The sequence below is a fragment of the Lynx canadensis genome, chromosome F1 (assembly GCF_007474595.2).
Source record: "Lynx canadensis isolate LIC74 chromosome F1, mLynCan4.pri.v2, whole genome shotgun sequence".
Classification (NCBI taxonomy): Eukaryota; Metazoa; Chordata; class Mammalia; order Carnivora; family Felidae; genus Lynx; species Lynx canadensis.
In genome coordinates, this window is record NC_044319.2 from 46,210,983 (window position 1) to 46,283,071 (window position 72,089).

Sequence of the window (72,089 nt, forward strand, 5' to 3'; positions counted from 1 at the left end):
CAAAGACAGCCTTGTGACACTCGGTCTCAGGGATGGGGCTTTCTCAGGTTTCACACCCTCCCCAGTGTTAGGTAGCCTTTCTACAGTAGGGCTCCACTTGTGCCTGGGGGCAAAATGGTTTGTTGTCTTTTCCTCAGTGGGTTAAAGCTGCTGTTTTTCTTTTTTAATGTTCATTTATTTTTGAGAGAGCCAGAGCATGAGTGGGGGAGGGGCAGAAAGAGAGAGGAGGACAGAGGATCCAAAGTAGGCTGACAACAGAGAGCCCAGTGTGGGGCCTGGACTCATGAACCTCGAGATCATGACCTGAGCCGAAGTTGGACACTCAACTGACTAGGCCACCCAGATGCCCCAAAGCTTTTGTTCTGAAAAGAAGAGATTTGCGCAGGGCTTTCTATCTTTTCCACAGACATTATCTGCTTTTTAAGTGTGTACTGTGGATGTTTTTCTCATTTCTCCCTCCATGTCCCCAACCTTTCTCATTCAGGCCAGGTGGAGATCTATGGAGAACTTCAAGTACATGTGAGCTCTCCTTGCGTCTGAAGTTACACAGGTATTTTCTTTTTTATTTTTTTAAAAATTTTTTTTTCAACGTTTTTATTTATTTTTGGGACAGAGAGAGACAGAGCATGAACGGGGGAGGGGCAGAGAGAGAGGGAGACACAGAATCGGAAACAGGCTCCAGGCTCCGAGCCATCAGCCCAGAGCCTGACGCGGGGCTCGAACTCACAGACCGCGAGATCGTGACCTGGCTGAAGTCGGACGCTTAACCGACTGCGCCACCCAGGCACCCCTGAAGTTATGCAGGTATTTTCCTGTATTCCTAGCCCACATTTAGCCTTTAGCACTTTGTTAGGCATTTTAGTGAATTTCTCTTATCCTTTTGTTTGTGTAAAGAGGATTGCTCAAATCTTCTTGGAAATTCCTATGTTCCTGACATTTTAGACCACATTATTCCTACAATGTTAGCTTTCTGATGAGTTTAGCATTGTTCAAAGTTTGTAGATTATCTCACTTCTTCTTATTACTGGGGTGAGAGTCACATTTTGTCCAGCTTTCTACATTGTGTTTAGAAGTTAGAAGTATATTCTATTTTCTTAATTTGGAAGAGAAAAAGTAATTACTAAGTTAAAGTTGCAGAAAAATAATATAAGTTCCCCAACTTTAAAATAAATATATTAGAAATACAAATCTGTTTGAAGAGGAATTGTTTTTAATTAATGGGGAAATGGTGCAAAGTAGTTGAACTTAAAAGTATTTATTCATGATCTCATACACTCACTGCCTGATGCTATAAAAGAACTGAGAGTCACAGAATAAATGTTACCTACAAAGCAAAGCAAAGTCTTTTTTATTCTTAAAGATTATTTATTTTTCAGAGAGAGAGAGAGAGTGAGCAAGCATCCATGCAAGCGGGGTGAGGGCAGAGAGAGAGGGAGAGAGAGAAAGAATCCCAAGCAGGTTCCATGCTGTGAACACAAAGCCCAATGCAGGGCTTGAACCCAAAAACCATGAGATCATGACCTGAGCTAAAACCAAGAGTTGGACACTTTACTGACTGAGTCACCCAGTTGCCCCCAAAGTCCTTCTTATTGATGAAAGACTGAAGCAATTCTCACAAAAGTTTAAATTGCAATTTTTATAAACTTTAATATTTTCTCTATATTCTATTGAATTGCATTGCCATTAAATATACAGAAATAATTAAATGTAAAGCTATGCTCTTGTGTAAATATTTTACCCTAAATATGTTCCCTACTTTTCCAGTATTTAATTTAAGATGTATTATAAAAAGCCTTATCAGGGTTTTTGTAGTCCATCCTTCAGAAAGCTATTCTTTGCCAAGAAAGCATTCCTCCTTGGTGTAAATTTAAGAATTTCTAGAGAGCATGTAAGATCTGAAAAACAAATCTGAAAGAAAGAAAGAGGAGGGAGGGAGGGAGGGAGGGACGGAGGGAGGGATGGAGGAAGGAAGGAAGGAAGGAAGGAAGGAAGGAAGGAAGGGGAGGGAAGGAAAGGAAAGGAAAGGAAAGGAAAGGAAAGGAAAGGAAAGGAAAGAAAAGGAAAGAAAAGAAAAGAAAGGAAAGGAAAGAGGAAGGAAAGGAAAGTTAGGAGAGGAAATGGAAAGAAAAAGGAAAAGAAAAAGAAAAAAGAAGAGAAAAAGGAAAAAAAAATATGTACCATAAAAGTAGAGAATAAGAAACCTGGATTAATATTTCTATGGTTGGACTTCATGGAAAGTCAGTGATAACACAGAAACAGGCTTCAGAGACTAGAATACAATTGAAATTGTCCACAGAAGCTTTGAAAAGCAGCCATCCCATACATCCTCAGTCTTCGTCTGCCATTATGTCTAGACTTTTACAATGAACACGAAACTTCATCCTCTTCTACTTGCATCCTTGTCCATGTCCTGGCTTCACTTTACTCAAAATTCCTGTGCAGGTCTTACTTTGATTTACCCATAAATAAGTGATTCACATTGCCCTCTAGAACTCTGAGGTCTTGGCATATTTCATATGTTTAAATTGGTTAAATTATGATTAAATTACCTTACTGTGCATATTCAGATCCAGTCCTGAAAATTTAGAAGTAATAGGGCATATCAATGATTATCTTGCTTCCCATATAGTTTTCCCAGGCCCAAAAAAGAAATCATGGGCTTATGATAAACAATATACAGTAGAATAAAGAACAAAATAAAGAAAAAGAAAAACAACATTGAGAAAAATCAACAGTCTGAGAATTAGAGAAATTTAGTGAATTGATCTGCATCTTTAGAACGCTATAAGAGGTGGCCGCCACCAAGGGGGAGCACAAAGCCAAAAGCATAAATGAGTTTGAGGTATAAATTCACACTAGATGGGTTTAAAAGTATATGGATAATATTAGAAAAACATTGCCAAGAACCTAAGGAGTCAGAAAGATTAAAATCCCCATTAGAGGCTGTAATAACTTCAGCCTACCCCCATCTTTCCTCACAGAGCATTATTTAAATCCCAGATGCTACAGATGTTCCCCAAGATGAGAGTTTGACTCGCGTTATCTTTCTCAGTAGGCCTCTCCATAAATTCAGGCCAGTTTGTGGATTAAGGCTCTACTCTCAGCCATTCACCCTCACTTTATTCACCATGGCCATAGAGAGTGGATTTATGAGTTTAAAGACCACATCTACTGCTGTCTCTTCAGCAGGAGCTTCCTGTGACTTTATTCTGTTAAAAATGGGCTGAGAGAAGACATTACATTAGCATTTGCAATAACACCACAAAGTATTATTCACTTAATAGTTTGTTGATCTTGGAAATGTCTATGAGTACGAGCCTCTTCAGATTTGAGAGAAAAAAAATTGAGAACCAAAGAATAAATAAAAACATTTGCTTTCAATCATATCCTCCTTAGCAGAAATATTAAAAGTAAGCATCTTCTTGCTGTGAAATGACAGTTTAGTCTCATTTTCTCCTCCTTTTCTTTATAAGCTTAATGAAAATTTATTTTACGCCTCACTGGATAAAATATTTTGGCCAATTATTGATTAAGGTGAAATATAGCAGAATTAAATCTGCTTGTTATATTTCAGTGTGATAACAGTATCTTTAAAACCTATACTCCTCGGATTATACAGTCCTTATGATTTATGTTCAATACCCTGACAGACAAAAAGTAACAAAGAAAAAAATTCCTTAGGAGTGCCCAAGAACATATATATGTTTATCTGTTGACACCTTTTACCTTCTTTTCTGTCTTATATTTTTTTGTTGTTGTTTTGTTTTTCTTTCCCTTTTGAAGTGTTCAAGATCCTTTCAATGGTCTATAGCTAGGGTTCATCAGTTTTTATTGCTTTCTATATTCTATTGTGTTTATACCACACTGTATTCATTTATTCTAATGTTGACAAACATGTAGGTTGTGTCCAATTTCTGGCAATTCAAAATGATGATTCTATGCATATTCCCATGCATGTTTTCTGGACTAGATATGCACTTGTTTTTTTTAGGGTCTACAGCTGCAAGTAGAATTGCTAAATTGTGGGATATGCATATGGTGAACTTTAGCAGAAGTTGCCAACATGTTCCCCAAAAGTTTTGTCTGATTTTCATGATATCCAGTAGTGTATGAGACTTCTCACGGATCCACACCCTCACTAATACTGATATTGGCAAGACTTTGTGTTAGCCAGACAATCTGTGATGCAGGAACATCATAGTGTGGCTTTTATTTGCTTTTGCCTGGTTACTAAAGACATTGAGTGCCTTTTCACACATTCATTGTCCACTTGGAGTCCATCTTTAGTAAAGTCCCCATTTATTTATTTGCCTTTTTAAATTTATATCATTGATTTGTGAAGTTCTTTATATATTCTATATAGTCACCATTCTTCAGATTATCTTTTCACAACTTAAAAAAATCTTTTTTAGTGTTTATTTTTGAGAGAGAGAACGAGAGAGGCAGAGTGTGAGTGAGGAGGGACAGAGAGAGAGGGAAGACACAGAATTCAAAGCAGGCTTCAGGCTCTGAGCTGTCAGCACACAGCCTGATGCCAGGCTCAAACTCATGAACCACAAGATCATGACCAGAGCCAAAGTTGGATGCTTAACCAACTGAGCCACCCAGGCGCCCATCACAACTTTTTTGAATTCTTAATTTTAACATATATACAACATGTCAATGTTGTCCTTGAATTAGCTCCTTTGTGTTTTATCCTAAAAATCATTCTCTTCTTCAAGGTCATGAAGGTTGTCTCCTATATTATCTTTTAAAGGCTTTGTATATTTGACTTTCACAGTTAGGTCTTCAATTTACCTAGCATTGACTCCCTTTTAGTTGTGTGATGTAGAGGTCCAATTTCATTTCTTTTCTTTATATGGATAGACAGATTTCCTACTACCAATTATTAAAATTTCTGTCCTCCTACTACCTGGAAAGCCACAATGTACATATGAAGCTTCTGTATATGTGTATGTCTATTCTTGGACTTGTTCTTCTTTCCCATTTGTTATGTTGTTAACTCCTGAGATAATACCATTTTTTTCTATAAGTCTTTACATCTGACGGTGTATGTCTTCTCCCATGTTTTCCTTCTTCAGTAGCATTTGACCGTGACTGGGCAGTTGATTTCCATATAAATTTTAGAATCAGGAAATGAAAACTATTTGTTACTTTTATTTTAAAATAAAACATTTTGGGGCACCTGGGTGGCTCAGTTGGTTAAGCATCCAAATCCTGATTTTGACTCAGGTCATGATCTCATGGTTCATAAGTCCGAGCCCCGCATCAGGCTCTGCTCTAACAATGTGGAGCCTGCTTGGGATTCATTCTCTCTCTCTCTCTCTCTCTCTCTCTCTCTCTCTCTCTCTCCCCCCCCCCCCACTCATACCTTCTGTCACTCTCTCTCAAAAGAAATAAATACACTTTAAAAGATAAAATAAGACATATATATGTGTATTAATGTATATCTAGCCATCCTATGAATCACTTGCTAATTCTAATAATTATTAATTATTATTAATTTCATTGTTTTGGATGTTGTATCCATGAACTCATACAACCTATGATTATTAACAGTTTTTGTTTCTTCGTTCCTATGGCTTTGTTTTTCTCATCGAGATTTTGGGATTATCTGTTACAAGACATGGCTTTCTTAGCAAATAGAACACATGATGTTTATTCAATCTATTTAGATTTTAGAGATCACATAGAATACTTGGTTGAGTATTTTAACTCATGAATCAAATAATAAAGGATAAGAGAAAGTTTAGCTGCTGTCCTCGTTGTTGTTCACACTGCTGTGTGAATGCTGCTGCTGATCCAGCAGATCCAAAAGAGGATCGGTTTTTCTCTGTTGGATAAGGATTCTGGTCAGAGCATGAAGAAATCTTCAATCAGAGAAGCACATACAGTGGTCTCACTAGCTTATGAAAGGAAGCTATGCTAAGAACCATTCTTCTTGTCAAAAATAGTCTTGGCTTCCTACACTTGTGCAGCAGGACTCCTTCAAGTTAGAAGTGGTACAAGTGAGGGAGGCCTGACTATATGTCCTAAAGCCACTAATATTTTGTACACATCTATGGATCCACGAAGAGATCATGATGAGCGGTCAACTCAGGAAATCAAATTCATGTCTGATTCACAGTTTGCTTTGTCTCATTGACTGGCTCCTGCTAGAAGTGAAATGATACTTAATTTTGCTTACACACTCAAGGATGGACCTGAAGGCTAGTGGAAAAGATCAATCCCCCATGTGAACAGACTTTGAACAGTATATCTAGAAGTATATTTTTCCTAAAGAAAAAAAGTACCAGAGGTACAAATCTTCAACGATTTATGAGCAATGGCTAACCACATGGCAAGAAGAGGAATTAAAACAAAACAAAACAAAACAAAACAACAACAACAACAACAACAAAAACAGTTGCTGTAGTCCTCATAAAGGAATTTGGAGAAGAATCATAGGTATAGAAATTTCAGAACAAGAATCAGTGAGAGCATATCTGTTTCTTATGTGAATGCTGACAAAACAGTATGTGCTGTAGAGGAGACACTCAATTATCAGAGGGACAAGCTTACCCATCCTGGTCAGCTTCTTTCACTAATTACCATAAAACCTGATCAATAGGCTCACAAAGCAATTAGGACAGAGATCATCCCTGTACCAAATAGCAGGGACTTCACCTTGCAAAGGCTAAATTAACCACTGCCATTGGTGGGGCGCTGTCTCACAACTGCAGAGAATACTGTTATTACTTGATCAAACACCATTTCCTTGGAAGATTGGGAAATCACCTAGTGAAATTCTGATTGTTTGACCCCCGTCTTTGCTAAGTAAGCAACTTTTTTCACCAGATAAAAATTATGCTGGATATGGATGTGCCATCTCTGACCATAACACTTCTCTAAGCACTATAAATTGTAGATTTTCTAATTTCTAATTCACTGTTATGCACATTGCTTTTGAATAAATAATTCATTTTACAATAATAACAACAAATTAATTCACTCAGATAACAAAACATTGTTTCCATACAGCCATCACGTCACTCTGTGCCATTAAATCAACAAGAAGAAATGCTTATTATACTGAGATGCTTAATTCTGGCTATCAAGGAGTAGGTAGGCAGGAATGCGTTTGAAAACAGAAGATGCTCAGGTAAATTGCTCAACTCCTTCGTAACCTGTAATAATAGAAAGAACAGAAACACTCAGTACTCAAAACTTGTACCAAGCAATAAAAGTTGAAGTGCTGAGATGCTGGCTGAAGGAAAAGTGACATGGAATATGTGGTAAAAGAAGAACGTAAATACCAAGTGTAGCCCTGTGTACAGAAATGTCGATGTTAATGACCATGTTCTCTCTTCCTTTCAAATGCCTATGTAGCCATCACAATCCCAGAGTTTAGCCTCTACTACAAAGCTGTCATCTTCAAGACAGCATGGTATTGGCACGAAAACAGACACATAGACCAATGGAATAGAATAGAAACCCCAGAACTAGACCCACAAATGTATGACCAACTAATCTTTGACAAAGCAGGAAAGAACATCCAATGGGAAAAAGACAGTTTCTTTAACAAATGGTGCTGGGAGAACGGGACAACAACATGGAGAAGATTGAAACTAGACCACTTTCTCACACCATTCACAAAAATAAACTTAAAATGGATAAAGGACCTGAATGTGAGACAGGAAACCATCAAAACCCTAGAGGAGAAAGCAGGAAAAGACCTCTCTGACCTCAGCCGTAGCAATTTCTTACTTGACACATCCCCAAAGGCAAGGGAATTAAAAGCAAAAATGAACTACTGGGACCTTATGAAGATAAAAAGCTTCTGCACAGCAAAGGAAACAACCAACAAAACTAAAAGACAACCAACGGAGTGGGAAAAGATATTTGCAAATGACATATCGGACAAAGGGCTTGTATCCAAAATCTATAAAGAGCTCACCAAACTCCACACCCGAAAAACAAATAACCCAGTGAAGAAATGGGCAGAAAACATGAATAGACACTTCTCTAAAGAAGACATCCAGATGGCCAACAGGCACATGAAAAGATGCTCAACGTCGCTCCTCATCAGGGAAATACAAATCAAAACCACACTCAGATATCACTTCACGCCAGCCAGAGTGGCCAAAATGAACAAATCAGGAGACTATAGATGCTGGAGAGGATGTGGGAGAAACGGGAACCCTATTGCACTGTTGGTGGGAATGCACATTGGTGCAGCCACTCTGGAAAACAGTGTGGAGGTTCCTCAAAAAATTAAAAATAGACCTACCCTATGACCCAGCAATAGCACTGCTAGGAATTTACCCAAGGCATACAGGAGTACTGATGCATAGGAGCACTTGTACCCCAATGTTTATAGCAGCACTCTCAACAATAGCCAAATTATGGAAAGAGCCTAAATGTCCATTAACTGATGAATGGATAAAGAAATTGTGGTTTATATACACAATGGAGTACTATGTGGCAATGAGAAAGAATGAAATATGGCCCTTTGTAGCAACGTGGATGGAACTGGAGAGTGTTATGCTAAGTGAAATAAGCCATACAGAGAAAGACAGATACCATATGGTTTCACTCTTATGTGGATCCTGAGAAACTTAACAGAAACCCATGGGAGAGGGGAAGGAAAAAAAAAAGAGGTTAGAGTGGAAGAGAGCCAAAGCATAAGAGACTCTTAGAAACTGAGAACAAACTGAGGGTTGATGGGGGGGTGGGAGGGAGGGGAGGGTGGGTGATGGGTATAGAGGAGGGCACCTTTTGGGATGAGCACTGGGTGTTGTATGGAAACCAATTTGACAATAAACTTCATATATTGAAAAAAAACAAATGCCTATGTAGCTATAAAAGAGTTACATTTCCCTGTGAATTTCCTAAAACTGTGACTATGAATATTTTTCTCCTTTTCCTTATTATGGATGTAGGCTTTGCTCTTCCTTTTCCCTAATACTTTATATTTGGTGTATTTTTTTAGTAGTCAACTTATAAGTTGGTTTTCCATTTACAGAAAATCAAAGTAGAATTTTGACCAAATAAGCAGAGAATGGTTATCACTTTGAGATGGATATCATGACTGATGGTGTATTGGGGCTCCTCTTTGGCCTTGTCTTACAGTGAAGACAGACATTTATTACATATAGTAAGCTACGAGTGGAACTTGAGTAGCCAAACTGATGGAGTAATGATATTCACAACCTTTCTTTTGCCTTGTATTTCTAGGGTTGGAAAGCTAAACACTGCATTTTTTAGGCACCCTTAAAGCTAGTGTTCTGAATGTAAAGTGGGTATTAGATTTGTAAGTTGAAAGTGAGGCAGATCGATATTTTTGGGTGGATAAGTTTGCTCTGAAAACAATGAGTGTTAGCAGAAACTGGACTCCTTGTCCTAATGTCTGATTACCAGTTTCATTTTCCAAGAAAATGATGGCTGTGGCATCATTCTTAAAAGAGTCAGAAACTGTTTCCTAAACTCGGGGGGGGGGGGCAGAAGCAGTGTTCTGGCTTCTTGATCTTAGCTGCAGTGGTATGAAATTAAAGCCAAAACTTACTGGTAGCTGTGTGACTTTAACTGCACCATTTCAGCCAAAACCTGTGTAAACATATTCTTGGTATTTCTGTCAGAATCTTGAATGATATACTGATTTTGTTTATTACTGCTGTTGTCTTGTCATATGAAACGTGCACACTCATACACACAACTTGTTCAGAACTTATTTAGAAATAAATAAATAAATGAATGAATGAATAGAGTTTTTTTATTTGTCCTGCAACAATTTTTTAATATATTGCTTCTAATATAACCTTCCCTACAATAGGGAAAAAGGCTATTTCATGATATAATTAAAAAACAACAATGACATCCATTTCTGGTCAAGATGCACTAAAGGGGCAAAATTTACTGTCTTCTTCTCAAACGACGAAAAGACTGGTCAAAGTATATGAAACAGTGACTCTCAATACATTGGACACCAGGCAGTGAAGGAGAGTGATTGCTGAGAAAGTGGGAAACAAAGTAAATCCTATTATTTCCCCCAGTTTACTGCCTGAAGACACTTCCAGGCTGTGGCTCAAGGCTCAGACAACAGGAACTCAAGCAGAGCCAGAAAGTCTCCCTGCCTTGATAAGATAGAGAAAGAAACCCAGGCAGGCTATGGTGGCCAGAACGGCAAGAAAATACATCAGATATAAAATTGCTGCACAGGAGGAGAACCCCAGACATCTTCAGGGAATCCCTTCAAGAATTCATTTAAGTATTGATCAGTGCATGCCTGGGAGGAAACTATCCAAGGGTGTGGAAAGGGCGACAAGAAAGTATTAGAGCAAAACAACATCTGGGTCTCACAAAGTGCCAGAAAATTGCCTGCTATCACCAGCCATATTGGAAATCTCATCATTAATTAAGGTTTTGACTTGGTAGTGGAGAGAAATTGACCCTAGACTAAATGTTCCTCTCCTCTGCCTACCACAGTATTAGAACAAGATTTAAAAGGAGAATACTATTTTCAAGATTTAATGATATCTTTGAACAAAGCTCAAGAATACTTTAGGGATAAAAAAATTATCCATCACACAGAAGTAGGAAAAACTTACACTGTCTAGTGTCAGACACATTGTCTAGAGTCATGCAAAAGTAAGGGGAAATATGATCTATGAGGATAAAAAACAATCATTAGGGAACAGTGAATTAAAAACACAATTAGTTACTATTAGAGATATTAACATGTGAAAAATTAAAATGACTAACCATACCAAATGCTGTCAAGGATGTGTATAACTAGAAATCTTATATACCATTAGTCAGTATAAAATATAGCAAATACTTTGAAAATTCGTTTGCTGGTTTCTTTAAGATTTCTTTTTTTAAGTTTAGTTATTTATTACAGAGAACAAACTGAGGGTTGGTGGGGGGGGAGAGGGGAAAACGGGTGATGGGCATTGAGGAGGGCACTGGTGGGATGAGCAGTGGGTGTTACACGTAAGCGATGAATCATGGGAATCTACTCCCGAAGCCAAGAGCACACTGTATACACTGTATGTTAGCTAACTTGACAATAAATTATATTTAAAAATAAAACTTTGTTTATTTATTTTGAGACAGAGAGAAAGCACAAGTGGGGGAGGGTCAGAGAGAGGAGAGAGAGAGAAACCCAAGCAGGTTCCACACTGACAGGGCAGAGCCCAACATGGGACTCAAATCCACGAATTGTGAGATCATGACCTGAGCAGAAGTTGGACTCTCAACTGGCTGAGCCACCCAGGTGCCCCAGTTTGTCAGTTTCTTAAAAATTTAAACAGACGCCTATCATATGAACCAGCCATGAATCTCAAAATAGTAATGTTGAATTAAATAATTATATTGAATGAAAAAAGCCAGATAAAAGGAAGCACATATTTTATGATTTCATTTTTGTAATTATTCTAGAAAATGCAAACTTTCTATAGTAACAGAAAATAGATCAGTGGCTTTCTGAGGATGGGAAGGGGTCATGTAGGGATGAGGAGAAATTTCAAAGAAATACATGGAAACTGTTGGGAGTGGGATATGTTCTTTATCTTGATTGAAGTAAGGGTTTCAAGGGTATGTATAAATATATCAAAACATCAAATTGTACACTTTCCATATATAATTTGGTCTGTTAGTTATACTTCAGTAAAGCTGCATTAAAAAACAAAACAAAACAAAAACTTACAACTTCACTGCCTTAAAGTAACAAAATGTGTGTGTGTGTGTATGTGTGTGTGTGTGTGTGTGTGTGTAATACAAGCTATATACATATCTATTGCTTGTCCACAGGAAACAAAACAAAACAGAGTAATGCAACTGCACATGCTAGTATTAATGAAAATATTTACAACAGCGCTGCTGAAATCAGAGGTAGCCTGTCCGTATGGGTCATGGAACCCTCAAGGATTCCAGCCAACTGAGCTTTCACCATATATAATGTTTCATATTACCATAGCAGAGAGAAAATAATGTGGCAAATAAGATATTTTTGTCATATTTCATTGGCTGAAACAAGTCATGGTCCAGAGCTAGCTTTAAATTAAGTGCTTGTGAAGACCATTGATAGCTAGCTACTAGAATCTATCAAATGCCAAATTCACTTTCTATTTGCCTATAAAATGCACTCAGGCTCTTTGCAGGGGATATAACTCAATAATTCACACAGTCACCTCATCAAGATCAAGGTCTAACAGTTTTTGGTAATGTATTGCAATTTCTTCACCATGATGTAACATAAGGTAATTTTATATTCTGGATATAATGTGTCTTTATCTGCAGATTGCACAACTAAAAAGAAAACGTTATCTATCCTCTGACACATCCTCTATACCGGGGGAGGTTGTGCAACATAATTCCAGACATATCAGGTTTTGGTCCATAGAAATACTGTAATCCTTTTGGATATAGAATGTTCTTTGATGGGTGAAAGACCTGAAATTAAGGTTCAAAATTATGTGTTGCCAATTCTGATCAGAAGCTTGAAGGACCACACATGGCCTAACCACGTGTCCCCTCCCTAACTTTACTCCTATGAATAAGGTCCTATAGTCAAACAAAGTGCCTGCATTCTTCCATATAGCAAGCTTTAGTTCCCTGCCAGCACCAAACATTATTCAAAAGGGATAATCACATTCTCCTGAGAAATAGAAATTACTCCATTCTCTTGTTCCTACAAAACCTGCTTCCCATAATCCCTCCATTCTTGTCTTAAGTACAAACCTTAAGTTACACTCCATGGCATGGTGTCTTCCTGCCCTGTAGTTTTATATGTGACTAATAAAATGACAATATATATACATATAATTACATATTATCTATTATGTATTTATCTATTATAATTATATATTATGTAATATATATGTGACTAATAAACTTCCACAATTCCATCTGTCCAGTATCACGTGTTGTGTATATGGTCATTCCCAAACCCTAGAGTGGAAATGCCTCCTTCACCAACAGGTTTAAAAGATGGTCCAAACAATTAGTCTCTGATTGTGTTATTTTAGAAGAACTCCCTTGTCCATTTTTCTCTATGATCTCCTCTGATCTGGTGGTTGCCAGAGGCTGGGAAGTGGGAGAAATGGACAGATATTGGTCAAGGAGTACAAATTTCCAGTTATAAGATGAATATGTTCTTGGGATTTAATGCACAGCATGGTGACTATAGTTAACAATGCTGTACTGTACAACTGAAAGTTGCTAAGAGAGTTGATATTAAGTGTTCTCACCAGAAAGAAAGAAAGAAAGAAAGAAAGAAAGAGGAAAAAAAAAAGAAAAAGAAAAGAAAAAAGAAAAAGAAAAGAAAGGAACTATTTTAGGTAATAAACATGTTAACTAAACTTATTGTTGTAATTGTTTTGCAATATATGTGTGTATCAAATCATCACATTGTACAGTGTAAACTTACACAACGTTACATGTCAATTATACGTCAAAAAATCTGGAAAAAACTAAGTAATGGTTATAAGTGGATTTTGAATTATGGAGTCAGCAAGTGGGCAAATACTATAGGGACTGAACCTCCTCAGTGGTGGAATAAGGACTTTATTTTCTGGGTGAACACACTCTGAGCCAAAAGTTAGAGATATTATTTTATTTATTTCAATATACTTTATTTATTTCAACAGACAGATATTGGCTTGTTTTTGTTTTCGTTTTATTTTGCTTAAGCATGGGCAGGTCCCTAGTAATTTCCTTTGTCCCATCACTCTTATTCCTGCATTTTTTCACCAACTCTAATAATAACATTCCTGTCGGACATAAATTTAATGTTTCTTATTTTTCTCTTTTTTGGCACCCCATGTGTCATTAGTAGAATTCTAGGAAATACAACAGCAAGGACTGAGTCAGAAACCATTCTGAATGAGAAGTTCCCACATAGAACAATCATAACTGTTAAAATCATCAAGCTTCAATACTTTGATGTGTTCCACTACTATACTTTGAAATATTTACCTATTTCATTTGTACAGAGTGAATAATACCTAATATACCAAATATACTGCCTAATAGGCCAAATATACTGCCTAATATACCAAAAGCAATTTTTCAAAAGGACCTAACAAGGATACAAACTTAGAATAAAGTACCGTTTTCATGGGTCATTTTTAATTACATCATAACATTTACTGAAGTACCAGGAAACAAACATTTCCACAATTGCATATTGTTTACACCTTGACTTAATTTCAGTATAAATTATAAATTAGAATCTCCAATTCATACCCATTGTATCTTCGAAGCAGAATTTCACAGAAAATGTTACCAAGATCAAAGTGGTATAACATTAAAGAATATTGTTAGTCTCTCTTCATAAGATCAAAGATAGGATGATTTCAAATGCTGAAAAAGAAATTTATCTAACCCCATAGGAGACCAAATGTCAGATTTTAGATTAGAATAAGTAAATTAATACCCATTAAGATTGATGTGGAATTGGCAGGAAATTGTCAAGTTATAAGGCACTAATATCTAGTACTATAAGTAAAAATAAATTCCCAAGTTAATGTTACAAGTCTAAGCATATTAAAAAAATCTGCACTAAAATTGAAAGATTACAACTTGTAATGATGAGAAAATGTCATTGCTTAGTTATATTAATGACTGCATTTATGTGTTCAGTTAACTCATTTAAGACCATATTCCTTGGTCAAAATATTGAGTGAATATAGATGATCTGGATAAAAATTTGAGTTACACATGGTTTTGAAGTTAAAATTCATATCTTTTGTTGACAAAAATAATTGCTGTATAAATAATAAATCACTGTGAAACATAAGGAAATTACAACAATTAATGAATGTGGCATAATATGCCTATAACAGAAGACAAATCCCAATGACTCATGAACTATTATATATAAGATGGTTCATATATGGCCATCCCCCAATTATAAGCTTATCTTCTTATCTACACTTAAAATAAGTATAATATGATCATCGTCCAGCTGGGGTTTGGGTATACTTATTTAATATGGCAGTCACAGGGAGTGACAAATTTTTGATGGTTATCTCAAATTCTCCAACTCTTACTGACAGAATGAATGTTTTTGATTGTTAATATTTTGCTATATAGCGTTTCATCCCTTTGGAGTTTTATAAGTATATATATCCTATTGAGTATTTGGGGGAGTTATATCCTTGGAGTTATCTAACTAATAGCCTCACAAAGCAATTAGACTTGGTCTTAGATTGACACCAAGAGCTCAATTCATACCTAAAGTGAAGAATCCACGAGTCTCACAAAATGTATAATCGATTTACTGTAGGAATGTTTTCTCTGGGTGTTTTTTTTTTGTGTGTGTTTTGTTTTGTTTTGTTTTTGTGGATATATTCTTGCACCTTTCTTATTCTTCTAGTACAAGACTATTTTTCTTAATTTATCCATTGCTTACAAAAAACATATCATTATTGGCAAGACTAATGTATATTATAGCTTTATATCACTTTTTAAATTGGTTGTGCTAATGATAGCTGGAAAGAACTGGGTTATATAGTTAGTGTGGTGATTTTCTCTATCATATACTAGATTTAGACAAGTTATTGTTGTTGAGCTGAACAAGAAAGACTAGTTGAGAAATATGCAAACTTAAAGCTATAAAGAGGAAAATTATGACCAAATTGATAATTTAAAAATGTATGTGACATACAGATGATTGTAGTTCTGATGGTCTTGACCAAAAGTTTGCATGCTTCATATGGTAATTTTCTTGTGATGAAGATTTTCTGATTTTACCAATTAATGATACAGGAAGTGTGCTCATAAAGATGTTGCAGGGCCCAAGGCAAAATTTGGCTAACTGTGGTTTTCCAAATTAGTCATAAGTCTAACAGACATGCAACAATTAGCTCTTAGGGACTACTTGGATTAGACCCTTACTGGTCTTTTCCCTGTGGAAGAGTCTCTCATAATTCAGGTGGAATAAGGAAGTTAAGAGCAAAACAAAAACACATGGAATATGTCCTTATACATGTAGTAGTCATCAAACTATGGCCAATGAACCTAACTGGTGACATGAGTTTTCGCTTATGGCCCTTGAGCCAAGGAAGATTTTTGCATGTATAAATGTTTGTAAAATCACAAGAGAGAATTTGCCATAGGGATTGTGTGTAGCCAAAAATGCTTAAAATATTTTTATGCGGTCCCTGACAATAAAATTTGAAAACCAATGACATAGATAAACAATAGCAATAGGTATTATTATTATTATTATTATTATTATTAGCTAATTTTGTTGACAGCAAGAGAAAAGTAGATTAATGTCAAAATAATTACTAAATTTTATACTTCCAAAACAAAATGTCTAATGGCCTTATACAAAGACCTAAGCCTAGTTATTTACCAAATATTACACCTTCAAATCAAAACTCAAGTTACTTAATACAAAAACCTAGTTCTGCCTACCTTATGCTAAGAACTAAGTCAAATTATTTATCACGTTGTACACCTTAAAATGAAAAGATCTAATTACTTTATACTACAAACATCTGTGTTCCAATTATATTATACAAGGACATAGGTCTAAAGACCCCTACAAAGATCTATCCTGTTAGAAATAGTGTGCTAAGCACACTAAATTTGGCAAGAACTAAATCAAACTACTAAAGTTCAGATCATTATTGCATTCAAATCACCTGGTGGCAAATTGGAAAAAAAAAATAGAATTTAGGCTTACGCAACTGAATGAGTACATGTCTTGATGCAAGGAAGCTCTGGAAGACTGCCCACTAAGGGTCTTTCATGCCATGTATAGAGGTAGAATTGATTTATAGCTATACTGGAAAAGATTTGGGAGTTCCTAGATGTCTGGGTGTTTTCTTATTATTTTTTCTGACTCTTGACCAAAGTTAGGTTGGAGGGATTTATGATATGCTGCTTAAAGCCAAATTTCCACAAATAACCTCCAGGGTGAATTTCTTTATTGGTATTTCAACTGACCTACCTGACTCCAGATAGTCTGGCAGGGTTACATGACAAAAATTATATAAAAACTGTACTAAAAAATTCTGCTTGGGTCTCTTCTAAAAATTAAGATTCTACACATAGATATTGGGGGTTCAATTTAGAAATAGACAAGAATCCATACACTAATGAGGACCCTGGAGAGCTTGCTCTTGGTCTGTTTCTAGAACCTCCTATTGCTTTCCCACACACTCTTTTTATCTTGGGGCACCATATCATTTGCCTTTAAATGAAGTCTTCTATGAGTATGTCCTATGGAGGCAGATGAGTTCTTTCAATTATCCAGAATTGGGAGACTTTGTATAACCTCAAGACCACTTCTAGAATTGTCAAAGGATAGTGAGACCATGGCTTAATATCCAAAATGAAAGGATAAAGCTGACTTTATAACTTACTAAAATGTTTACTATATATGCTTACTATATATGGTTAATTATATGCAGTTCAAGTACAGTATTCCAACTAACGCAGAGTGCTGATTTTAATGTGTGTATGTATGTATGTATGTATGTATGTATGTTTGTATTTTGTTGTTATTGTTATTGTTAAGCTTAGGAATCTGAGTAGTAGACTTTCAGAGGTAAAAGTAGATTGACATTATTTGCAGGAGAATGAGTGATTGATTAGCAATCAGAGGTGTGTTTATTGCACTGTATTCTTTACTGATTAGCTGACTTTCAAAAATGAGATGATGCCATTGATCTGTGTTTAGAGAGGTAATTTGCCTTTGGAGGAATATATAAACGTGTGTGTGTGTGTGTGTGTGTGTGTGTTGTGCTGTGTGTGTGTGTATGTATATCTTGGTAACTTATTAATAAAATATATATTTAACAATATATATTTTTATATTTAGTATATAATTCCTATGTTTTACTAATAAGTAACCAAGACACAAGATTACTTAGGGTAAATAATGAGAAACTAAATATGCTAATCTTGTTTATAAAATTATCATATTTGTACAACCTCAGAATTTTAACTGTCTTGCTTTAAGAATATTTTATAACTTAAGATATTTCCAAGACATTTTTGAAAAATTTACTCTATCATTTTTTACTGTTTCATCAGGCCTCATTTATACTAATTTATATCTATTGACAATAGTAATGCTTTAAATTCAAGAATATAAAGAATGCTATTCTCAATAGGAAAAAACTGTTTAAACAAATGAAATAAAATAATAAAATAAAATGAAGCCACTGCAGAGACCAGAGTCCTACTCTTTAGCCTGGCATTAACCAGCAGATCAGTACCATTTTGAGATTATTTCCAAGATGACATTAGGACTAAGAAGGTTCTGTTTCCCTATAAGCTTTAAAACACATTAAAGCTAAAATTAGTTGAAACTGAAGACACAATCAGACTCTGGACCTAAAATGCAGTTATGATCTTAAAAATAAGAGGTTAATGTAAAAAATGATAATTAAAGAAGTATGGAAGGAAGGAAGGAAAAAGGAAGGAAGCAAGGAAGGAGGGAGGGAGGGAGAAAAAGAAGGAAATAAGGAAATAAAGAAGCAGATTTATTTGCTCAGATGCTACAGGGGAAAAATGAAAATAAAACACATAAAAGTGAGCTATAATGGATTATTCAATCATTATCTGCTTTTCTATTATTAAAAATATCTTCAACCTGTTAACTCTCTAGACTTAGCTGCTTAAACTAAGCCCTGAAATCAGCTTAGGCTGCAGCTCAGGCTGCATTTAATACATTGATCAAATCTGTCACATGGAAAAACAACCACCTCTTCTCACCTGCATTGCTTGAGATACTAAAATATAACAACCATATTGGTTTAAAGAGAATAATTTATGTTACATTTCATAGTAAATTTTATATAGGAAACCAATCCTTGGTATTCCATCTTTACACAGGGCTTTCTCCCTACCCTCCAAACCACGGCCACACACATACATACTTACCCAGCATAAAAATTTCTTGAGGTATCTTGTTGGGCTGTTCATATAAAGAAAATATCTCTTAGTCTCTTAAATAGAGTATTATACAACAGAGAAAAAGGTTTTGAAGATAGTTTGTTTTGTTCATTTTATGTCATCGCTATGAAAATGTGTAAGCAAATAAATTAAGTGAAACTATCCAGTCAGTAAATTGATGTCATTTTAGATAGTGATTATATATGTGGTGTGTGTGTGGGGGGGGGGGTGTTTATAGTCAGTACTGTAGTTATTAGATCAAATAAAAAGGAAGATTTCATGAATTTCAAAAATACAAACTCTAAAATTGTAGTTGCATATAAGGTATTTTTTTTCTTTTAACAGTCAAAAGAATGGAATTAAAGGCAAAAACATGAGATGTCAAAAATTTGAACCTGCATCTTTAGTATTGCTGCAAGATAGAATATTTAAGTATGCATGGTTAGTTTTGCATATGATAAAAGGGTATATTAAAGCATTATTTATGGCAGAAACCCAAGATTTTTTTTCTAAACAAGGAACTTTTAAAACTGTTGGCAATAAAATGATCAGTAGCATTAAAAGGTGATGACATGGTTAACATTTGGAATGAAATTAGCACTTCATAGTCTGTCATACATATGCATCAGGTGACTCAATAACTGAGTCTGTCATAACAAAATCACAAGAACAGTCCACCAAAACAAAACAGAACAACAAAAGTGGCAGAATTGAAGGGCAAACATTGGGCCTGGGGAATTTAAAAAATGGTACTGACATTGAGACAGATATATGGACCGACAGAACAGAATACAGAGCACAGAAATAGACCTCTAAGGTCAACAAATATTTGACATAGATCCCAGAATATCTAATGAAATTAAGGATAATCTCTTTAATAAATGCTGTTGGGAAAACTGGATAACGACACACAGAAAAATTAAATTGTACTTATCCATCTTACACTACTCACAAAAATTACCTAAAAATAGGTTGAAGACTTAAACACAAGACCTGAAATCAGAAAGCTCCTAGAAGAAAACATCAGAAATAAAGCTCTGCAACATTAGTCTTAGCAATGACTTTTTGCATGGCACCAAAGGACCAGCAATAAGAACAAGGACTACATAATCTTAAAAATGTTCTATATAATAAAAGAAATAATCAAAAGATGTGAAGGCCAATTATGGGATGTTAGAAAATATTTGCAAACCATATACCTGATAAGAAATTAATATCCAAAATATAAAGAACTCATAAAACCAATTATGTAAAATACAAACAATCTGAGTATAAAATGGCAGAGGAGTTGAATAGACAGTTTTCCAAAGCAATTTACACCCTATGTAAATGGCCAACAGGTACTAAAAAAGGTGCTCAATATCGCTAATCATACTGAAAATGCAAATCAAAACCATAATGAGGTATCACCTCACACATGTTAGAATGGCTATCATTAGGAAGACAGGATATAACAAGAGTTGAGGATATAAAGAGAACTCTTATTCACTGTTGGTGGAAATATAAATTGGTACAGCCACAATGGAAAATAGTATGGTGTTGCCTTAAAAAAAATTGAAACAGAACTACTATATGATCCAGTAATCCCACTTCTGGGTATGTATTTAAAGAAAATTAAAATAGGATAATGAAGAGATATCTGAACTCCCATGTCTACTGCAGCATTATTCACAATAGCCAAGAAATAGAAACAATTGTCCATCAGTGGATGAATAGACAAAGACAGAAACAGAATACATTTACAATGGAGTATTATTCAGCCATGAGAAAGAAGGAAATCCTATCATTTGTGACAAGATTGATGGACCTTGATGACATGATGTTAAGTGAGATATAAGTTAGAGGAGGACAAATACTATATGTTATCACTTATATATGGAATCTTAAAAGGCCAAATTTGTGGTAACAGAGTAGAATGGTAGTCACCAGAGGCTGAAGAGATGAGAAAATTGAGGGGATATTCCAAGGGCGCAGACTTAAAATTAGAAGATAATAAGATAATAAGTTCTGGAGATCTAAGGTACAGCATAGTGATTATAGTCAACAATAATTTATTATATATTTTAAAGTTACTAAAAGATTAGATCTTAAATATTTTCACCACAAGAAAGAAATGGTAATTATGTCAGATGATAGAATGTTAGCTAATGCTATAATGGGAATCATATTGCAATATATAGATGTATCAAATCAGCATGTTCTATACCTTAAGCTTAGACAATTATTATATGTCAATTATATCTCAGTTATTTTAAGGAGGCAAAAAAACAAACTCCTCTGGAAACATTGTTCAAATAGCCAAACATGCACTATCATTTATTCCATATTCCATGCATGTCTGTATCAACAAGATGATGGTGATATTCCTTCCAAAATGTTCTATTACACGATAGATCTATTTTACATAGGTTCAAATAATTTTATGGAATTTGAAACCATACAGGGAAATTTTAGCAGGAAACGATTTAAAAACAGCCATGTAATTTAAAGCATTTTTAAATGTTTATTTATTTTTGAGAGAGAGAGAGAGACAGAGTGCAAGGGGGGAGAGGCAGAGAGACAGGGAGACACAGAATCCAAAGCAGATTCCAGGCTTTGAGCTGGGGCCCTGACATGGGGCTCGAACCCACAAGCTGTGAGATCATGACCTGAACCAAAGTTGGATGCCCAACCGACTCAGCCACCCAGATGCCCCTTAACAGCTATGTGATTTAAAAATGGTAAGTAATGTGAAATAAAAATTGATCTGTTTCATTTCTACTGTCTAGACATTTATCCACATAATCTTTAGACAGCACTTGTCAGGGACTTTGCCCTATATTCCATATATGTTTCCCAGTATGAAAAAGTAATAATAACTTTGGCTGTAGTATCATGTTTATTGTTACAAAAATAAATGAATAAAAATTTAAAAATAAATATATGTTACACAAAAGTATTAATATTTCTCTCTAAGTAATTTTAATTAAATAAAAGTAATGAAATTCCTATTTGCCTCTATGGAAAATACACAAAAATATTGTTTCAGAATAGAATTTTCATTTTCCCAATTCATTTTTTTTATTTTTAATTTTTTAAAATGTTTATTTATTTATTTTGAGGGAAAGAGAAAGAGCTTGAGTGGGAGAGGGGCAGAGAGAGAGGGAGAGAGGGAGAGAGTTCCAAGCAGGCTCTGCACCATCAGCACACAGCCCAACGTGGGGCTCCATCTCATGAATGGTGAGATCATGACCTGAGCAGAAACCGAGTCAGGCGCTCAACCCACTGAATCACCCAGGCAGCCCTTCATTTCCTCAATTTATAAAGTGGCTGTACTTTATTTTTTATTATTAGAAAAATTTATATAATTTATAAATCAATATTATAGTTTTTAAGTTATCTTACTTAACTTTTAAGTAGGTAAGAATTTAGAAGTCTCTAATAAGAAATATAACTCCAATGAAGCTTTTCTATATATTTAAGGTACATACTTTCCCCCAATATAGCACATGCCTGATGGGTGAGTTTTAGCTAATTTTAAAAAGTGCAAAGATCTTATTAAAGTTATTTGTTTCTTAGGTAGACAGATAATATTCTTTTATAGATAATTAAAATCTATATTTAAAAGATATACTGTTTCTACTTAATTATGGTGACTCAAGTAACAAGCTGTACCATTTTGGTTATTAGTATATTTATAAATAATGTGTATATGTTTTTAAAATCAAAATGATAGATTTGTTAGAGAAAAATGAAACAGCAAACTGAGAAGATGGTATGAATACAAAAATCTTTCCTCCCTTCCTCCATTCCTTCTTTTCCTTTCCCCTCCACTCTCCTCTAGGTATCTTCAAGTAAATGAATCCCCAAGACAAGCCACTAGAGTCTGATTTAGAAAATTATGTCAGAGAGAATAAATGCCTTTTAAATGGCACCCTAATGGCCCCAAAGAGTTAATGAACCTGATATTCTTCATGAACCGGATTCATTTTAAAGACACCCTTTCACAGATGAGGCGTGTGGCTAATTATATTTGCACATTTGGCTAGCTGCTTAGTCATGCAAAATGAGCAATATTATGGGCCATGAGTCACCAGCCATCTTGCCATATGGACATAATTTTCTGAATATCTTATATATTTTCAAGACTTTATGACAATAGTATCTTATTGTGGAATAAGATATAAGATTGTTTTTTTGAAACTGTTTCTCCCCATTAAATACGCTAGGAGTAACTTTTAACAGAATTTTTAATGAAAGTAACTATTTTAAAATATCTCTTTTAAAGAAATCAAATTTTGAAATGGAGTTAAACAGCATACCTATCCTACTTTTTACGTGAAAATATCCAGCGGGAACTTCACACACAGTCCAGTGGAGAAACTGGAAAATCATCGAGAAATCAATACAGGACAAGATGATTCATATTTTCTTTCCCAAAATATAATGCAGGTATGAAGTACCTTTTATAATCCTTCTGTGTCAAGTTCTACTTTATAGGAAAAATGATCTGAGCAGGATTAATGGTGCCAGTCTCCTCTGTGCAGTTATGTTATATTCTGAAATAGAGAATTTTTTATGCCTGTTGTTGAATAGATATGGCAAAATTCAATATTCACTTAGTTAATGTGTTATACTTTCTATAAACCAATACTGCAACTATTAACATTCAACCATCACATAAAAAAATAAAGAGTAATTGATTACTGAACATATTAGGACTATTTATAAAGAACAAAAGTGATAACCTAAGTCTAAATGAGTGATATTCTTGGGCAGGTAGTGGAATGAATAAACACATCACTATTCATTATCATCAGAAAAGAAGTATGCAGCAGTCAGAATTACATTTAAATTTCTAAGCATTTCTTTTTCATATTCCATAGATATTCATAGTTCCATGAGATTTCTAAGACACACATGCTGAAGATGAGAAAAATCTGTTTTTTTTTTTTAAATCAGGGGCTGTTTTTTGTGTTGTTTGACAGCTTACATTAGATTATTAAATAACTTAAAGTGCATTATTTGGAAAAATTATTTCATTTGGAAAATATTTCATAATTTCTTTTGTATGTGCATGTGTTCACATGAATGTGTGTTATAGTTGCACATACATGTGCCATTTAGGACTCTTTCAGCTTGGACAGATATAAACTCTTTGAAGGTAATATGTTGACTTAATTAAATACGAAAAACAAGGGGAGTTCTTGCACTAAGGTATGGCTTGATTCCAAGCTCAAACAATAGTATATGACTTGTCTTTCTTTCCATCTCTGTGATCTGCTTTCTACAGCCTTCAGTCACAAAGTCCCAGCAACCTTACTTTGATAGTACCCAGCAGAAAATAGAGAATGTGTTTATGCACCTCCTTCTAAATAATCACATAAAGATACTCCATTGCCTTAGTAAGATAAAGGCCCTTGACCATTTCTAAACTGTTCTCATAGCCACAGCAATGTGATGTTTGGCTTTGGCCAGTGAGAGTTGAGTGATTAATCCTAAAATCAGGGATGAAGTCAATCATCTGAAGTGTATGAATAAAAAGTGACAGAGGGGACAGTTATTCAGAGAAAAATTGATATATGATCTCCAAAAACATAGTGAATAAATGTTGAGGTGAAAAATAATACTGTCATTCTTAATCATGACACAATATAAACAGTGTACAGTATGCACCCCAGACTAGCCTCCCTCTCACTCCATATTTGATAGAACCACTTGGCAGGCTGCGCACATTGGGATCTGTCCTTTCTATCCTCTTCTTTAATGTCCTGGTTCTCTGCTCTTTACCTATTTTTTCCTATATAGTATACTGGTTGATTTCTGATGTTATTTAATATTTTATCATTTGTCCAATTATTAACTGGTCAGAAGTGACCCACTACAGAACATTGTTACTCTGTCTGTAATTGCTCAACACTCAGAAGACAAATGTATGCAATTCTAAAATCCTATGTGGCTACCATTTTTAAAACATAGTGTCTGCTGATTGGCATTGCATAATCCTTTTTGTAAAATTGATGTTGGATTAGTCCTTTTTTTAATAACCCTGATTTATAGATAGAGGAAATCATAGATGCTGGACGGCTACTCAGAAATTAACCCCATTATGTTATATCTTATTGGATAGGAACAGCTTGTGTTGTTCTACAAATTTTAGTTTGGTTCTTTTATTGTAAAATATAGATTTATTTTAGCACAAAAATACATTAACGTGGTTATATTTCATATAAAATAATCTAGAATGTGAAAGCCAAAACTGATAGAAGTTAGGGGATCATCACTTCCCATCTCTATTCCAGAATTAGAAGTTTTGCCATTAGAAAATATTCATATTACATTTTATCTTTCAAATATAAAATTATATATAAAACAATAATATGTATTTCACAGATGTGAAACTCAGTTCTAGTATAAACAAAGATGTGTCTTTGATGCACTAGAACTTTAGAAAAATATTTGCATGCTGATCAAATGAGAAAAAAATGCCTTCGATTATTTTTGAATGAATGGTCAGAAATAAATTTTAACTAGGTAGGTTCTACCAATGTACCCCTAAATTCTTAAATGTTTCTATGTACAAGATGCTATGGTAAGCCCTTATAGAACTATTTCCATTTAACACTTTCAGCAATTTTTTTAAGTAAAAAAATACATGCTTAAACTGTTTAAGTGAGACACCCATTTTAGAGGTACCAGAGATAAAATCAAAACAGTTTCACACCTACGCCTTTCTCTTAACCACCATAATTTATAAGGTTATGGATAAATTTGTGAATTATCGATATTTATACTCTTTATTTTATATTACGGCAAAATTTCAAATGAAACAGGAGCTATTAGTGAGACTTATTTTTGGTAAGGTGGTTAAGTTCATTCTTGTCTAATCACTAGTTCTTAAATAAGACTTATTCTAAATAATGTTTATTCAAAGATTAATAAATGTGAGTTAATAGTCTATGTAGTGAAATATATTTCAGGATTATAACTATAATGTCATTCACTTTATGTCAAGAAAAGTGAATTTATTGTTTGCACAAAGGCTGTGATAAAATAAATAACCATGTTGAAGGGGGTAAGCCATGAATCTGCTTTTCTCACTTTTGATAATTCCACTGTGTTGTTCAAAGGTTTATTCTGGAAGTTTGGAACTATTCAAGTGGATAATTGAGTTTGGGGGAACTCAAATGATAGATGGAATCGGTGTTAATTAAAGTACTTGCCTGGGGCCTTTACAGTGCTCTCTTAAAAGAAAATAACATCCCCCCAAAGCAGCCATTGCCAATTTTTTTTTCTTACAGCCTCTTCTAAAATGTAGAAAATAAACTATTATTTTTTCCTTTCTAAAAATGACTCACAATCCAGAGATCTAATATATATCAATCCCTCTCCTTCATTCTTAAATATACCTTAAAATGTACCATCTCCAGAAAAGAACTTTAAAAAATTTAGGATGGGCCATCTAAAACTGAGCCATTAAGACTTTAAGTTATGCTCTCAAGAAGCATTATATTTTTATCCAATTTTAGAAACTTTAAAGCTGAGCCATAACAATTGACTATATTTAAACATTTTATTTTAAATCATGAAATAGATTTCCTATCCAAAATCATACATTGTACTATATTAAGAAAATCAAAAAGGCTGATACAGTGGTGTGCATACAATGCAAATTTGTGATTCACTGATGGATAATGTAAGTTTTCTACCAAATAATACTTTTAATGTTTACTGGAGATGAACTCTGGCTAACTACACTTGAAATTATTATAACAAAACAAACTATCAATAGTTAAGTCATTACTTAGGTTATGCCTACAAGTTTGCCAGTAATGACTGATGCCCGGAGTTCCAGAATTACTCTGTCCAGGCTGTTTGGGATTTGTTTCCATTCTGTAAACTACTCCCTACCTTCCAGTACATTTCCTTTTCTTTTAAATTATCCTGTAGTTTCCATTTCTTGCCACCCAAGAATCTTCTGTTAAATTTGAATTCCAGTATAGTTTATGTAGTGTTATATCAGTTTCAGGTGTACAATATAGTGGTTTAACAGTTCCATACATCACCCAGTGCTCATCACAAGTGTCCTCCTTAATCTCCTTCACCTATTTTGCCCATCCCCCTACCCATCTGCCCTCTGGTAACCACCAGTTTGTTTTCAATAGTTAAGAATTGTCTCCCAGCGGGCCTCTCTCTCTCTCTCTCTCTCTTTTTCCCCTTGCTCCTTTATTGCTTGCTTCAATTCCATGCTTCTCAAGAATCTTAGTTGATATACTTCTTTATATTATGTGTTGTAAATTTTAGAAGCACATTTTTTTCTGAAATGTTCAGTTTTAATCTGCTTGGTAATATGTATCTTACTTATTTGTTCATATTAAAAGCATGCTTTTGGTGTTTTTTTTTTAAGGAATTTTAAGTCAAAGAATATTGCTACAAATATCAGTATGATATGTAGGCCTAACCAAAAAGTTACAACAAAGTGTACTAATTTTAGTAAATTACACTAATTATAATAAAACAAAAGTAAGAGCAAATTAGATATAGATATAGATAGATATAGATATAGATATAGATATAGATATATAGATATAGATATGTAGCAAAAATTTCACATTTGAAAACCATACCATGTCATAACCATAACACCATGAATAACTAATGAGAAAGCGCTCTTTGCAAGACACAATTGGAACTTGCGCACTGCACAGTAGGAACTTTGGAGTTTAGCCAGCCATTGCTTGGTATGTATACCACTTATTAGAATACTTAATACACCTAGACAGGAAATTATGAATGAATGACTATTCTTCTCTGAATACCAAATTTGGGTTTAACTACTCATTTGGCTACTAGGAAGTATACCAGAAAACATTCATCTACAAACATGAAAATCAATGAGATTGTACTTCATTTTCCATCAGGAATAGTATATCCAAAGGAATATAAAAGGAAGATATTTTGAGAATTATTTCCATTATGAAGATTCCATAGACAGGCTGTTCACAATACTTGACATAATACTCCCTTAGTTATCCATTTAACTGATGCTCATTTTCTACTTGTAATGTGTCACCTAACTGGTCCTTATGTGCAGTAGGTTAATTGAACATAAACTAAAAGACTTCTAAGTTCTATTAGCCTATGTGTTTTTCAAATTGGATTATTCACAGGATGTAAAATAAAGCAAAAAGTGATTCTTTAATGGAAACATTAGTGTCTTCATTGAAAAACATGCCATGGATAATGTTAAAAATAATAATATACCAATTTATAGTATATTTTATATTAAGAAAAACCAATCTACATTATCAGTTGATTCCATCTAAATGCTGTGTGGCATCACAGATTTTTTCCCAATTTTGTGCATAAGTGAATTGGAGTTCAGAAAGGCTCAAGGTAACTAATATAACAATGAAGAATTTAAGTATGGATTTCTCCAGAATTATGTGTTCTCACAAATTTCACATTTTCAGAGGTAGGCAACTTTTGTAGACAGCTACAATAAAATTGTAAAAGACATGAAGAAGTGAGGGATAGCATAAGTAATAAGAGGAAAACCAATAAATTAAAACAGAAAATGACATTCAGATGGGAGGGTATTTGAAGACAATGTTTATAATTTTACCAAGGTCAAATTTGCTTCAATGCTTTATTCTTTTCAAATTTGGTTTTAATCACCTAGTAGGATCAAAGGTTATGCAAAGAGATCATATGATTAACCAGCCCAGGCTTTTGGGGAAGGAAGTATTAGGAAAGCATTTTAATAGTGGGCTCGATAAAAGGAAGGTCATCAAAGTACATTTATATTTGAACATTAAACAGCACTTCTTTGAAGTGCTTCCTGATGAGATTCCACTTAGTTAAATATTCTTCCAAAATGCTCTCCTAGCATTACATCCAAATGGGAGAGAGGGTGGGGACCAACTAGTGTGGAGTTCCCGAACAGATAGAGAAAGCTTTATGCTTCTATCAGGTTCAGAATCTTTTATTTATTTTTTAGGTTCTATTAAATGGTATATATGTCAGTTCTTTCCATGAAAACAATGTTTTATCTATCCCTTGATCTTTATGGAATTGCATGCTCCTTTAAATAAACAAATGCATCAGAAATGCATTTATTCACCAGCACACAACTTATATTTTAATTGATTTGAATGGGAGCTTTGAATTTATTGATTGGGCCATAAAACAACCACTCAGCTAATTGGGTTAAAACTTATCTTCTAATGAATATTTCCTACTTAGAGGAGTTGTGCTTCACACAATAATGATTAGTGGGCTTCCTGTTAAAAACAACCACATTGATTTTATTTTAACATAGCTCTACATAAACTATTTCTGTAATTATTTATGTAAGTTTCCCTTTTTACAATATTTTATGTTATGACACGGATCGACTAAACCCTTTGTACATAGTTAGCCCTGACACAGACTTTACAGGTAATCTTGTGTTTTAAAAAGGCGAATGTAAGTCGCATTAAACCACTGGATCAGTGCTTCCATTGCAAATCAGTAAGATGCAGGATTTACTCTTATTTAGTCCTATATAAAGTAGTAAAGCCTTTGTTATTTCACCCTACACAATAGACCCCCCCCCAAGACTGACGCTGATGCCTTTGCATATTTTCAAAGCTCTCACTCAGTGTAGTTCTCTCTTGTCTGTCCTGCAAACTCTAGCTGCCTTGCTCTTCCCTTTCTCCCAAGTCTTCTCAACACAGGGAGGCACCTTGCTCCACCAGAGTCCCCTCTTCTGCTGTGGCTTGAAAAATCTCTCCAGATGCTATCCTGGGGGCAAACCTAGATTTCAACTTGTTTGTTTCCCAATTTGCAAGGATCACTGTCCTGGGTTGCCTTATGTTCAATGTCTCAAAACCACTGCTATGTTTTGTCTGGTCTTTTAATTGCTTCAAGCTGAAGGTAACACCTCTGGCCTGTTTCTACATCCTGGCTATAAGTAGAACTCCATTTGTCAGCTCTTAATGAGAAAATTACAATTTCTGAATATAAATGCTAAAATATATACAGTAGAAATAAACACGTGAAGGAAGTAGGCACAACAATATTCTTATCAGGCAAAAGGAAAAAATAATTATTGATGATATAAAGGGATACCACATAATCATAAAATGAAAAAAAAAAACAGAGGATATAAGAAATTAACATTTTTGGTAGATGGGTGTAAATATGTACTCTCAGGTACATAGAGGAAAAAGAAGACAAGTAAAATTTTTATATATCCACAGTCACTATAAAAAATCTATTCCTTAATTAGCTATTTTGTCACTTGGCAGGTAATGACCAGCAAAACCTTACAAAGACTACAATAACAGCCTTTATCTAGTAGAAATAATTGAAAATCTAGCACAAACCTGAAAATAAAATTTTATATTAGTTTCAAGGACACATGGAACTTAGCGAAAATCTAACCTTAGAAGTCTTATTTATTTATTTATTTATTTTAATTATTAGTCAGTTTGTTTGTTTGTTTGTTTGTTTATTTATTTATTTATCTATTTATTTATTTATTTATTTCAGGAGAAACAGGATCACCTCTGGACTCAGTCGAATTACCTGTTTCATCGTCTTAATAGAAGTTGCAGTCTAATAAAGGATGTTGTTAGGAGTAAATGAAGTTCCTTAGTCTTAGTTTCCGGAGGGAATTATGTACGTAATTGGCTGGTCTCAGCAAGTCATTTAATGTTGGTGTCAGTGCTGTTGGTGATGTCCCAGGTGTATGTGGGTCTCTGGCACCCGTGGAAGTTCCTGGAGACAAAACCAGCACCCTGTGTCCTCCTCATCCTCAGTGTCCTCATTATCATCTTTTTTTAATTTTTTTTTTCAACGTTTTTATTTATTTTTGGGACAGAGAGAGACAGAGCATGAACGGGGGAGGGGCAGAGAGAGAGGGAGACACAGAATCGGAAACAGGCTCCAGGCTCTGAGCCATCAGCCCAGAGCCTGACGCGGGGCTCGAACTCAAGGACCGCGAGATCGTGACCTGGCTGAAGTCGGACGCTTAACCGACTGCGCCACCCAGGCGCCCCAACCTCATTATCATCTTTGCTAATGGTAGTGATTGGACAACAATGAAATAATAAATGGTGTTTCAAAATTGAGTGTTCCACCTAACATCATACACATATATAAATTCCAGGCAACATAAACTTTTCCATTAAATATTATTAATCCTTTTCTGATGTTTATACTGAAAATATGCATCTCAAGTAATAATATGGAAAAACATGAAAGTGTTTTTTGATTACAAACATAACACTTTAAAATGTTATATTAAATTCAGGAAAATATAGATTTATTATAGAAAAGGATATCTAACAGCAGACTAAATCATACAAGGCAGAAGAATATAGTTTATACTTTTTGCACCACAATATTACTCAAGATTTAGCAATTCCCACTAATAAGGAAATATTCTTGAAAAGTATGTGCAAATATCTCAGGAAGATAAAAATTGTTTTTGTACAAGGTTATTTTATGATAATGATGCTTCAAATATTTTAAAAGGTAGCAATACTTCAAATATCTTTTTTTTTTAAGTTTATTTATTCTGAGAGAAACAGAGGCAGTGCAAGTTGGGGAGGGGCAGAAAGAGAGAATCCCAAGCAGGTCCATACTACTAGTGCAGAGCTTGATGTGAAGCTTGAACCTATGAAGCCATGAGATTATGACCTGAGCTGAAATCGAGTCAGATGCTCAACCGACTGAACCACCCAGATGCCCCAATACTTCAAATATCTTAAAAGTACATTAAAATGAAAAAGCATGCTAAATATACAGGTATAATTTAAGAATATATATATGTGTATGTGTAAATATATATATGCATACTTATAAACACCAGAACATAACTTACAAAGTAATATAAAAATAAATGCATAAAAATATATATGTTTATATATTAGAATATAATATAGCAATTAAAATCTATGAACAAATTCTATATGCATCAGCTGATAAAATTCAAAAGCTATGCTGAGTATAAAACATTTGCAGAAGTAGATTAACATTTATTTAATATTTTATCACAAGAAAAACATTTTTCAATCTTTCTATTGTTTAAGAATTTCCAAATTCATTACAGGAGTCCCTTCTGGAGAAGAGGAAGATGAATAGATTGTGGAAGAATACATAAGAATCTTCCTTATATGTAAGTTCCTTTCACTTAAAATAGCAACAAAATAATACTCGGAGCAAACCTGACAAGATGGTAAGATTTGACAAAGTTGAGCTTTCAGTTTACGGCTGTACATCAAATTCTTTTGTCTTTTCTGTTCATATGAATAATATTTTAAGTAAAATTAAGGAAAAAATCTGAGGAGCACCTGGGTGGCTCAGTCGGTTAAGCGTCTGACTTATGTTCAGGTCATGATCTCATGGTTCTTGAGTTTGAGCCCCGCATTGGGCTCAGTGCTGACAGCTCGTAGCCTGGAGCCTGCTTTGGACTCTGTATCGCCCTCTCTCTCTACTTCTCCCCCACTTGTGCTCTCTCTCTGTCTCTCAGAAATGAATAAATGTTTAAAAAATTAAAAAAAAAATTTAAACCTTGCCTTTAGGATTGGAAGAATTCAACCCTTTAATTATAGGCAAGAATGATAGGAAGGATATTAATATGAGGCTTAACTTCATAAAATTCCTGAGCTTAATGTACAAAATTTCCAGAGAATGAACATATGACTGACAAATGACTAAAAGTTATATTGCCAGCATCCTCATCTGCTAGATAAGTAGGGAATAGCATCTGGAAACTTCTAAAAGACGAGATCACAGCCCCAAAATCTTTTCTTAACCAAGATATCATTCACTCACATAGCATTAAAAAAAGGTACATTTGAAGATATAAAAAAATTCAGAAAATAAAAACAACTGTTTATTCCTTTAAAGAAAGTACACAAGGGGCGCCTGGGTGGCTCAGTCGGTTAAGGGTCCAACTTCGGCTCAAGTCGTGATCTTGCGGTCCATGAGTTCAAGCCCTGCATCTGGCTCTGTGCTGACAGCTCAGAGCCTGGAGCCTGTTTCAGATTCTGTGTCTCCCTCTCTCTCTGACCCTCCCCCATTCACGCTCTGTCTCTCTCTGTCTCAAAAATAAATAAATGGTAAAAAAAAAGAAAGAAAGAAAGAAAGAAAGAAAGAACACAAGAATCCAACTAAAAAATGTAAGCAAAAGATACATTTCTAAATCTGAATAGTGACTTTCACAACATATTTAAAGTATTTTTTCCTAAGCTCTGCTGATTAAAAGAATGGACAAGAGAAAAACTATTAAGTAAAGAGTACAATAAATATTGACTATGCATAATTAAATAAATATGCATATGTATTTATAGCTATATATATATCAGATATGTATAGCCATTATATAGCCATATGCATAGCTATAAATACATGTATATTGATTGATATATGAAGTACCTGAAAATTTATAATAAAACTTTTTTTTAAATAAATGGATATTCTTGAAATACAAAGGCACCTTGCAAAGGATAAACTAATGTTCTGAGATTATAGGTGAAAAACAATCTCACTAAAATCTAAGCATTTAGATGGGGCCTTGCATAAAAAACCTACAAATATCATTAAATGGAAATAAAGTAGTTTAACCCAATGGTTTTAAAATGATTATGTTATTGTGAAAAGGAAAACATTATATATAATAAATATATATTTTTATGTGTACTTGTAAAACTTTACCCAAAAAGACCATACGCTGTGTAATAAAGTTAAGTCACCAAAGTTTGAATCTTGAAACAATTTAGGTTATTTTATAGATGAGAGTGGAATCAGGTCAGTATTACCAATAAGTCAATATAAAATTGAATTTTAAAATTATATCTCAATTATATCATTGTAGCAAATATTAGGAATCAATATAAATAAAAATGTGTAAAACATCTATACTAAAATATAAAACTATTATTGTGAAAAATACATAAGATTTTTTTTTGATTACTTACTTGTATGTATGTATTTATTTATTTTAATTTTCACTTATTTTTGAGAGACAGAGAGACAGAGTTCACGTAAGGGAGGGCAGAGAGAGAGGGAGACAAGAATCCAAAGTAGGCTCCGGGCTCTGAGCTGTCAGCACAGAGCCTGACGCAGGGCTTGAACCCATGAACCTTGATATCATGACCTGAGCTGAAGTCGGACACTTAACTGACTAAGACACCAAAGAGCTCCTATTTATTTTTTATTTTAATATAACTGTATTGTTTTATTTTCCCCAAGTTTTTTTTTAAATTCCAGTTAGTTAATATATATTGTAATATTAGTTTCAGGTGTAGAATTTAGTGATTCATCACTTACATACAACAGTGCATGCACATCACAAGTGCACTATTTAATCTTCATTACATATTTAACCCACCCTCCAACTCCTTTCCAGTATCTAACTGTTTTTTACAGTTAAGAGGCTGTTTCTTAGTTTGCCTCTCTCTCTCTCTCTTTTTTAAATTTCTTGTTTCTAAATTTCACATATAAGAGGAATCTTATGGTATTTATCTTTCTCTGACTGACTTATTTCACATAGCAGAATACTTTCTAGCTCCATCCACATTGTCGCAAATGGCAAGATTTCATTCTTCTTGATGGCTAAGTAATATTCCATTATCTATCAATATCTATGTCTATCCATCTGTCTGTCCCACATCTTTTTAAACCATTCATTAGTCAATGGATGTTTGGGCTCTTTCAGTAATTCGGCTATTGTTGATAATACTGCTATAAATATTGGGGTGCATGTATCTCTTTGAATCAGTAATTTTCTATCTTTTGAAATAGTAGTAGTGCAATATCTGGGTGGTCAGGTAGTTCTATTTTTAACTTTTTGAGGAACCTCCACACTGTTTTCCAGAGTGCCTGTACCGGTTTGCATTCCCACAGCAGTGTGACAGTTTCCCCTTTCTCTGTATCCTCACCAACACCTGTTGTTTCCTGTGTGGTTAATTTTAGCCATTCTGACAGCTGTGTGGTAGTATCTCATTGTAGTTTTGATTTGTATTTCCCTGATGATGAGTGATGTTGAGCAACTTTTCATGTGTCTGTTAGCTATCTGAATGCCTTCCTTGGAAAATGTCTATTCATGTCTTCTGCCTATTTTTTAACTGGATTATTTGGGTTTTGGGTGTTGAGTTTTATAAAAAAAATGAATAAGGTCTTAAGAAATTAAAGATATATCATATTCACTGAAGGAGAAATCAGTACTGTAACATAGATAATTTCCCCAAATTATTTTAAGGATTCAATGCAACATTAACTACAATCCCAGATCTAATTTGTTGTGAATATTGACAAACTGATTCTAAAACATATACAGAAATACATTTGCCCAACTTAGCAAAGTCAATTTTTAAAGACAAAAAAGTGGTGACTTAGACTATAAGGTATCAAGATTTATTACAAAGCTAAGGTAATTCAAATTGTTTTTGATATAAGAATACACATATAATTGGAAGACACCTGAATGTGTAGAAATGAAACACTGGCATATAATGACCTAAATTATGACAAAGGTCATACTGCAGTGTCATATACAAGTGACAATCTTTGATAAACAATGAGTCAGTTGCATATTCATTGAGTAATAAAGGGTCTGAGACAAGGTCAATATATTGTGATAAAGGAGTCAATCCAAAAAGACAGATAACATAAGTAAATATTAATGCACTCATCAAAGGGTACCTAAGTGTAAAGCAAATATTAACAGGCCTGAAAGGAGAAAGAGACAGGAACACACTATTAGTAGGGGACTTTAATACCCTACTTGCAACAAAGAATTACATCTAGACAGAAAATCAATATGGAAACATTGAACTTAAAGTACAAGTTAGACCTAGTAGTTCTTTCTGAAGCATTCCATCCATCCAGCAGAATACATATTCTTCTCAAGTGAACATAGAACATTCTCCAAAGTAGATTATATGCTGGAGAAGAGGTATGTCTTGAGAAACATAAGAAGATTGAAATCATATCAAGTGAGTGCTTCGATGGCTCAATTGGTCAAGTGTCTGACTCTTGATTTTGGCTCAGGTCATGATACCAGTGTTATGGGATTAAGACCCACGTTGGCTCCATGCTGAGTGTGGAGCCTGCTTATGATTCTCTCTCTCTCCCTCTGCTCTCTTTCTCTCTCTCTCAGAAAAAAAAAAAGAAAAAGAAAAAGAAAAAGAAAAAAAATTCATATCAAGCATGTTTCCAACAATAGTGGTATGAAACCAGAAATCACTAATAAGAAAAAAATCTCAAAAATTACAAATATGTGGATATTTGACAACATGCTACAGAACAACCGTTGGATCAACGAAGAAATTTTAAAAAGAAATAAAAAATATCTTGAGACAAATCAGTATGGAATATAACATACCAAAACTTATGGGATGCAGCAAAAGCACTTTTGAGAGGGATGTTTATAGTCATAAATGACTACATTAAAAAAACAGAGACATCTCTAATAACAACCTAACTTTACATCTAAAGGAATAAGAAAAAAGAAAAACAAACAAATTAAGTCCAAAAGTTAGTAGGATGAAAGACAATGAAGAGTGGAAATAAATGAAATAAAGACTAAAACAATCAAAAAAAGTAAGAGGTGGTTATTTTTTTTAATGTTTATTTTGAGAGAGAGAGAGAGAGAGAGAGAATGGGGAAGGGACAAAGAGAGAGAGGGAGACAGAGGATCTGACAGCAGGAAGCCTGATGGGGGGGCTCGAACTCACAAATCACAAGATTATGACCTGAGCTGAAGCTGGACACTTAACCAACTAAACCACCCAGGTTCCCCAAGAGGTGGTTATTTTAAAAGATAAACAAAATGGACAAATGTTTACTTAGATGTGGCAAGAAATAGAGTTCAAGTAAGCAAAATTAGATATAAATCAGATTTTACAAATACTACTACTCAATACAAAAGATCATGAGACTACTATAAACAGTAATTAGCCAACCAACCAAAAAACCTAGAAAGAAAGAAATTCCACAAGCTACCAAGTCTCTATCATGAAGAAATAGTACATTTGAACAGACTACTAACTAATAACAAGATTGAATCAGTAAACAACAACCTCCCAACAAAGAAGTCCCTGACCAAATGGTTTCACTGGTAAATTTCACAAAACATTTAAGGTATTAAAGCCAATCTTTTTGAAACTTAAAAAAATAGAAAAGGGGGAAATACTTCCAAACTCAAAAGTCCAGCATTATCTTAGTAAGAAAAAAGAGATGAGGACACTAAAAGAAAATTATAGGCCAACATCCCTAATGAACATAGATCTAAAAATCCTCAAGAAAATATTAGCAAACCAAATTCAACAATACATTAAAAGGATCATACACCATGACCAAGTGGAGTTTATTCCAGGGATGCAAGGATGGTCCAACATCCACACATCAATCAGTACAATACACAACATTAACAAAATGAAAGATAAAAGTCATATGATCATCTCAATTAATGCAGAATAAGCACTTGACAAAATTCAACATTCCTTAATGACAAAAACTCTCAACAAACTGGGTATTGAGGAAACATACCTCAACACAATAAAGACCACATATAACAAGCCCACAACTAACATCATACTTAATGGTGAAAGTTTGAAAGCCTTTCATGTAAGATCAAGAAAAAGACAAGGATTCCCACTCTCAACAATTGTATTCAATTGCTGAAATTGTATTCAATTGCTGAAAGTTCAAGCCAGAGCAATTAGAGAAGAAAAAGGAAAAAAAAAAGGCATCCAAATTGGAAAGGAAGAAAACTGTTACTATTTCCAGAGGACATGATATAATATATAGAAAAACCTGAAGACTCCACCAAAAACTGTTAGAACTACACAAATTCAGTAAAGTTGCAGGATATAAAATCAGTATTAAAAAAATAAAAAACTTGTATGTCTACACACTAACAATGAACTATCAGAAAGAGAAATCAAGAAAAAAGAGTCTTTCTTATAATTAAATAAAAAAGAATAAAATACCCAGGAATAAATCTAGCCAAGGAGGTAAAAGACCTGTACACTGAAATCTGTAAGATATTAACAAAATAAATTAAAGAAGACTAAATATATATTTCATACTCATGGATTGGAATAATTAATACTCTTAAAATGTCCATATTACTCTTAAAATTTCCATATTACATAAAAAAAATTACAGATTCAATGCAATCTCTATCAAAATTATAATAGCATGTCTCAGAAATAAATACAACAAATAATCCTAAAATTTGTATGGAACCATGAAGAGCCCAAATAGCCAAAGCAATCTTGAGAAAGAACAAAGCTGGAGGCATCATGTTTTGAGATTTAAAACTGTATAATAACACTATACTACTCAAAACAGTTTGGTATTAACATTAAAAAAACAACACATAGACCAATTAAAAGGAATAGAGAGCCCAGAAGTAAACCTATTCAAACATGGTAAATTAAGTTACAAAAAAGGAACCAGGAATTCACAATGGGGAATGGGTAGTTTCTTCAACAAATGGTGTTGGGAAAATTGGAGAGCTACATGAAAAGAATGATCCTGAAACCCTATCTTATACTGTCCAGAAAATCAACAGAAAATAGCTTAACAACTTGAACATAAAATATGGAAATGTAAAACTCCTAGAAGAAAACATGGGGTTAATCTTCAAGACCTCAGTTTTGGCAATGATTTTCTATTTGATTCCAAAAGCAAAGGCAACAAAAGCAAAAATCAACAAGGTGGGACTATATCGAACAATCAAGCTTCTTCACAGCAAAGGAAACTTCCAACAAAATGAAATGGCAGGGGCACCTGGGTAGCTGAGTCAGTTAAGCACCCAACTCTTGATTTTGGCTCAGGTCATGATCTCTTGTTCATAAGTTTGAGCCCTGCATCAGGCTCTGTACTGACAGCACGAAGCCTGCTTGGGATTCTCTCCCTCTCTCTCTGCTTCTTCCCTGCTTGTTCTCTCTCTCTCTCTCTCTCTCAAAATATAAATTAATTAATTAATTAATTAATTTAAAAAAATGAAAAGGCAACCTATGGAATGGGCAAATGTATTTGCAAATCACACATATGATAAGGGGTCAATATACAAAATAGAACTCATACAAGTCATTAACAAAAATAGCAAACAGTCCCAATTAACAATGGGCAGAGGAAATGAATAGACACTTTTCCAAGGTGAATACAGATGGCTATATGAGAAAGTGTTCAACATCACTATGCAAAGGAAATGCAAATAAAAACCACAATGGATATCACCCCGTAGCTGTTAGAATGATTATCATCCAAAATAAGATATAACAAGCGTTATTGTGGACACTTGTTAACATAATACGGGACATTGTGAACTATTGATGGGAATGTAAACTGGGGCCACCACTATGGAAAACATTATGGAGGTTCCTCAGAAAGTAAAAATAGAACTACCATATGGTCCTGCATTTCCACTTCTGGATATAGACCCAAATGAAACAAAATCACTATCTCAAAGAGATGTATCCAAAAGAAATAAAATCACTATCTCTAAGAGATTATCTGCACATCTAATGACATGGCCTAAGTGTCTATCAAAAGATAAATGAATGAAAAAATGTAATATGTATATCACACATATACATCTCACATATAATAATGGAGTTATTCATAATGGGATATTCATAATGGAGTAATATTGGAATAATTCATAATATTCATAGTGGAATATTATAAAGCCATAACAAGAAATCATGCCATTTGTGACCATATGAATGGATCTTGAGGGCATTATGTTAATGAAATAAGTCAAACAAAACAGTCAAATATTGTGTGATCTCCCTTACATGTGGAATCTAGAAAAACCCTGAACTCATAGAAACAGAGAGAATATAACAGTGGGAAAGGGTGGGATGTGGGGAATGGGTAAAGGCACTCAAAAGGTACAAAATTTTTATAAGGAAGTTCTGGCAATGTAATATACAGTAAGGTGACTATACTCAACACACTGTATTACACTCTGAAAGCTGCTACGAGTAAATCTTAACAGTTCTCATGACAAAACAAATTTCGTAACTATGTGAGGTGATGGATGTTTACTAAATTTATCATAGTAATCAGTTCACAATATGTACACATATCAAGTCATTATGTTGTACCCTTAAACTAATTTGTGGTTATATATCAATTATATCTCAATAAACCTGGAAAATAATTAAAAAATAAAATTTAACATAAATACAACAGAATTAACTCCTAAAAATAAAGTCAAAATTAATTGTTTTGATAATAGAAAAGTCAAATATATAGGAACTTCACTACCAAAGTTAAAACTGTCAAATCAAAGGACAAAAAATTTGAAAATTTAAAATAATTGTTAAAAACAAGAAATATCCCAGTTATACTTAAAATGAGAACAATTAAGTACATTAATTAGGTAAATTATGTGGATATTGCTAATAATTAGCAAGATGCTTGAGAACATATGTAACCCTCCAGAAAATATTAACAATTAAATTAATGAAGATATGAAAATGCAAGTAGATAGATCAAAGAAAAACATTTTAATAATGTGATATATTTTGTCATTTGCCTAAATTAATTTGGTTCTAATTAGTCAAAAATTCAAATATATTAGAGTAGCATCCTACCTAGCATAACCTTTCAAAAGGTACACAGAGGAATAGTACCTTTCTGCAGTATAATTTCCAATACCTTGAAATGGTTGAAGATTCAATGAAAATATTAAAACAAATCCAAAAAAGTATGCTGTTTGATTTTACTTGTTTATATCCATGAAGGTATTTTTCCAAATAATATATCCATAACATTACAAAGAATAAACCCAAGTTAATAGAGATGATTTTTTATTTCCATTTCCATTTGATCCTTTCCTAAGTTAGGAAAGGTACTTTTGACTTCAGGTAATAAACTAGCATTATTTCATATGGCTTAGCATATAAACTCTTTTCTACCATAATTTTGTGTGGTGTTTGAAATACAAGTCCCAAGCAAAATATGTTATTCAAAATGCAGCTTGATTTTTTTTTTTTTTTTTTTTTTTGAGAGAGTGAGAGAGCATGAGAGGTAGAGGAAGAGAAGAGAAAATCCTAAGCAGGCTCCACACAGGGCGTTGCAGGGTTTGATCTCACAACCCTGACGTCATGACCTCAGTAGAAACCAAGAATCAGACACCCAACCAACTGAGCCAACCAGGTGCCCCACAGCACCTTGATTTTTCATTAGATACAAAGGATAATTTTTCTACAATATTGGAACTAAGAATGTAATCACTGATGTTGGAAGATATACTTCCTGTTAAAAGTTATTTAATTACATACAACTTTTTGTCAACAGAAGTTTATCTTATTTATAATCATTTTTCTTTCTTGAGTTTTTAAACAATGAAGAAGCAAAAGGTGAATCAATTAAAGGAGAAACATGAAATGGTCAGATGGAAGTGCACCAGTATATATTTAAATACATGTATGCAAACATGTATTTAATATCAATTATACTTAAGTGTGGGATAAAATCTATAAAATTCAGATGAATTCCAATCCACTTCCAAATTTTATATAGAATATATGCTTAATTGCTTTTTGTTTGAAATTTCCTCATTATGTTTCTGTGGAACTGTCAGTCCATTGCATTCAGATGAAAAGAAGTATTTAAATTCAAAGAGATTCTTCTTCCTTTCACAGGGTGAGGATATTTATTTCCATTTATGTATTAGGATGCCATGGCTACAGTGATTATCTTTGTGGATAAGAGATTATTTTATCAATGGATTACATTCGTGTTCCACCCTTGAGTTTCCAGCTGGCTGCTGTAATCATGGTTTACATGCTCTAGTTGTCTCGTCATTTGAGAAGTTTATTTTATATTTACTGCTTTTTTCCCCATGAATGTGCTGAAACTACTTAAGACCACCTTTTGGAGAAGAAAAGCAAAAGAACAGTGATAAATAATCTAAAACTACTTACAATCTTAAATAAATGTTAACATGGCCAAACTTTTTTCCGTTATACAAACATTGCACTATTTTGGAATAGTCTGTCTTATCCAAGTAGACTCTGAGTACTTTTAGATATATTTTTTTTTCCATAGCCTGTATGATGTTTCCCAAAAGAGTAGGTATTTAAAAAATGTTTCTATGGCAAAAATATTGACAGAATTTCCTATAGATTATGGAAATATATCTCTTACTTGGCATCTTTGCAGTTAAGGTTTATTGCTAATTTTATGACTATATTTTTCATAACAATAAAAAAGAATATTAAGTATTGTCACACTCTGAAAATTACTGAAGAAATTTCAACCATTTTTTTTTCTTTTTTAAATTTTATTTATTTATTTTGAGAGAGAGAGAGGCAGAAAGAGAGGAAGAGAGAGAATCCCAAGAAGGTTCTGTGATGTCAGCACAATCTCACAATCTCACAAACCAGGAGATCATGATCTGAACCAAAATCAAGTCAGACACTTCATCAAGTGAACCACCCAAGCACCCCCAATTTTCTATAATCTAAGTGCTGTTAACTTCCATTCCTCATCTCTCCTTTTAAAAAAAAGCAAAGTATTTAATACAATAACAATATAGAGTATAAAATAAATAATAGCTCATGTTGGCTTCCTAAGGAATTTTTTATTAATTTTTTAAAACTAAAATTACATTGAAATATTTCGTCAGATTTTGATGATCTCCTATCTTTTCATTTCTCCTACTTTATCTCAACAAATCCTTTCTAGATCTTGAGTTAGTATGTTCTGTGAAGAAAACATTCTACCTCTTCCATGTTAGAAGGGCTCCAGTGATTAACTGGTATCCTTGATGATATATAGTATTTTTTTTTGAAGATTAAGCATTGGTTTTTACTGCTGGCTGAATCGATACTAAAATTGACAGTAGCCTGATCAGCTTCATGAAATTAAATTAAAAGAACACACACACATACAACTTCCATCACTGCCATCCTGGATACTTTGATCAACTATTATTGGGTTGACTTGGAGAAGAGGTTCACTGAGTTAAATAGATTAACTTTCCCCAGATTAAGAACTGTCATTGCAGGGGCGCCTGGGTGGCACAGTCGGTTAAGCATCCGACTTCAGCCAGGTCACGATCTTGCGGTCCGTGAGTTCGAGCCCCGCATCAGGCTCTGGCTGATGGCTCAGCGCCTGGAGCCTGTTTCCGATTCTGTGTCTCCCTCTCTCTCTCCGCCCCTCCCCCGTTCATGCTCTGTCTCTCTCTGTCCCAAAAATAAATAAAAACGTTGAAAAAAATTAAAAAAAAAAAGAACTGTCATTGCAGAAGGGTTTTGCCTGAGAAATAACATTTGAGAAAAGCATCTTCACACTCATTATCTGTTCCGAAAGCTCCTTCACAATATTTCCCTCCAACATCTTTTTAAAAAGAACCTTCCAATATTACTGGTTTCACTCTGTCCCTGCGCATCCAGCAGTCCCAACAATACCATTAACCATTGCCTCTACATTTGAATGGATCTCTGCATTTTAGAATAAAGCACCTAGCCTTGCAGGGAAAATGCACAACAATATGTGCTGAGAGAAACATTGCCACAAGGGCTCCCTACCCTACTCTCCTCCTTAGTCACCTCTGCATTCCTTTGTGATGCTAAAATCTTCAATTCCTGCTTGTGGAAAAAATCCAATGCAAAACCTTTCATAAACCAGATAATCGGTCATTGCCGAATTCCAAAACCAAGGTAATGATTCTAAAATGGGGAATATTTTCTCGTTACAGAGAACTGAGATTTGTTCCAAATCTTAAATAGCCTCTAGTGTAATGAAGGAATTACATAGGTTCTATAATGCATTTCCATCAAAAACATCCATGAACTACCTTTTGCTTTCTGGCTATAAATTCCCACTTTTCCTTACTGTATATGGAGTGGAGCCCAATTTCTCTCCCATACTGCAAAACCCCATTCTGGTATACCTCCTAAATAAAGTTTGCCCTATTGTTCTTTAACAATGTCAAGAATAATGTTTTTTTCTACTAGCAAGATCTCTCCTTCTTCCTAAATGTCACCAGTAAGATCTTGTTTCCTATTCTTTCCCAATCAGATCTCTAAGTCTGAAACAAACAAAAACTTGTGAAGTTATACATTAAACCTGTGTTGTAATTTTCCAACACACAAGATTAGCAGTGGCTCATTAATTTCAGCTGTGTCTGCCCTTAGGGTTTTTGTTTGGCTGTGATATAAGAGGTCTTTTAAGGAAATTATAGAAACTGTTTTGTTGGTTTTTTGTCCATGCCTTAAGATGCAAATTTTAAAACATAAATCTATTCTTTTTCCAGGGTAAACAGAAGCAGACAGCCACAGTCCTTACATTCCTCATGATCCCTAACTCATGCTAGTCTATTATTTCTCTTTGCTTCAATAGGTACTTCATTTCTGTACACTGAATGATGTGGCTTTCCACGTCACTTTACTGAAACTAGATCCTCACTGCCTATAAACTAATTGGTATAAAACCTATACATATACCTATTCCTTAAATGTTTATGATCTCAATTACTCTACTGAGCAGTATTCCTAATTACAGATAACAGAAATACCTTGTTATTTTTCATATAAGGGAATTTAATGAAGGAAGTGTGTTTGTGTGTGTGTGTGTGTACACGCATATAATAGCTTTCCAGGATTATTGAGGAGGGCTGAAATCTCTCTAGTCTGTCTCCAGAAATAAGATTTCACAACACAAAACAGACCTGTCCTTCCCAGTTCTGCAATCTGGTATCCTGAATCAGGAAACTCCTATTATAATTTCAGACATCAGAACCATGCTGATTTCCCTATCATCAAGAACAGCAAAATGATTGTCTTCTTGAATGCTCTTATCTCTGAATACTTTGGTTCTACTTCAAAGCCTGCACAAATGTATCCAACTAACATCTTAAATACTACCTTAATCCCAAATATCAAAGAATGCAAGCTTCTGCATTTTAGAAATAATTCGAGAGGAAACCAAACAAGTCAATAAATATCAGTCACACCTATTTATTTGTGGTTTTAGATGTATGGAACAGTTTTCCAGTTCCCAAATACTGTACTTATATTTCCACTAGCAATATGTTAATATTCCCTTGTCCTACATTTTGTGTGATATGTCTCATTGTATAATGCTCAAAATCCTAGTGGCTACAAATTGATGCTAAACCAATCAATTGTTTTGTCACATACTTCTATTATAGATACTTTGAGCAAAATTTTTGTTATTCATGAAAGTTTAAAAATCTATTTGTCAAAATTCATTGACTAATATAGATATTAAAATATATTACTATGTGTGTGGATTTTTTAAACATGTAATTTTTCTATGAAATTGTTATGCTATTTCTCACTACATTCTTAATTTTATTCTATTAAGTAGATAATTTGTTCTTTGTATTTTTGTTTTAATTTCCCTATTTGCTAAAAATTATTTACTCCTTCCATTTAGACTTGACAGACTAAGTTGAAATGAGAAGACATCCCTACTTTTTATTTTCTAAGACATGAAGATTTTGGTTAAAATATAACAATAAATACATAAATGCAATTAATATCAAAAGAAAATTTTTGAAATTTCAGAATAAAAGGCCAATGGAGAATACGGTTTAAGAATGTGGACACTGGAGATAAACTATCATTTTAAATCTGGCCCTTCACTAATCAGCTGTGAGATGATGGGACAATTACTTAGCTTCCCTGAGCCTGGTTGGTTAACTTATAAAATGAAAATAGTATCTCCTGAAATTTTGTGGACACTTCTTGTTTCTCAAAGATTATATTAAATGCTTTGTAGGGTATGTTATTCACCTATCTTTTTCAGAGAAACTGACCACTAGCAACAAGTTTAACCCTGGGATAATGTGGAGACAAATGTGTGACCATTAAAGGAAGTAATTTTCCTTCTTGGCACATAGAAGATATACTTCCTAACCTGTCTTCCACCCATGTGAGTTCATGACTGAGTTCTGGTCAAAGGACTTTGGGGGAAAATTATTTTGATCATGATCTTTCCCACTCTCTCTGTCCTGGTCTACATGACTGGCAATTAAAGATGTTATGTTACTAGAGATATATATATACAATGAAAGATGCATGAATCTTAAAATTTATTACTTGGAGAAGAGCCACCAAAGAGAGCCATCTGACAAATAGTATTCACATAAGACTTGTTGTAAGTGGGAAATACAGCTTTGTTTTTTAGTCACTTAAGTTTTGGGTTTCGTGTCATAGCAGATGGTGTTTTTTATAGAGAGAAAGATGTGCAGACCTGAAACTCAGTGTCAGAAATGATTGAAGAAGGGAGAAAGGCACCCAACACTATTGGCCAAAAATCGTGTGCTGAGCTAATCTGATTTTTTGGTAAGAAATTTAGAAATGAGACACTGAAATTCTAAATCACTCAGCAGAACTGAAAATAACTGTTTGTGTGGGTGCACCTGAAAATTTGTATAGGAGAGTTAAAAAACTCCTACAACTGAGATTCCTAAAATTGAAGTACCTCACATTATCTTTACAATCCAAATATCTTTTAAATATATTAACTAACATTGGTGTGGATGGATTTCTATACCTAGTACCTAATTTTCCTTAGAAAAAAAGAAGATGGCATTCCTCTGGATTCTGTTATCAGATCTCTTACCATCTGTCTGCATAATCATTGTACAAGAGTCAGAAAATTCTTAGTCACAAGAAGAGCTGGATCCAGCTGCTTTAAAGAGACAAAGAGTGCATTAAAAAAGATACTGTGTAGTTCACAGAGCAGTCTGGCAATGAAGGCCCGGAGGCAAAGCAGCCAGGAGCACTGCCCTGACCACCATGCAAAACCGGTCTGGTAATAAACCACAGCCATTGTCACCAAGCCCTAGAACCATGCACCACTGTTGGTTACGAGATAGAAACTAAAATTCACAGTAACAGTTAGCAGACCACTGCTGGAGTGTATTCTGATCTCCATGTTTCTGGAATTAATGGCTTACAAGAAAAAGCCTGCAGCTAATGCATCTGCAGAGAGCCCTCAAACATATATTGAAGTCTTCTGCAATAATACTACTCTTGGATTTCATGTAGCACAGAAACGACTTTGTCCTGGAAAACTGGTGAAAATATGTGGCTAACTTCTGACAAATAAGATACAAAGAGAAGCAATGCTTGCCACTACATTTTAAGACACCTAGGAAGTAACACATATTTTCTTTTTTACATTTAACTCTTTCCTACTGGCTAGAATATGTTCCGTCTTGTTTGACTCAGCAGAATGACAGCCTTAAAAAAGCAGGAAGACAATTGTTTTTTATTTCTCCTTTACTTATAACTGCCAGAAATCAGAAGTACATGCACTTGTTGGAAAGTTTTTATACCAAAACACTAGCTGCAACATGTTTGGGGAAAATTTAATTAAAAAAATAAAGTACCCTATCATAAAGGTAGAATGGGTGAGATTCATCAGTAACAACAACTTCTACGTAATAGAGACTTGTTCATGAACCTGGCCCTAGGGAATTGCATTGGAAGCTGAGAGGCCCATAATTTTATCTTATATAATAGTTGACAATTTCTTAAATATATGAAAAAATATTCAAATGCTGAATCAAAAACCCCAAATATCTAAAATACTTCTTCTAAACAGTATTTCCTACATCTGAATCTATAATCACCATTAAACTTATGAAGACTCTTAAATCTATCTCCATAGTGCTATTCTATATCCTTGACATACTGCCTTCTATATCTTATATCTAATCAACAATTCTGATTAGTAATAAAAAAATTAACCCATGCATCTATTGACTCTCCAAATTCTATATCATTGCTCTTATTTCATGGTTCCTTATCATTCACCATGGTTATTTCATGGTTCCTTATCATTCATCTTATATGTGTTTATATCATCAGTTCTTTGATTAGAATACAGTAGTCATATCATAGACATGATTAATGACATGAATGAACAGGTATTTGCCAAGCTTCTTTTGTAATAGTAACATTTTTACTAATTCTACTATTTTGTATTTTTATTGTTTTAAAAAGACTGAATATGTTTTAATGCAAAGTACGGTTTTTGTAATGATTTGGGCCTTGTATTTTTTTAAAAAGAATATGATAAAGCATATTAATAAATCAAAATGTTTTTCACATTTTACAAATATAAACATGTATAACTCATATTTTTTTTCTTTGGGGGGAGGCTTTTATTATATGAATATATATCCAAATTGAAGTCCTGTTTTTAATGTACATTAGTTGTTTTATTTATTTTTATATTTTTTAATGTTTATTTTTGAGAGAGGGGAGAGAGGGAGAGGGAGAGGGAGAGAGAGAGAGAGAGAGAGAGAGAGAGAGAGAGAGAGTGGGGGAGGGGCAAAGAGAGAGGGAGACACAGAATCCAAAGTAGGTTCCAGGCTCTGAGCTGTCAGCACAGAGCCCGACACGGGGCTGGAACTCATGAACCACGAGATCATGACTTGAGCTGAAGTCGGACGCTTAATGGATTGAGCCACGCAGGCGCCCCTAAGGTACATTAGTTATTTTAATTAATTTCATTCTGTTTTTTATTTTTCACTCAATGTATATTGTGATAGAAATTTATCAACATGATAAACTTCTCTTTCATTAACATGTATTATCAAAAGGGTTTTTGATTTCATAAATGGTGTAAATACATGAAAAGGAGATGGGAGTTGAAATTTTGATTTGGACTCAAAATCTACCTTGTATTGACTTAATATACCCAACTGCATATTGTATGAAAGAAACATGTCCTACACAAGACCGAGATTTATGAAGATTCCTGGGGGAAGAAATACAGAAACATCATGTATTTCATGATAAATTCTGGTGCCATTTCCTCCTTAACCACAAGTTTCATTAATACATATATATATTCTCATATATATATTCATTCATGTATATCACAAACACTGAAAACAGTGATAGTTATTTGTGAAGATTCTGGGGACCTGTGGAGTGGTTCAAACATTGCATTTAAATAAAAATTACTTTACACTTAAATTTGTTTTGTCCACCCACTTAATGGGGATTTATAATCATTCAGAGTCAACAGAGTGTCACATTTTGTTCTCTTTTTTTTCTCCTTTTTACCTCTTGTCTGCTATTTAGCCTTTCTCTCCTGGATTACACTGGGAACTTCAGTAAGCATATAATAATATCAGTAATATATTAAAATCATACACATACATTCTAGGCATTATGAATTACAAGTAAAGCCTAATTTAATTTTCATCAAAACCTTATGGTATAGGTGCTACTATCATCTTTATACTGTAGATGGATGAACTGAGTATTAGAAAATTTAACAAAAGCTTTGTATCTGAAATGGGCTACAAATTTCTGTCATTTGTTTTCAGAGACATTGTTTATGTAGGGATTAGAAAACCTCTAGAGTCTTGGCCTTTGTTATGAACATATGATTGTTATAAAACTGGCTGCCCTCATACATTTGAAATACTGTCGTAGCTCTTACATTGAAAATTAAAAATTGTCTATTTAGTTTCCTGTAGGTTCTAACAGACTCCTTAGATTGTAGGACTCCCTGGATTGTAAGACTCCCTAGATTGTAGGACTCCCTAGATCGGAAGGGCAGGAGTATGTGTACCTTGTTTATCATTTGGTAATGATGGTCTTTCATTGTCTATTTCAGTCATTACACATAGCAATAAACATTTATTGAATAAAAACATGGGTGTATAATTAGGACACCTTAATATAGATTCAGCTGATTTCTGACTCTAGGAATTTGGTTTCAATGTCAAAATCATTTGATCTATAAGCTTTAGTGGATTGAAAAATTCAGAATTAAGGTGGGTCATTAAACACCCTGCTAGTATGAAGCCCATACGTAAATCATAAGGAATCTATACTATTATTGTGATTGAGAGTTGAAATGAGTCTATACTACACTTATCCATATTGAAAGCTCTTTTTTTTGTTCAAAATAACATGCTAATATCATATTTCCATTTCAGAAGCACAATAAGTATGAACACAAATATTCCATAATAATAAATTATTTCAAGAAACTTATATAGAAATAAAATGATCAGTAATCAAATAGATTTAAAATAATACTTCATGAATTATATTATGCTGCAGTGAACACTTCCAGATGGCGATATTTTGAAGACTTTATATATCACATTCTTATTAGCTTATGTTTTTAGTATTCTTAAAACACTGCACATTGGATTTCCATTTAGGAAATTAGCTAACTTGAATTTATTCAAACATGATTTTATCTATTTCATTCTTTAACAGAGCCAGTCATATGACAGTAAGTTATTAAGTAATCATCCAATATTAAGATTAATAGAGGAAAGGATCAAAGATCAAAAGTCTTGTTCCCATTTTTTCTCTTAATTCAAAACTAATTCAGAAGAATATTGAAATAACTTATAATTGATAAAAAAAACCTTGTGATTAATCTCATAGATATTTACCCAAGTTTATTTATTCTGTTTCTATAGGAACTTCTCTGCCCTGCTTCCTAGGTTTTGGTGACCCTTAGATTTATGAACTCAGCCTACTGCCTTTTTCTTCTCTCTGTTTTCACTGGAGAAGGTGATCTGCTCACATATGTTATAATATGGGTAATATTCAAATCTATTTCTAGCTCAGTAGAGGACCTACTTTTAAAAAATGCTTGGACAGTTCAGACACATGTGAAACCTTAGTTATTTTTTTAAGTTTATTTATTTATTATTAGAGAGAGAGAGAGAGATTGAGAGAAAGCATGAGCACATGAGCAGGGAAGGGGGAGAGAGAAAGGGGGAGAGAGAATCCCAAGCAGGGATCGATTTCATGAACAATGAGATCATGACCTGAGCCTAAGTCAAGAGTCAGACGCTTAACCAACTGAGCCACCCAGGTGCCCCAAATCTTCTTATTATTTGCAACCTCAAGGGAAATGTGTCCCTTCTCCTCTATTAGATTTTTACCAGCTTTTACATTACCTTCATGCCATAAATATGAATGTCATTAAGCTTTCTCTTTTTTTTAACTCGATGGTTTTCAACCTTTATCACCTCTCTAAGGAGTAAAGTACATGAGAACACATCTCATTGTCACAAAGACAGAATTACTGTTGGTTTTTAGTAAACCACAGCCAGATATCCTAAAATCCTACAATATAGTAGATAATAATAAACAAAGGATTATTCCTTCAAAAATGTCAATATTACCTGTTTCAAAATCAATGTGTTATCCACAGTGTGTCAATCTAAAATCCTCCTTCTTTTACTTTTGCAGTATTTCATATATTTATTTATTTTTGATCCCTAATACAAATTGGTGTTTCAATATCTCAGGATATCTTGGCTATTCGAATGCAGTGTTTTATGAAATGTTGCATGAATTACATTATTCAGGTATTTACTGAACAAATTTAATTTCCTTGAATGTGCCAGACATTGTTCTAGGCCCTGGGGACAGAGTAATGAATAAGTCAGGCAAAGTACATTCTTTGAAACAACCTCATTCTTGTGAGAAGAGACAAATGACATGAAAATAGACAAATTCAGTCAGAGAGTAAAAAGTAATATGTAAAAAATTCAAATACGATATGGTAGGAAGTAACTGGGAAAGCAGAGGAAACTTTGGTGAGGATGGTGAAGCAATGGGAAGAATAATAATACCACTTGTATTGAAAAAATACAAATGATTGTATCGAATAAATAAGAGATAATTACAGATGAAATAGAGAGAAAAAGTTGGAGACTGAAGTGTGATGAGGTTGCTGGATAGTTAGGAGGCAGATGACATGGGCCATTATAAAGAGGGTAACTATACATTCCAGCTTGCCCCAAATGAGGTTATAACTCTTGTTTTGGTGTAATAATCAATAGTTCCCTCTTTCACCTTCAGAAACTTTTACACAAGGAATTATATAATCATTCCACTTACAGGATACATCCAAAGATTGGCATATAACATGCACAATAAGTTGACTGAGAATTTTTTGTAAGTTTTCAGCAATGGGCTGGCATGACCTAATTTAAACAACCACAAACACAACAACACTGGCTGCTATGTGGAATTGTATTGGTGAGGAATGAAGAAACGAAAAGGTGGAAAAGATCAGAAGATGAAAACCAAATAGAAGTATATTGCAACACTTCCAGTGAGAGCTCAAAATGGAATGGACAAGGGTTATGATGGTGAATATGGCGCTAAATGAATAGAGTGCAAATCTGTGTAGGCGGTAACCACTGTTTACCGTTATTGGTCTACAGTCTCCCTCCATGCAAGTCCACCTGGCAAGATCAGCTGTACCAACCTTTCTAACAATCCAAATATATCCAACTTCTGCTCTTTTTCTATTCCATTAGGATCTTTACATTGGCAGCAACATAAACTCTAAAGAGTTCAACTGAGTAAAAGGGAGCTGATGTCTGGATATCTCTGTGCCTTCTAAAGGGCATTTCTAGCTTTCACTTTACCACTGTTAACACTGACTTCCTTTTTTTTTCTTGACATACTCCACAATATAACACCTTTACTTTCTTTTACCTGCAAATATTTAAACTCTTTCTTCATCTATTCATTCTTTGGACTCAGCCCAAGTATTATCAACTCTAATTTGCCTTTTCTGAACTCCCAACTTCACCAATTCATGAATTCTTTAGGGTTATTAAGTAGCAAGTTGGTTAGAAATACAGGGCAAGTCTTAAAAAAAAAAAAAAAGAAAGAAATACACAGCAAGTCTTCCCTTCTGCCCTCATAGATTATCTAGTGTTATAGTTATTATGTAATTACAGACTTTTAGAATTGCAAAATAATGATTACAATAACTCTGAGAAAACTGGGTCACATAAAGGAGTATGTGGCAGGGAAGGAATTTTAATATATCTATAGCACACAATTATTTGAACCCACTTCAAGTTATAAATCATAATTTATATAACAATCTATTATCACAAACTATAATTAATGATCTATCAACTGATAACTAGTCCCTTATCAACTTTGTTGAAATCAAAGGAACAGAAACCAGTTTGATATGTAATAGAACTCATTTCTCTATCATTAGATACATCTGCTTTTCCAATTTCTTAAAATTGTACAAAGGTTTTTGTAAGTTATATCACATGACTAGTAATTATATATGTATATTATATATATAAGAGATAATTACAGATGAAGTAGAGAGAAAAAGTTGGAGACTGAAATGTGATTTATATATATAATATATATATATTATATATTATATATATAAATACCTTTGTGTGGATAAGTTTAATTTTATCAGATTTTCAAACAATTTAGTAAAATTATAATTATAATATGGACATTATACAAATTACATTTTTCAAATGTTTTTAATGTCTCATGTTTAAATGGTTCTTGTCAAAAACTTAAAATTGAATTTTATGTCTATTTTCTATTTTATTTTTTTATAACAAAAGCAGCCATTGTTGTCAAGCCAATCAGCCAAATCAGATTAATTTCTCCAGAAAATGTTTTCCATTTTTTCAATTCAAATAACATATTGATACATATGTAAGAAATATTTTTAAAACCAAGATATAAATTATGAAATACAATTTTTAAGTCATGAAAAACATCATTTGCAGGTAATGTAATTAAGTTTTCCATGTTTAAAATGATTTATAAAATAAGATGATACAAGTTCTTGTTACCTAAATTACAATAGTCTAATATGTGGTTAAAATTATGTTATTTATGAGGGTGTAAGATTTAAGAAAAGGAATTATTTCTGAGTTTGTATGGGTATACAGCATTCTGATTTTGATTGACATCTAAGTAGTAAGAACATGGATAAAATAAGAAATAAATCCATTCACTTTGTTTTCTTTCACCATCATTTCCCTTGTATTTAATGAAAGAGAAAATTATATACTGCTAAAATCACATGAACTAAAAGCTACTTCAGTATTAGTAAGTAGAATATACAACATATTATAAAAAATAATGAGAAATGACCATGATTGGAACAAAGACTTCATGAAATTATTACCTATTCCATTGAATTATGAACACTGTATTTGAAAGAAATCACATTTGTTTACTCAGTGCATCCTGAAAATTGTGGCCATCCTGGGAAGCACTCCAGTGACAGGGAAAAGAACTGGCATCATAAACAAACTTAGCTTTTTGTTTTTTTCCCACAGCTTTCTTTCCAGCTACTCACTCATCCTAACGATGAGTGGTGAGGAAGCTTTAAAATATTGCTTAACTTTAAACACTGCTTAATTATTTTATCTTTCGGTACTTTCTTTGATTTGTTTTTAAAATTCTCTTCCTAAGGAGCCATGGATTATTTGACAAAACCTGTTGAAAGATGGAAGAGGAAATATCACTGTCACTAACTTCCCTACAATATATTTGAATTTAAAATATCTCAACAAGTGCCAAAATACTCTGCTTTTAAAGCCTCATTAACTCAAACAAAAATATGTATAAAAAAAGCAAGAATATTTATGCTATAATAAATCATAAGAGGGGCTTCCACAAAAACCAATAATTCTAATTGACACTTTTTTTTGCATCGTAGGTGGTTTTACACCCAGGAACAATACATCAGAATAAAATTCAAGACAGCAAGAGGATGTATTTCATTTTTGAGTAGGAGTTTTAGAGAAAGGTATGTGAGAAAGGAGAACCTATGGGCATATATAGGTCAGTCCATAGGCAGATCAATCTTAGTAGAGACTATAGGGAAATTACAGATGTGGAAATTTATTTTTATAGTATCATCTTTGTTCCCACTGTCACCCTTGGAAAGGCTTCCTGTGAGCATATTCTAAAGGCTGTGGTATTGGAAATTTCAGCTAGGATAATTAACATATTATTACAGGGATCTGAAACATTAACAGGTATTCGCTAATTTATACTTATGACCCATATAAATACTAGGGTCAGGAGGGGCTAGTAAGTGTATTCAAAAACTTATTCATTAGCAAAAGTTACTAATTTCCCACTCCAGGTAGATTTTTTAGATTCCCTTACAAAATGTTTGATAATTATTTAATTGAGGTGAAGTATGTAACTAAGTACACTCTGTGTACAGTTACATTTATTTAATAAATAATTTAATAAGTGGTATTATTGAATAAATATTTTGATAATTTATTATATTTCAGTCTTTATATTGGCTTCTACATATAAAGTGGTGGCCAATCAGTAACTCCATTTTTGAGTAGACCACAGTATATTAGCAGAAGTAGACACAATCAACGAAGGGGTAGGTCCCTAAGATAGGATTAGCAGAAGGCCACTGGAAGGATAAATATCCCAATTTTAAACTGCAAAAAAGCTTCCTGAAGAAAATAGATACAAGGAAATCTCTGGATTATTAGTGTAAGAATTAGTGTAAACAAGAGAAATGCATAAGAACATGCTAAGAAATAAAGATCACCTGTCATCACATTGATAAATTTTATATAGTCATACACAGTCTTGATCTAAATCATTTCAGCACAGTTCTTTCAATAGGTAATAGCCATTTCCTAAATATTTTATTAATATTATTTGGCATTCTGCTCACTATGTATCTCTATATTGAAAATTTTAAAAACATAGACTCACTGCCAATGAAACAGATGATACAGATGAGATAGTATTCTCAAATAAGAGATAATTACTACTATTATAATTACAACCTAGTAACTGGAGAAAGTGGTTAACTAATCATGCAGAAAATATATTAATTGCATTTTTCCGTATACATGCTTACATGCGTGCATGTATATATGTGTGGGTGTGGACATAAGTTAGCATGGCAGTGATAGGTAGAATTCCACCTATCCAAATTAGGTGTTAAATTGGGAAAAATTACAAAAGTAATAAAGTGATTTAAATATTTAAAATTATTCAAGGGATAGATGGTACACTCAGTTATGAAACTAAATCCTAAATAAAAGGTGTTTGCTCAAAGTTCATCGTTGACGTGGCAGATAGAGCAGAGAATATGACTATAAGAAATAATCCCATAGAATGAAAGTTCAGGTAAATCAGTGTGATAGTCTGTGGTACACTGGTGCTGATTTTCAATCATGAGTTCAATCAACCATTCAATCAACCATTACATTACTGATATGTATGTTTCCTATTAATTTTTGTGCCAGTAAGCTCAAAACAATGAAAATGGTAAAACTGTATCACGAGATATGTGAATGACTTTATAACCCTAGATATTTTAGAAATAAGTAAGTTCTATAAATAAGACATTGGAATAACCCAACACACACTATTAATGTGTTTCCAGCCTAGAGAGAAGTTATTTTATTTCAGTATACTTACTGTGTTTATTATTGAAGATTAATCTTTATGGGAATATGAAATAAGAATACTCAGGATATTAGGCATAATTTTAATTTGAAAGAGGCAATCAGAACTGTTAAATGTGTGAAATTAGGTTGTATAGTATAATCAGGTATAAGGTTTGTAATGATATTGGAATATTTAAGAGAGCTTAATTTACTATATTTATTATTTTGACTTATATTTTTAAGATTTGTTTAAATGCTTAGAAATGGTTTGCTTGGTAAATCTTAAGAATATTCTATGAGGTATTAAAGTGCTTTAGAATATCATGTTAACTGTAGAAACTTAGAATAAAATGTTATGTAATTTAATTAGCTAAATTTGTAAATGGAAAATGATTTAGGGGAATTTAATATTTTAACTTGTTCAACAGAATGTATATTAAATTACAAGGGGAATAATACATGATTTACATATTTACACTGTAAGCTTAAAATAATATAAGTTTTTAATTTTATTATAAGGTTATTAAATTAAATTCCAATACACATATATAACTAAACTACAATAGTCCTAAACATACACACACTCACATACATACTCATATAGCATTTGAATATTAAAAATTCAAAATGACACATATCAGCTGAGTGACCTTGGGAAAAATATCTTAACCTCATTAATTTCCCTTTGCTATTAAATAAGGATAATAATAGTACCTATCTTAGAGTTGATTTAAGCAAGCAGAACAATGGATGATAAAATTAAAAAAAAAATCAGAAGTTGCTTGACTTTGAAAACATCCTCTCAAATGGTAACTGTAACCAAAAACAATGAGATCACAATGCAATCTACTAAATTCAGATTTTCTTTCCTTTAGTGTAAGGTATTTCTTATTTTAAATGGTGACCTTCAAAGTGAGAAGTTACATTAGACTACAGTTTTCTTTTTTCTGCTACTTATTATTATTTAGAAATGCCATTTTCTAGAAATATATATGAAACATGATTTATGTAACTCAAGGTATTTTTATGTATCCATAAATAATTACTGAATACCTAATGTTTTCCAGAATCCAGCTCAGTGCTGGGAATCCAAAGTGAATAAGAAGCCATATAGTAGATCAGTGCTTTTTTCAAGAATAAAATAGTACTTAACATTCATTGAACACTCACTTTAAGCTAGGGAAAGGTCCTGAGTTCTTGTGTACCATTTCTCTCTAATTGCATTCTTATGAAGAAGGTATTATTAATCACACATTTGACAGATAACAAAACTGAAGCTTTGATAGTTTCAGTTTCTTGCTCAGGGCCTTGTAGATAGACACTAGTGTAATTGACATTCAGATACTTACTCACCATTATTACTGTGTTAAAATAGTCCACCGAAGTGTGTTGAAATGGATAGTAAACTTTTGTGTAAATTAGTCTGACTTAAATATCAATATAATGTATTTAAATACATTTTATGATTTTTAGATATCTATTTTAATCTTTAACATCTTTATTGAGAGATTATAAATTGAAATAAAAAGAACTGTACATATTTAAGGTGTACAATTTGATAGGTTTAGATGTTCAAAAAATCCATAATACCATCATAGTAGAGAGGATAAACATATCCAACACCTCCACACACTTCTAGTGTGTTTTGTTCTTTATGTGTTTGTTTTGGCAGGAAGAGCACTTGACATGAAATATACACTCCTAATGAATTTTGAAATGCACAATACTATATTGCTTACTATAGGCAATTTGTTATATGGCATATCAGTAGAAATTATTTATCTTGCATAACTGAAACTTTATATCCACTGAACAATACCTTCCTACTTCCCCCACCCCTCTTCTTTTTATAAGTATTAGCAAAATTAATAATTATAGGACAAGATTAAGAAAGACTAGGAGATTTTCTATGGTTGTGTTCCAGGTCTAACTAGCCTCTGCTTGCCTGAAATGGAGTTCTTGAGCTTAAAAATATCACTTTCTTTTTATTATAACACAGTAAGTATATATAATGCACTAGAATGTGATTTTGCAATTAAATAACAACATGAACCCTTTTCTGCTTTTAAGTTCTAGGCAACCTTACATTCAAAATAATTTTGGAGAAATTATAAAAGGTCATTTTCCTACAGACTTCACAGCATCTCATTTCTAACTCAGTCCATTAAAGTGAGCATCTTCAAAATCTGATCTTTTTTTGAGGTATCATCAAAAGAAAATGACATCAAATCTTATATTCCTTATTAGGAACTTTGTTCTCCCGAACATGGGCAAAGGGACAGATTCACAGTTACATCTAACTTCCATTTGTGACGGTTTTGGCTTCATAGATGAAGGCCAGAAATTTTGTCTTTATAAAGTACAGAAATGACACACTCAACAAGACAGTGTGAGAGACTGACTGACCACTCTGTCATCTGCACAGTTACATGCCTCCCAGGCCCAACTATGAAACCTGGTTGGTTTTTTAGTTACCATTTTACATTGTCTTTTACTTTTTGAGTCTCTTTTATGTGTTTTCTTCTAGCATCTTGCTTTCTTTTCCCTTATGCTTTTATTTATTTATATTTTTAGTGTTTATATTCTTCTAACCTTATAAACAATTAATGAATCCATGACATTTTTTCCAAACATTTTATTTATTTATTTATTTTTATTTTTATTTTTATTTTTATTTTTATTTTTTATTTCTTTTTGAGAGAGACAGAGACAGAATGCGAGTGGGTTGGGGCAGAGAGAGAGGGAGGCACAGAATCTGAAGCAGGCTCCAGGCTCTTAAGCTGTCAGCACAGAGCCTGACGCGGGGCTCCAACTCACAAGCTGTGAGATCATGACCTGAGCTGAAGTCGGAGGCTCAACCAACTGAGCCTCCCAGGCGCCCCTTTTTCCAAACATTTTAAATCCATGGAAGGAAAGAGAAAAAGGCAGAAGACTGCAGACCAGCATAATCAAATGTTTTTTTGCCAGTTATGGCAGTGGGAGTGAAAATAATGGAGAAGAGGAAACATATGTAACTACTTCTTTCCTATCTAGTGACAGTTCCTAAAAGGAATGATTTGAAGGTATGTGAGTGCGTGTGTGTGCGCGCGCGCGCGCACGCGCGCGCATGTTGCTGTTATAGACAGGAGGATGAAAAAAGAAAAATCCACTGGAAAATTTTTCCTCAAACTTTGAAAATTTCTCAGGATAAAAATATGGGCAAGTTTTATTTCTGACCTATACAGTAACTAAGCTAGGCAGAGAAACAAGGAGCAAAATGGAAGTCCGTGTGTAATAAAATCTTCATTTAACGTTGGGAATGCAAAGACAATCCCTGGTGATCTTTGAGAGCAAAGTAATTCTTCAGATTATTTTTAAGTAGAGCTTCACTTAGGAGACTTCATGAGTATTTCCAGAATTTCTAGAAATTAATTTTTCAATAAAGACTTAAGTGATAACACAAATGCTTACATGTTTACAAATTTACTTTCTCTTTAGCAACAGCTTTATTGAGGTATAACTGATATACAAAAATCTGCACATGTATAACATATACACTTGATGGATTTGGACATTTGCATACATCTGTGATAGTATCACAACAATCAGAGTAATAAACATATTCATTGCCTCCACAAGTTTGTGTCCTTTTTATTATTTTTGTGTTTGTGATGAGAAACTTAACAGGAGATCTACTCTCAAACAAAAATTTAAGTGTGCAATACTGTGTCCTTTACTATAACTACTATGTTGTATAGAAGATCTCCAGAATTTATTGGAGCACTTTTTCATATACTTGTTGGTCATTTTTTTCTGTTCAAGTCCTTTGCCCATTTTTAATTGGATTATTTGTTTTAGTTTTTTTTTTTTTTTTTTGCTGTTGAGTTATAGAATTTTCTTACGTATTTTTGATATGAACACCATTTCAAATAAATGATTTGCAAATATTTTCTCCTACTCCACAGGTTGACTTTCACTCTTATTTCCTTTGCTGTGATGTGCAGATCCTTTTTTTTTTTTTTTTTTAATTTTTTTTTCAACGTTTATTTATTTTTGGGACAGAGAGAGACAGAGCATGAACGGGGGAGGGGCAGAGAGAGAGGGAGAAACAGAATCGGAAACAGGCTCCAGGCTCTGAGCCATCAGCCCAGAGCCTGACGCGGGGCTCGAACTCACGGACCGCGAGATCGTGACCTGGCTGAAGTCGGACGCTTAACCGACTGCGCCACCCAGGCGCCCCTGCAGATCCTTTTTAATTTAATGTAGTCCTATTGGTCTATTTTACCTTTTGTTGCCTGGGTTTCATTGCCGTATTCAAGATACACCACTGCCAGGACCAACACCAACCTTTTAATCCATGTTTTCTTCTAGAAACGTTATGGTTTTAAGTCTTTCCTTTAAGTATGTAATCCATTTTGAGCTGACCTTTGTATATGGTGTGAGATAGAGGTCCTATTCCAGTCTTTTGCATGTGTATACTCTTTCTCAATACCATTTGTTGAAGACTGTCCTTCCACCATTCTATATTCTTGGCCACCTTGCCAAAGATCATTTGACTACATATACGTGGTTTTATTTCTGGGCTTTCTATTCTGTTCCATTAATCTTTATGTCTGTTTCTGTGTCTATACCATGCTGTACTAGTTACTGCACCCTTGTAAAACATTTTGCAATCAGGAAGTATGATGCCTCTAGCTTTGTTCTTTCTCAAGATTGCTTCGGGAATTCTGGTTCTTTTGTGTTTCCACATGCATTTTAAATAATTTTTTCCCATATCTTTAAAAAATGTCATCGGGATTTTAAAATCTGTAGATCAGGGGTGCCTGAGTGGCTCAACTGGTTAAGCGTCAGACTTCAGCTCAGGTCATGATCTCACGGTTTGTGAGTTCAAGCCCCACATTGGGCTCTGTGCTGACAGCTCAGAGCCTGGAGCCTGCTTCGGATTCTGTGTCTCCCTCTCTCTCTCTGTTCGTCCCCTGCTCATGTTCTGTCTCTCTCTGTCTCTCAAAAATAAATAAACATTAAAAAAATTAAATCTGTGATCGTTTTGGACAGTATAAAAATTACTAATATTAAGCCTTCCAATCCATGATCACGAGATGTCTTTCCATTTATTTGCATGTTCATTAATGTCTTTCATCCATTATTTATAGTTTTTAGTGCATAAGTCTTTTACATTCTTGGTGAAGTTTATTTCTAAGTATTTTATTTTTTCAATGTTCTTGCAAATGGGATTTTCTTCATTTCTGTTTCAGATAGTTCACTGTTAGGGTATAGAAATGAAGCTGACTTTTCTTGTTGTTACTGTTGATTTGATTTGATTTGATTTTGTTGTTGTTAATCTTATATCCTGAAATTATACTGAATTTGTTTATTATAACAGTTTTCTTGGTGATTTACCATTTTTTATATATTAGATCCTATCTGGCACCAAAGATAAATTACTTCTTCTTTTCAATTTGAATGCCTTTCATTTCTTTTTCTTGATTAATTGCTCTGGCTAGGACTTCAGTAGTATGTTAAATAAAAGTAGCAAGAGGGCGCCTGGGTGGCTCAGTCGGTTGAGCCTCCAACTTTGGCTCAGGTCATGATCTTGCAGTTCATGAGTTCAAGCCTTGTGTCAGGCTCTGTGCTGACAGTTCTGAGCCTGGAATCTGCTTCAGATTCTGTGTCTCCCTTGCTCTCTACTCTTCCCCTACTTGTGCATGCTCTCTCTCTCTCTCTCTCTCTCTCTCTCAAAAATAAAGACTTAAAAGATTAAAAAAAAAGTAAAAGTATCAAGAGTGGGCATCGTTGTCTTGCTACCAACCCTAGTAAAAAAAAATCAGATTTTACTGTTGAGTATGATGTAAGCTATGGGCTTGTCATATATGACATCACGTTTAGGTACATTGCTTCTATACTTAGTTTGCTAAGGGTTGTTATTATGAAAGGATGTTGAATGCTTTTTTATGTATCAATTGAGATAATAATATGACTTTTATCCTTCTTTCTGATAATATGCTGTATAACATTTATTGATTTACATAAGTTGAACCATCTTGCATCCCAAGAATAAATGCCACTTGTTCATGGTATATGATCCTTTTAATAGGCTGTTGAATTTGGTTTGCAAGTATTTTGTTAAGGACTTTGGCATCTATGTTCATAAGGAACACTAGCCTATAATTTTCTTTTCCTGTGGTGTCTTAGTCTGGTTTTAGTATCTGGGTAATGCTGACTTCATAAAGTAAGTTGGAAGAGTTCCCTCTTCATTAAATTTTTGGAAGAATTTGAGAAGCATTGGTGTTACTTCTTCTCCTATATTTGGTAATATTCACCAGAGAAGTCTGGTCCTGTTTTTCTTTGTTGGGAACTTTTTGATTATTGATTTCTCTTTACTCATTATTAGTCTGTTTGATTTTCTATTTCTTTATGGTTACATGGTAGGTTGTACATTTCTAGCAATTTATTCATTTCTTCTAAGTTATCCAGTTTGTTGGAATTTTTATAATGGAATTATATCAAATATGTTTCCCAACCACAAAGGTATGAAAGTGGAAGTCAGTAATTATTAATCAAAAATAAGCCAAAATGTAAAATTAATAAATATGTGGAAACCAAACAATACATTCTTAAACAACAAATGGTCAAAGAAAAATTCAAAAGTGAAATCAGAAAACACATTGACACAAAAGAAAATGCAAATACAATATGCTAAAACACAGGATGCAGCAAAAGCAGTAAGAATTTATAGCAATAACTCCTACATTAAAAAGAACAATCTCAATTGGGGCGCCTGGGTGGCTCTATCAGTTGAACATCCGACTTCGGCTCAGGTCATGATCTCACAGCTCATGAGTTCAAGCCCTGCATTGGGCTCTGTGCTGACAGCTCAGAGCCTGGAGCCTTCTTGGGATTCTGTGCCCCCTCTCTCTCTCTCTGCCCCTACTCCACTCATGCTCTGTCTCTCTCCCTCTCGATCTTAAAAATAAACATTAAAAAAAGAACAACAAACTAATAAACAAACAAACTAATTTTATATATTAATGAATTAGAAAAAAAGGATGAACAATTAAGACCAAAGTTAGCAAAAGAGGATAATAATGATTAGATCAGAAATAAATGAAATAGTGAACAAACAAAAAAAAATAGGAAAAATCAACAAAAATAAGAGTTGTATTTTGAAGACAAAAAAAATTGACAAGACTTTAGCTATACTAGAAAAAGAGAGGACAGAGAGATTTTTCAAATAAATCGCTTAGAAATAAAAAAGGGGCACCTGGTTGGCTGAGTTGGTTAAGCACCTGACTCTTGATTTCGGCTCAGGTCATGATCTCACCATTCATGACTTCCAGCCCTGCATTGTGCTCTGAGCTGATAGTTTGGGATCCTGCTTGGGATTCTCTGTCTCTTTCTCTCTCTGCTGCTGCTGCTGTTCCCCTGCTCATGCTTGTACACATGTGCACTCTCTCTCTCAAAAATAAATAAATTAAAAAAAGAGAGAACAAATTACAATACCACAGAAATCAAAAATATCATAAGGGATTTCTGTTCTTTCTCTTTTGTTTTATATTAAGTAGAAAATTGCATTTCAAAGAAAACATAATAAATGGAGAATTGGCAGAAATGATTTTATGTGGTATCAAGTCAATTACTGCTTATGTATCTTCCTTTACTAAATTATAAAAATAAAAAAATGAATTAATCATAAAATTCTAAAAGATACTGCTTATAAATACAAATAGAAAAGAAAAAATGTAAATGATATAATAAAATGTACAAATACATAGAAAGAAATTGCAGAATTAACTTTCTTTCAAGCTGCCTAAAATATGAAACTGGTATGTATCAGAAAGTGTTTTTTCTTTACATTTTTTAAGTAGAAATGCAGTTTATTAGGCATTTCAACTAAGCCCTAGAAATCCCAATCATTCAAACTGTTCAAGTCTCTTGCACATTAAAACAAAACAAAACAAAAACAAAAAACAGAGCAGCATTAGAATCTGAAATGCTTAGTCATTTTCTTTTGCAAAAATCATTGCCAAAATGTTCCCCTGGGAACAAACCCAACTCCTTAAGTATAAAATGTGTCTTTTTCAACTCTTTTACTGTACCATCTAAATTCAGGTAGTAGCAGAAAAAAATTAACTAAAGTTTTATGCAATAAAACAACACCCTTCGATGGCTTTTGAGCTTAGTCATTGATTTCTAAATTCACCACACAACTGGCATTTCTCTTTCATTTAGATTAATCTTACATCAAATGATGAATATTCACACTCTCTTGCCACTTCAGCTGGGATAAAGCTCACACAGAAAAAAACTGAAAACGGTGGAAATTGAGTGCCTCTAAATATCATATATGGAAATATATGTATACATATATATGCATATGTATATGTATATAATTGATTAAATTACATGATTTATCATTAAAGTCTCCAAACATAGAAGGCTTTTGGTTTTGGTTTTGGTTTCATAGAAGAATTTTTTACAAAGATCTTTAACTCTAACAAAAAGGCCATGCAGTTTGTTACATTGCTACATTCTGAGAAAACTCTTGAGGGTCAGGGACACCCACTGCCCTCTTCTCAGTTACTTGTTGGCCATTTGTATGTCTTCTTTGGAAAAATGTCTATTTCCATTTATTAATGAGGATGTTTATTTCTTTTGAGATGTTTGAGTTGTTTGTATATTTTGTATATTAATTCTTTATTGGATATGTGTTTCACCCATTCCATAGGTTACCTTTCATTTTGTTGATTTCCTTGGATGTGCAGAAGCTTTTTAGTTTGTAGTCCTGCTTGTTTGTTTTTGATTTTGCTTTTTGGTGTCAAATCCCCAAAAAGTCATTGCCAAGACTAATGTCAAGGCTTAATATCATAAGTCTTCTTCTAGGACTTACATTTGTAGGTCTTATGTTCAAGTCTTCAATCATTTTGAGTTGAGTTGTGTGTAAGGTGTAAGATGGGGACCTTGTTTCATTTTTTTTTTTTTGCATGTGGCAATTAAGTTTTCCCAGCACCATGTCTTGAAGATTAATTGACTGTGTGTGTGTGTGTGTGTGTGTGTGTGTGTGTGTGTGTGTATTCTATCTCATTGGCCTATGTATTTGTTTTTATGAAAATACCATGCTGCTTTGATTATTATAGTTTTGTAATATAATTTGAAATCAGAGAATAGGATGCCTCCAGCTTTGTTCTTTCTCAGGATTGCTTTAGCCATACAGGTCTTTTTGCTTTCATACAAATTTTACAATTTTTTTTTCTATTTCTGAGAAAAATGCCATTGGAATTTTCACTCTGATTGCATTGAATCTGTAGATCACTTTGGGCAGTATGGACATTTTAACAATATTTTAACAATATTACTTATACATTTTTCCTCACCCAGCCATTCAGCGAATGATTATTTACATGATTATTTTAAAACTACTGTATTACAGGAACCATGATGAATTCTGAGATATTCAGTGATAAATGAGAGACATGATCTCTAGATCCTTAAACTTTCATTCTTGAAGGAAGAGAGCTATATTAAAAGTAATTTAAGTATTAAAGATGATACAAAAAGGGACAGATGTTATTGGAGCATGCATGGTGAGACTGACCTTTAGAGAAAAGAAAATATTCAGTGAAGTTGAAGGTGAAACCAGGTGTAGTAGGAATTAGAATATTTCAGGAACTGAGACAGACTTGAATATGTGAAGATCTTTACACATCAGATTCAGAGGAATTTAAAAATATTGTAATAAATATATCTAGATAACAAAGGACAGACGTATCAGCAGGGCAGAAGACATAGAGAGTAGCATGAGTGAGTTTGGGGAGATAAGCAGGGCAAATTTATTCTAAGTCCTATAGACAATTTTAACCATCATTTTTTTCCCCTTCACCTAAGGGCAATAGTAACATATTAACGAGATTTTTTTCAGAGTAGTACCCAGGATAATATTCTGCCTAAAAATCGTCACTCAGGCTCAGAATGGAGAGTGAATTAGAGAAAGAGCTTTGGCTAAGGTGATGCTAGTAAATATGAGAGAATTAGATCATCTGGAGAAATATTAGTGAGGTGGTAATGATAGGATTTGTTATCTGTTCAAATATACAGCATTTTGTACTAGAGAAACAGTAGAAATCATTATTTCTGTAGGTTTTAGTGGGCTTCCTATTAAACATCCAAGGGAGAATGAATACACCCCTGTGGGGATCAGAAGAGAGGTCAGAGCTGGGCAAATAAATTTGCAATTGTTACTGACTTTAAAGCATAAATTAGAAAAAAGAGTTATCAGAAATAAAATTTAAACTGTCATTAAAACCCTTCCAATGATTTAGAAAATGATAGTTTTATCTAGTATATTTAAAATCAACTCAGAAAGCTGTGTAATAGTAAATTGATAAGTGTGTTGTGTGGAGACAAATACATATAAAGTTAACCAATTAGAATGCATCAAAGATTCTTTAAAGGCATGAATATATGATGCAGAAAATAATATGTAAAACCTTTATATTTAAAATTTCAGTATTGCTTATTTTTCTGTATACTTGCAAATTTCCTTTCATAAAATTTTATTTATAGATTATATTTTTCTTACACACATATCTGATTTTAAAATTTTATTATAAAGAAAATTGTTATATAGAAACCTTTCACTTGAATGTCCCTGAGCTTTGTGTTACAAAATTTAGTATGCAGTAACAAATACTTTTGATTTTACTATTTATGTTGTTCTCAGGAAATTTAATGTTCTCTGTTTTCCAAAATGGACTGTATGTAATTTCAGTTATAGAGATTGTTTTATGTAACGAAGTTTCAATTTGTTAAACATCTACTTTAGTTTACTAAATCTAAGTAACCTCTAACAATAAGAGCCTTTAGATTACAGAAAAAAAATACAAACTCTACTTCAGTACTCTCTGATTTTTATCTTTAAAAAGCTAGTTACAAATGCTCTTTTACACCAGGTGAAAATAACAATATCTCATGTCATTCTAAAAAGCTACTCAGTTATGATAGATACTTGGAATTGGTTATGCTTATTTACCAATTCTTACTCTTTGTTTTTGAATTTCTAAGCTCCTCTATCTGTTATCTTTGCTTGAAGAAATCCATGAGATGAATCGATTGCCTTCATAATGCTATAATATCCTTTATGTTTTTTTTTTTCTTCTTAGCAGACAGTTTGTTTGACACTATCTTAGTAACTCAGTAAAATAAGGAGACATTTAAAAATTGTATCAGGAAAAAATGCTTAAAGTGTAAATCTGGCATCTAAATTGCATAAATAGTACATACTATAATAAAAACATTATTTGGGTGGTTATTTCATAATCAGAATTCTTGGTGTTTAATTTCTTTTTCCTAAGAGCATAGCATCATCATAACAATAACTAAAATTTTATATCTCTTTGACCTATCCTCTAAATTAATTGATTTTTGTCACTTAAAAGTTCACCTATTGGTCAAATTACTTGTATAATCTGATAGTTACTGAGATAATTGCAAATAAGGTCATTTGTGTTCTATATTGCTTTGAAACAATCAAAACAGTTTAGCCACCAGTCTTATATTTAATCCTTTAACTGACAAAAATATCTGTGGGACCAAATAAATCCATGGTGATTTTAAAACTGGGTAAAACCAATAGAAAGAAGGATACAGGCCATCCATCTAATTCTCTATTCAGCACAGTTATTGCAATACACTTGATTCGTTTGGTTACGGTTTAAAAAACTGGGCCACGACCCATAGCACAAGATTGTAGTTTTGTATTGTTTTGACAGATATTCGACACGCTCTGAATTTTCCAAATTAGATCAAATCGTTTAGAAAAAGATGCTACTTTTATGTACTCAGATGCAATTTTTCATTATCTTTTAGATCATATTTTTTCCATGTATGTTTAGCTTTGTCATTAGCTAATGAGAACTATTGTAGAAATAATCATAATGGAAATCATTTTTTATTCATGTTAATAAAGATGCAATTTCCTAAGAGTATTCTGGTGCCATTTTTTCATTGTTTTATATTACCTTTATTTCTATAATTTACATACTCATTGGGTTTAATAAAGGTGAATTTTAAACTAGTTTCTTATTTTAAAAATGTTGACTCTGTTTTTAAACAATGGTATTTTTCTGTTATAGCTTGGAGCAAAGCCCTAACAAGCAACAACAAAAAACAAACTCCTGCCCCTTGCAGGAAAAAAAAATATAATAATCATCTTGACATTTTAGGTATTAATGTAAATGTATCTATTGTCACATAAAATCCTTTGAAAAATATTTGCATACACATAGAAACTTCCTCAACAAAAATGTAAACTGTTAAGTGTGAAAAAACATATTTTAAATAGTGTCAAAAGAGGGGAGAAAGTACATTCAGATTAACACCAGTTTATATACTGACAATCTCATTTTGCTCAATTTTAATTAAAATTCACCAAGTGTACATTCCCTAGACTGCCTGGCACAAGAATTGAGTTAGGCAAGTCCTTATAGTCCACTTTTTCCTTCGAGCCTAGTTGAATGCACGCAACACTCATTACTTCAGCAAATCATGTGTGTCTTCACTTGTAGCAAACACATCCTTTAGATACCACGAGTTTTCATTTTCTCATTAGCTAGGCAATAGCTACAGTAGAACCTTACTCTGCCATGAAATTCCATTTCCCTGTACTGACAGTGAAGTTGGAAAGATTGTCTATGCAGTTTTAAAAGATTCTTCAGGTAAGGTTTTGCATCACTTTTGTGTTCAGCAGATTTGGACACATTCTCTGACCTGCCAATCTCCCTCTCCCTGGAAATCCTCCAATCCACTGTTCACATTAGAGTGACCTTTTGAACATGCAAAACGAATCATACCAGTCTCCCATCTACAGACTTTCTCTACTTGATTAACTTTAATTTAATCTGTCATTATGAAGACAAATAACTTTAAAATTGCTTTCCTACCTTTAAAAGGGATGGCCTCCCAGATCTCTGCAGCCCTGAGTTGCAACAACATACACCCCTGCCCCAGCCCTCTTCACGTTTTCTCCAGCCCCAAGGGCTTCGTTGTACGCGCTGTTTATGTGACATGCTCCGTGCTGCTACAGAACCAGGCAACCTTACTTCACAGGTTTGCAAGGGGACATCTTTACACACACTTTGCAACCACTTCCGACATTCTCCATATGGGTAGAGATCATGTCAGTTTTAGCTTGCCATTTTATTTTAGTGCCAGAGATTGTATCTGTTGCTCTGTAGCTATTTGATAATATTGTTAAATGTGGAATGAATATACTTTTATCAATTGAATTCAGTCACAAGGACAATTTCCTTCTAAAATGGCCCTTAACTAAGAGGCATTTTATTTAGTGCCTTAAAGAATATATATATTTGACTCTGATTATGTAAGACTCAAAATCCACCTTTTAATTCTTGCCAATATTATACTGTTGTTTTTAAAATAGTAAATATTCAAGTCAGATCAGAGTTCTGTGCCTTCAATCATTGTTTACTAGCTTGGCTCCTCTCTTTCATCTTTTCAGTATAGTGTAAAAACCAAATAAAATATTACTAATTAATAAACTCTTTAAGTCTATACATGGTGTATTTTGTGGGGGGGGGGGGATTTGCTGCTAAATTTGCTTTGCTTTTACTTAAAAAAAATGCATTGAACAGCAATAAAGTCTACTACAGTGGCAGATCATATGATTTTCCCGATTTTGGAAGAAGACAGTTTAAACAACACAATATTTAAAAATATAAATAATGTTTAAAAAATGTAATTAAAAAACAAAAATATTAAAATAAATTTTAAATGTAAAAAAATTAAAAACATAATACAAAGAAAATGTTACAATCTGTTACTATAACAACAACACATTTAAATATCAATGAGGTAATTTCGAGAAATATAGGACATTTTTGCATAATGAAGTAATGTTGTTTAAGCCTTTCCTAATGCAGGAGTATTATAACTCTCTGTCTCTCTGTCTCTCTCCCTATATAAATATACCTTTGTAAAAGTTCTCATAAAAAATTAACCTACATTTAAATCCCAGTTCAATTTAGTGTATCTTTGTGTAAATTATTTAAGCTCTCTTGGCCTCGGTTCCCTCTTGTGGAAAGTGAAGATAATACTACCACTAATTTACAACTTTTGGAGTTATGCAGTCATATCTCACAGAGATTGGATGCTTAGTATCAGGCCACTATAATAAAGCGAACATTGGAACAAGGCGAGTCAAATGATTTTTTTGGTTTTCTGGTACATATAAAAGTTATGTTTACACTATACTGCAGTCTGTCAAGCGTGCAACAGCCTTATGTCTAAAAAAATAATGTGAACACCTTAATTGAAGAATACTTGATTGCTAAAAAATGCTAACCACCATTTGAGCTTTCAGTGAGTTGTAATTGGGGATCACAGGTCACCAATGTAACAAATACATTAATTGATGAAAAAGCTCAAAGGACTGTAATATTACCAAAATGTTACACAGAAACATGACATGAGCAAATACTTCTGGGAAAAAGATGCTGATAGACTTGCTCAACACAGGGTTGCCACAAACATTCGATTTGTGAAAAGTGCTGATCAAGTGAAGCTCCATAAAATGAGGTATGCCTGTAATTAAAGATGACACACTTCTAACCAAGTGTTTAGATTTGTGATGTGCAAAGGATATGCAGTTAGAACCTGAAGAGAGAACTGTTATAGTACTCTGCAAAACACTACATATTATTTTTATCTGTCTTGTTTTGAAAGGCTGAAATCATCCTGTATATCTGAAAAATTTATAGCTGTTGTCTTTTTCCTTTCCTGATATAGTTTAGAAGCATCATGTTAATCCATCTAGAAATTAGCTTTGTTATAATTTTTGTGTTTCAATTCAAAACAAGTTCATAATTAATAATATTCTAGCACTACTTATTGAATAATGATCGAAATATCATCTTTATTATATAATAATACTTTGCAAGTGAACTGTTATACCTGGTGCTCACCAAGGATTTAATGAATTCTATTTTTAAATATTATAGCTTTACAAATAAACTAATTTAGTATTCTATTTTGCAAATGTCAACTTATTGCAAAGTTACAGTTCTATCAAAACTACGATTGTTTTGCAACTTCTCCTTGGAGTAGTGAAGGCCTTTGATTACAGTAAAATGCTAGGGGCACCTAAATTTGATTGGTTGGGGGAACGTTGTTTATAAAGTCAAAAACATTCTAATTTTCTCTTTTCTCGTGATTATAGTCACCTTACCTAGCAGTCTCTAATTGAATAACAGATTTATCATTTTCAATATTATTTAGATTTACATCTTAAAATGCCTAAGAATATGTAATAACATTACATTTGCCATTATAAACAATAAATCAACATTACCATCTGGTTAAAACTACTACAAAGTGCAAGCATTTTCCCATAGGTTACACAATTAAGACCTAAAAATTGGGCATGCTCTTTTAACTCCATTGAGATTCACACTTCATACCTCTTTAATTCATTTTTTTATGAATCACTAGATCCCCTAAGTCCTTTTTCTATTAATTATAAAGACCACTTATACTCTCAAGACTTTTCACACCTTCAGTATATAAATTTTAGAGTGCTTTTAATGATAAAACTCATAAAAACTCTACATACTGATCAAAATTTTTATGGGTATGAAATAAATGATGTAAGTGCAAAAAACACATTGTCTTACTGGTTAGGTTATTTCACTTTTTAAAATTTTACTTATTTATTTTGAGAGAGAGAACATGTGAGTCAGCCAAGGACACGGAGAAAGAGAGAGAGAGAGAGAGAGAGAGAGTCCCAAGCAGGCTCCAGGATACCAGCGTGGAGCCCAACACGGGCTGGATCCCATGAACCATGAGATCATGACCTGTGCCAAAATCAAGAGCAGGATGCTCAACTGACTGAGCCACCAGGTGCCCCAGAGTATTCCACTTTATTCATGAATAAAGTTTTTTGTCTTTATTGGATTTGAATCTCCCTGAATATTGAGGGAAGGGAGAGTTTCTAGCCTTGCTTTTCTAT